The sequence below is a fragment of the Squalius cephalus genome (genome assembly GCF_949319135.1).
Source record: "Squalius cephalus genome assembly, chromosome: 21".
NCBI classification, from domain to species: domain Eukaryota; kingdom Metazoa; phylum Chordata; class Actinopteri; order Cypriniformes; family Leuciscidae; genus Squalius; species Squalius cephalus.
The window spans coordinates 18387013-18459101 of NC_137142.1; the positions used below are offsets into that span (position 1 = coordinate 18387013).

Consider the following 72089-nt stretch of genomic DNA (forward strand, 5'->3'; position numbering starts at 1 on the left):
TCAGATTAATGAGGCCTGATCAATCAGTTCCAAAAAGAAATACAAAACATGCGCTACTTGAAAGAAAAAAAAGTTGATAAAATATTGATTCCAATATTTGGCAGTATTATAGCATAACAAAAGATTTATAAGCAATACTTTTTTGTAGGCTGGTCATTTTCAAACACCACAAGTGTAAATGATGACAGAATTTTCATTTTTAGGTGAACTATCCATTTAACTAGCTTTTTCAGGAAAAAGAAAATCCTCTCCGGCTCAAAATGTCTGGAACACAACGTGAGGGATACTTTTGTCAGGATATACATGCATGTGTGATATTGCAGAACAAAATTGTAAATTGCACAGTGCAAATTGCATTCAGTGCAGATTCTATAGACACGTTTGCACATCTGTTTCCTAATTAGCTTAATTCCTTTACTGAATTGGCCGCTAAAATGATGCACAATGCATGCAAATAAATGGTGCAATTCATTCTTGGTGAATTCCCCCATGAGCTTACCCAAATGTGAACATTAATTTTTTAGCCTGGATTTAAACTGATGAATCCCTTTATAGTAACAATTTGACCTGTTTGTGCAACAAGCTTGCATAAAGATTTGCTGATTCAGCTCCCAGAGGGGGATTGAGAGGAGCTATCTGATATGGGCTACTGTAGTTACAGACCTGTTAGGAAGAACTCTTGGATGCAGAGCAGCAGGGCGGATTGATTAGCTCTGCACTGCTGCTAATGAAACATTATAGATTTTCAATGGCCCGCTTGAATAGCACTTAGAGAACAATGTTCAGAAGTAAGAGCAAGCCTTATTCTAGGGATAAGTTCCCTTTATGTCCTCAACTATTATACAGTAGTACTATTAACTGTGAACTGATGTCAGATGAACAATGTCTTCTGTAAAGTATATTATGTGCATATGTAATTTGTATAATAGATATACATTTATTTGAATTATTGTAATATAGCATTTATAACGAATAAATTATGTACATTATTGCACATTACAGTACCTAATTTAGCATTTAAATAGTTCTTACAACATTTTGATACTTATCATTTTATTTCATTCCCTACGAGAGGAACTGCATGCGTTAAAAGTAAATGCAGGAAATAAAATAATTTTTTTTTTTTTTACAAAGTACTTGCTAAAATTGCTTGCTTTATGTTCTGGATTCTTTTGGAGCTATTTTACATAAGTTGGCGGAAAGAAAAATTAACAAACTGGTCAAATTTGCCCTCAGACATAAGTTACTCAATATAAACTTTTGTAAAAGTAATACTTCGGAATCACATCTGCTAATACTCATTACAACAGCACTGTTGGGTGATACATGTCAGAGAAGATGCTTTGAATTAATTTAGTGATTTATGACTTGCATTATGAAACCTCAACAGGCTGAGAAACTCAAGTCTAGTCTATATACTGAAAGCAGCTGTTTCCTCTTCTCATTGTTTGGTAACCATGGTAACAGCATGTGCAGATGCCCTCATTGTTTTTGTCTGCCAGAGCTTCAAGTGCTCAAAAGTAGAATGAATACGATGCTCTCTCCTTCCTGTAAACATTTCAACTTTATTGAAGATGACTGAAGTTTGAATTCTAGTTTCATTTAACTGTATGGAGTGCTGGAACTAACGTAACAAAGTGTGTACTGCTCCGACGTGTGTCCTCTGGCATAATCCAGCATGTTATCTGGTAATGCTTTAAGATCAGCTCAACCACTTATTATTTCTATTATTTGTGCAATGTTATTTATGCACCTGTCACAATATTACAGAGGTATTACAGAGGTATTATTTTGATTGTAATACTCTTTACTCCAATACATTTGTGAAGAGTAGCCTAATGCAATTACTGGTTACATTTTGCATGGCATCTAGCCAAACAGTTGCTCCCCTGTCTAATAAAACACATAATATATTAAAGTTTATTTGGTGTTTACATGGTTTCTCTGGATTTAAACATTGTTGTAAACATTTGGGATAATGTACACAAGTCAACAAAATATATAACATTGTTCTAGTATAGTGGTTTTTAGATATTGTAATCCAAAAATCTTATTTTGTAAAAAATTTTTAATCAGTTTTCCACAAGTAGCTCATAAATGTAATGGTAAATGATCTCAAAGCTAATAGACATGAGCAAAAAATACATAAAAATAATAATAATTCTACAGTTCTTTCAGATATAAGCTTCTGGTATTGTGAACTAAAAATAGTTTAATTCTGCTTTAGTCAAAGGTTTGTCTTTGTTCTGTCCTCTTCCTTCCCCTTTCCTTTCCTGTCACTGTATTTACTTCCTTTCAAAAAGCATATTCATGTATATTCTCTGTGTGAGCCATCAACTGTGACTTAATCGATTTTTCATGCACATCAAAGTACAGTTGGCTTGAGTTGCTAATGTACTCTGTGGACACAGACGACAATCACACCATTCTGTCAAGTTTTGACGAAGTTTATCAATCAATTTAGGTCCGCACATTTTCTCAGGAGTAAAATATACTGATCCACCAGTCACTTAAAAGCAAGTCCATATTCAAAGCACTAATACATGCTATTATTTACAACCTAACCATAAGCCCAACTCTGCTGCACAAGGGTAACGATGTCAAACATAACTGAACATTAAACATTTACAGATGTTTCCCTTTACTCAAAAACACATTAAATAACACTTAATTTCAATATTTACTCTCCATTTCCAGCCATGTGCAAAGCATGCTGGGAACTAACAATGGTGTCTCTAAATAAAACCTCATAATTCTGTTAAAATAGAGCCCTTTTTCCTTAATTTTATCTTCTTTGTCGGTTCCTCAATCCAAGCCTCAAAACTGTGTTTCCTTAAAAAAAATAGGAAAATGTATCTCTTGGTTTTATTTGTGAAATGTTCCCAATATTTTCAATAAAACACTGAACCACAATTTTCTTAATAAAATATACACAATATTTTGAATTATCACCTTTATTTTTTTAATGAAAATTACAAGACCCATGATTAATTTTTACAGTGTAGTTTTATCCTTACAATGGACAACAAAAGGAAGGGTATTTGCATGGAAAGGCAAAATATAGTGTCTTCACAATTTCTTCCATGGTAGAAAATGTCAGAGGTTTGGAGCAACATGAGGGTGAGTAAATGGCAAAATTGTCACAACTAATTGTCATGTTTTGGTGAAATATTCCTTTACTTTTGAGTGATTTACCTGCTCATTTGGGGCAATACTCCATTGTAAAATAATAAATGACATAGGCCTAAGTTAAGTTGATCTTAAGAGTGTGTTTTTTAATGTAATGTGAAAACCTGCTTTTACCCAAGCATTTAATGTAATTTCCCTGAGGGATGAGATGACATGTAAAGTTATTTAAGACACATTTATGGCATGTCCTTAAAGGTCTTTTCCATGGTTGGGGGACATATTGGGAGAATGGTAAAGTGACAACACTAATTCACCAGTAAATGGTGTAATTTATTATGCTTTTGGCAAAATTAAGACATTTAAGCTGTAATAGGCTAAGAGGGAGGGGCGGGTTAGGACAATCTGTCCCTGAGATAGATAAATCGATAGATGGATTGAGAATAGGGCTGAAATTTTTAACAAAAGGGCACGGCAATCCTCATCTGTTTTTTTTTATTATCATTGTGTCATCTCACAGTAAAGTGTCTATTCCATCCTTATCCAGTTCTTAGGATGCCTCAAGCTTAAGTCGTGTCATAGTACTAGTCCAGTTGGATAAACATACAGTAGCCAAATTAGACCAGTCTACCTTTAAATGTAACTGACTTTAAAAATGTAAGACTAGTCTAAGCATTTTATTCAACTGGCCCCAGCTCTCTGCCTACTTGATACCAGAAACTGAAATCTGTTTGTTTGATTGATTTTGCCAGGAATATTGTCCAGTTTTGTAACAATTCCAAGTTGACCAAGCAGAATAACACAAAAAAAAATCCAGAAATGAATATATCCAGCATAAACATTGCCTAGTCGATCCCAGTTTCTTCTGTCATGACAACTCTCGGAGTGTTTGCCATGGTAATGGGTATGACAATGTTGATATGTATGGTCTTGGCGGAATAGCGAAGAATAAGGACATGCTGCTGTGAGCAAGAAAGACATGCTGTTGCTGTACAATATAGCATACATGAATTACCAGCAGATCTATACAGGTGGAGCTGGGGAAGGTGGAGGGTTTCTGAGGGTGTCTTAGCAGTGCAGTGCTCACTGCTAAGGCAAATGCTACCCAAATATTTGAAGGTTGAGCATGCAAGCTCATTGGCTATTCAGCAGGAACCAATCAGCTGTGCCCTACAGATAACGATGTGATTGCAAATAGGTTGAGTTAACCTGTGCCATCTAGAGTTTCATGACAGAACTTTGTATATATAAGGCTGCGTTTACACTTGGCATTAACATGCGATCACCGTGATCTGATCAAGCAGATCGGATCATAAGCCGTCAGGACACGGTGCGTTTACACGGCCACATCAAGTGGCTTCTGTATCTGGATAACAGATCGGATCTCGCATTCCCGCAAAAAAAAAAGGATGGCTCCGGTGCAAATGTAACGGAGGCCAGCTAGTAGTCGCTGTGCGAGTAAACCTCACTCCTCTGATCTCAATAGGCGCTCTAGCGACAGATGCTAGGGGCTGCAGTCTTTAGCCTCCTTGTTAGAGCGCCTGACTCTCATTCCAGAGACCCGGGTTCGAGACCCGCACGGAGCGGGGTGTGAAGGACCCGGGTGAGAGGGGTTACACAAAGTCGACCTGAAGTGGTGGGTTTTCTTTTAAAAACAGTCGCGGTACATTTTACAAATCTCGCAAAATGAGGAGGATGAAGAGGCTGCAAGTAATAATGTGGATAGATGCTGTAATGGAAACGGTACTGAGAAACGTATCCGAGAACGTTGCCAGCTGTGGTGGGAAAAATGTGCGTTCTTTACAGAAAATGAATGGTTCTGCAACTTTAGAGTGCGAAAGCAAACATTTCAGTATATTTCATAAAACCACAAGCTATGTGCAGCAATTCCTGGAGAGAGGAGGGGGAATAATGACAGTGGGCGGGGTTTTGTGTGACGTCCACCTGTGAATGCAGACACGATGGCTGGATTGCGTTTACATTACACTGAGATCCGATCACAATGCGTCCTCGACTACCTCCGAACCTGGACACACTGATCAGATAACATTCCGATCAGCACGTTTACACTTGTCTTTTCAATGCGTATGTGGACAACATCCGGATACAGGTTGCATGTTAATGCCAAGTGTAAACGCAGCCTATAAGATACATCGATTTGATCTGCACTCTAATCTTACATTGTTAAAACGGTTTGTTTTTTTCTTTCGTAAATAAGTGTTCAGTAGTTGTTCAGGGGAGAGGGAGTGTGGTTTAGACAGCTGCTGGGTTCCTCTCCCTCCTCAAATACCTTTATTAGCATAGCCTACTATACAGAGCTCTTCTGCCCTAAAGAACAGTAGGTTCTGTTTGCGGGATGTCTCATCTTTGCTTCTCTTTCCTGTGCTTTGTCTTCACTCAAAATGCCATTAATTGGCCATTAAAGGGGAAAATTCTGCATCTGACATGATCTATTACATCAGTCAACTTTAGCTTTATAGCAGGCATCAAAAAAATGATAATGCCCTTTAAATGCATTTCTCCTCTCTAATGTATGGAAACTATCTGCATGTTTATACTGTATAGCCTAATTGTTGTTTGGTTTGAATGTCATAGCCTACAGTACAACCATGCAGATTTTCAGAAAGGAGTGAATTGTACCACAGTGTTTTTTTTTGTTTTTTTGTTTTAAATCAGCATTGAAAATAATGTAGAGTAAGAAGCTAGTTAATTAACCATTGAGGATATAGGGTTCCTGTTAGAGAACTGATGAGTCATGCATGATGTTGAACTTTTAATGATTGCTCATCAGAGGGTTAGTGGACAATTAGGGGAGAGCGGGGTATGTTGTCACACTTTTCACACTGTCTAACATTTACTGAGCACTATACATCAAAATGGTATAAATCTTATACCAAATGAAAGAAGTAAGTCTTGGGCACATATGTTGTATTCATAACATCTTCATATCTTATCTTATTACGGAGTTGTAGACTGTTGAATAGTGAGTGTGCACTTGTGACAATTTGCCCCATCGACGGGTAAGTTGTCACACTAGGGTGGGTAAGTTGTCACACTAGATTATCTAAAAATAAGAACAAATTGTGGATATTGATTTTAATTTTTAAACTCAAACCAGAACTGGAAATGTAAACATCCGTGCCTGGAGAATCTGGAAAACCCAAGATTCAATCCAAATAATGCACATTTCAGTTAAGTGGCAAGACCACTTTACTTTGAACTTTAAACTCAAACGTTATATGGCTTGCACATAGATCCCGATAACTGAATGGAATGCTGCAGATAACTTGCTTAACTTAACATGGTTAACCTCTGAACAAAACAGATGTCCTGTATCTGACTAATCGGACTCAGTTATCTCCAGAGGCACAATTCTGGCAGGGCAGGGTTGGGGCTGGGGCTGGGGCAGAGCAGGGTTGGGGCTGGGGCTGGGGCTGGGGCTGGGGCTGGGGCAGGGCAGGGTTGGGGCAGGGTTGGGGCAGTGTTGGGGCTGGGTTGGGGCTGGGTTGGGGCTGGGGTTGGGGCTGGGTTGGGGCTGGGGCTGGGGCTGGGGCTGGGGCAGGGGCAGGGCAGGGCAGGGCAGGGTTGGGGCTGGGGCTGGGGCTGGGGCTGGGGCTGGGGCAGGGCAGGGTTGGGGCAGGGTTGGGGCTGGGGCAGGGTTGGGGCTGGGTTGGGGCTGGGGTTGGGGTTGGGGCTGGGTTGGGGCTGGGGCTGGGGCTGGGGCAGGGCAGGGTTGGGGCTGGGGCCTGGCAGGGCAGGGTTTGGCCTGGGGCCTGGCAGGGCAGGGTTCTGAATGGGGCGATCTGTGACATAGGATGGTGCAAACTCGGTTTCCATAAATACATCTCTGTTGTAAGGTTGAACCCCAGCCACCCTAAAGCCAGCCTGAATGTTTAAGGGGGTTGGAGCAAGAGGATAGGCAATTACCACAATCCCAGGAATGTAATTTCGAACCATCTTCCTTCCTTCCTTCCTTTCTTTCCTTCCTTAATTCCTGACTTTCCTTCCTTCCTTCAAACACCTTATTGCAATTAGAAATAAATTACGATATCACAATTTATCATGTTTTTGAGCATGTTCTATGTGTTTATTTGTACAGGGGCAAGTTGTCACATGTGACGACTTGCCCCAAAGTCACTGAGACAACTTGCCCCATACTGACATGTGTGCTAATGTTGGCTAAATCTCAAGTTTAGCTCAACATATCACTTTAGCTAAAGTATCAAAAGACACATTACTGTCTCCTCTATTTTGTGCAAAATAATCATTTTAAAAATTCATTCCTAACCAAGTTGTATTGCATAAAATGTAAAGTGCAATTTTTTTACTTTTTAAGTAGTAAAATAAGAAAATTGTGCTAACCTCAGATTACAGTGATCTTGACCACATGTGAACAGGAAGTTGACTATAGAAAAAGAAGTCACATAAAGTGGCTATTTGATTTTTGAGATAGAGCCTCTAGTGTTGGAGTTATGAACAGTGTGACAACTTACCCGTGTGACAACTTACCCCGCTCTCCCCTACAAGATTTGCATTACATTTACATTTAGTTATTTAGGAGAACCTTGCTGGGTGACTTACAAATGAGGAGCATAATGAGCAATTCATCATACAAGAGCCAACAATATTTGCAGTTTTATAAGCTAGACTGATTTTGATGCAGGAGGGTAGCCTACAGTTGACTAAAACAAAACTTTTACAAAATAGGTGCAGTTTACAAAAATATGCAGTCAACAATGTCTAAGAAGATACATGAACATCATTGACTTAAATGCCTATATTTATTACCCAATTTGTTTTAATGTCACATTAAGATATTTGTGATGATAACGATATTTTTCAGATAGAGAGAGAGATTCAGATAGATATTTTTCAGAGAGAGAGAGAGAGAGAGAGAGAGAGAGAGAGAGAGAGGAGAAGAGGGGGGTGGGGTGTAGAGAGTGATGAGTTGATACATCCTTGCAGATCTCAGCAAAAAGTCACTGAGATGGTCGATCTCTAAAAATAATGGCAGTGCATTATTCATGTGGAAACCCGCACGATCATCAAAACGCACGCACTGTGTTGATTTTACCTCATATAAAAGAAAAGAGTCAGGGTCCCCTGCTTTCTTATCTCCTCTCCTATCCCTATATGAGAAGATGTAAAGATGATTGACTGCTGTTAATTTCCCCGCGCAGATCACGCGCAACAGCTCGCAGTAAATCAACACACATGCGGCGGGAAAATAACAGCGTGTGCCGCCAAATCCGCAGTTAGTTCCGACTCAAACTCAATCAGCAAACGACGGTCGCTGTCACGACTCCATCGACCTCCCCGCCGAAACGGGTTCCCGCTTGTCGCATCCGTTTAGCGCACTTTAGACAGCACTTACAATGCAGTTTGTCTCAAGTGTCGCGGCGTATTTCATCATAAAGGACCTCTTCCCCCTGCTCGCGCTATAAACTCTTATTTATGTCTCGAGAAAAGCTAATGCCGCTCTGCTCATTGGCAGGCGGTCCGGATCAAATCAAGATCTGGATTGAAAGTTAAAGGTGATGCTAAAACTCTCAAATTTACATCCAAACTATGTTTCATGCGAAGATAATTTCATGGTCTTGTTATTATGCCAAGTTATAGAGAGGTCGTTTATTTTAGAGAACTGCAATTCTGAAGCGTTCAGCTACGTGTGTAGTGAACTTTGAGACATGCTATTTATTTTAGATAGGAACATTTGAAAATAATCACAGGTGATCACTAAACCAGAATGTTCTTATTTAATTTTATTTATTGAATTCTATTTTTACTTAATTTTTAATCCCCATTTTGAAAGCCTATGTGTGTGTGAAGAATTACAACACAGTAGCATCTGATAAATGAAAGAGCAGATTTATCACTCAACCAGACTTCTCAACCTTCCTCCCACAGTACAAACCTCTCACTCGTGCAACTGACTTTTTAAAAAGACGGTTGCAACCCAGTTATATTTTTTTCATGTTTGCTTGTGTGTGTTGAAGTGTTAAAGGATAAATGCAGTACAGCAGAACTGACTAATGGTCTGCCTTCTCTAGATCTATGCTAGGTAAGCAACATATCTTTTTCTCTCTCACATTCTCTCTCAAACCACAAGTAGGCCTATCTAGTATTACATATGTTTATTATATATCAAGTGTATTTCAGACATTACTGCCATGAGAAGATTACTACTTAATATAAGGACTCTCATTCTTTTCCAATCACACCTCAAAGCTGAGAAACTAATCTCAAAGTAACTTGTATGCGATATACAATTGAATTAATTGTGACATTAGATTGTCTAACATGTTAAATATATATCAACATCTCACAATGTATAAACCACAAGCAAAAAGGCCTTGTGAACTACCAGTGACCCTTTGTGTCACTAAATAATTCCTCTATGAAATCACTCTAAAAAACTATCTTCATATAGTGATGCTGAACTGTCATATTCTGTGTTAATGTTGAAGAATATATGAATGTCCCACCTACTCGAGGGCAATAGATTACTAATTAAGATCAAAGAGGATTCCACTGAGTGTATGTGATTATGCCATGATGGAAATGTAATTTTACACCAGAGGGCATCTTAGACAATGACACAGAGAACGAGGATATGGTCATATTAAAGGTGTGTTGGATGGTTAAATGCGTTTTTTGCTCTGATTGATCAAAGTGTCCTTGACCTTCACAGCCCACAGAGCAATTGCTTAAGAGACTATGGTATGTGTGTTTGCAGGACATACATTAATGCATGGCACCTTAAAGACGACTATTGCTCTCTACTTGCACTCTATGATCATCTGTCAGGTAAGAGTGTTTCACATTGATCGATTCGGGGGTGACAGTACTGCCTTCATGGCCAATATAATATATAATCTTTATAGTGTTCTTGGAGATATCTTTCAATAGGGACTGGATTGTGTGAGTGCAGATATAGCAACACTATCTCACGACCGATTCGTACGAGTGAGTAGGCTACGAGGTGGCTAATTCGTACGAATTCGTACGACCTCACTCGTACGAATTCGTACGATTTGTCTAAACCCCAGTGGGTTTAGGGGTGGGGAAAGGGTTAGGTCATTCGTACAAATTCATACGAATTGGGCAACTCGTAAAATATGTACGATTTAGCAAAAAATCGTATGAGTGAGGTCGTATGAATTCGTACGAATTAGCCACCTCCGAAAATACGTACTAAGTGCCGTGAGATCGGGTTGAATATATAAACAAATCACTCTTTAATTATAATAGTAAATGTAGTTATTGTAACCCCCATAAAGGGTTAAAAGCATTGATGAAATAAAACTTCCAAATGATGGTGTGCATATGCAGTGTATGCATTTGTTGCCAATAAGATATGCTAAATAATCCTCAATTCCAGTTGTTGCTGAAAAGCACAGTAGGTTTTAATAACTGAGAACTGCATGGTTCTTATTCAGAACTTATTCCATTTAAAAACAAAATACCGTAATGAATGGTGTTGGTTCCATAAATGTTCTCGCATGTGCATTTTTTCACTGATGCATACTAAAATTCAGATTTTCCTACAATATTCAATGACAGCACAACACTGATACCAAATCGACAGATTCCTGTCTGATTCAAGAACGAATGACTTGTGCAAGCTGGTACTTTCAGCAATTTAAAAACATGTAGTCAACCAGTGCAGTCTGATTCCTGAACCAAAGAATCGATAAATTCTTTCTATCCTCATTCATGTTCAACCCAACACCTCTGCTTTTCTCTTTTTTGTCTTCTTCTTCAGGCTCTTCTACTAAATCTCATTTAGTTGAACGTGAACCATCAGCCAGAAAGCTTTGCATTATATGTCACTTTCCTTTCAGAGCAGTGCCCTCAGGATCTCAGCTGAAGGGAAAAAAGGGTGAAGAATAGAGGGAGAGGTGAAAGAGGGGAATGGATTGAGAGAGTTAAAAGAGAGTCATGGAATATGACGAGATGAATGAAAAGAGAGTAATCGAGAAAGAGAGTGCTAAAAAAGAAGTATGGAAGGAGAGGAGCTGAAGGAGGTGTGCATAGTAAAACTGTATGAAGATATATGAGTGAACACAACCCTAGACTAGAACAGATGCACATTATGCCAATAGCGTCCTTTCTCTTTCTCCATCAATTTCTCTTATACTGAAAGACAAATAGCAGCTCATAAGATGAACACACACTCAGTATTTGGAAAAGGCTGCTGTGTCTCAGCGTATCTATAATGTAATCTTTAAATTGCATTTAATTATCCTAAACAGCATTGTTGTTCTATAGATGCCTATTTTCCTCAGAGTTATATTCATGCTGTATGAGCCCTGGAGCTACTTTAAAGGGATGAGTTGATCTCTGTGGTGTGTTCTCATTCAAAAGAGATTTTATAGACATGCTGAGTCTACACTTCATGCTGTAGTGCAGGTGACTGACTCTGGATGCCTTTAGAGAGCCGTTTAACATACTAACCACCAGAAAAAAAGATTACAGCAGTGGAGAGAGGGGATAAAGAGAAAGGAAAAGTAGATTGAAAACTGATATTAGTGACTGACTCAATCCCAGAGAGAAAGTGAAAAAGAGAAGAAAACTGGGAAGAAGAGTAGGAAGGTATAAGGTTTAAGCAAATTATAGAATCCTAAAGTGCGTGTATGTGTTTACTTGGCTACTTAAAAGTTATCGGAAGTTAAAAAGTAAGTTAGCTGAATATATATACAGTACATATTTCATTTATTCATTATCCATTGGGTAGTCATAATATATAAAATTGATTAAAAATTGTTTTTATGTATTTAATATTATATTAAATATTACATTAGATTAAATATTAAACCATTTTACATATAATAATATATATTTTTTAAATTGTTCTAAAGACAAATACTGTATATATATGTATATAACCAATCTACGGTATGTCCACATTTTGCTGTATAAAAATCTGTGCACTGAGGACTGAGTTTTGTGGTTTTGCTGACAGTGTGATAAATCATTCAGAGAACATCACACTCTGTTCTGGACGAAAACTGCGTTGTGCGATTGAGTCCAGATTTATGCTTAAAAATTGTTCATCAGTTAATTTTCCTGCTTCATTAACATTGAATCTCATGTGGCTGCAGGTCTGAATTCTCATAAGCAGTAAATGTCACAGCTGGTAATAGTTTATTATAACTTAACTGAATCATCAATCTCGAGGGTGTTCCTTCTGTCCTTCTGACTTGTTCTGTAGAGGTTGCGTTATGATACATAGTATTAAAAATGTTTAAAATCCATAGCATGCTTCAAACTTAAAACTTTGATATCAATTATTAATGTCTAGTGACTCATTCTAATGATTCAATCATTCATTCATTCATTCATTCATTCATTCATTCATTCATTCATTCATTCATTCATTCATTCATTCATTCATTCATTCATCTATTTATATCAAGAACCACAATACAGTGTGGCCCACATCCAGATTTTTTTGTTTTTTTTGTTAAATAATGATACTGCTTTACAGAAGCTTTATCTTTCAATGTCCTACACAGTGGCAATCGTAGTGGTCTAATGAACTCAAGCCCCCAAATTCGGAATTAAGTGAAAGAGGTTCATTCATCCTGCATTAGGAATCACTGATTCTAGACAAAAAATGGTTGGGCATTGTGCCACAGCGAGATTAATAATGCTGAGTGCTTGTAATGGCAGGGATAGGCATTGCTTCTGCTCCTATAAGTGGGTGGTGAGTGGTGTGCTTACTTAGGAAAGGCAGAAAAACTTTGCTAGTAGCCAAACAGGGTACAATCAATACTGAGGTACAGCATTTGAGTAATCCACTGAGCAAAAAATGTAACATCTAACATCTTATGTTATAACTTCTTTAAAGTAGCCACAGCCAAGATTGCTCTGCACACTTCTCTTATATAACTTTTCCAAATATGTGACTGGTAGCATTAATGTAAAATTTCTTATGCCACCTTTCCATCTTTTCTGTGTCAGAGCAGAAGTGGAATGATGTCATGTAACCAGAGCCAAAAGATGTTCCTTTCACAAAGAGATGAGAACACTCTAGATGAAACCTGAGCAATATGCTAAAGGTAAGATCATATTTAGTCAAACACATCAACAACATCCTCTTGTCCAGGAGGACTGAGTGTATTCCTGCAATATCAGAGGCTGCAGTCTCAGGACTGCATGTCTCGGACCCTAGTTTTTATGTATTAGCAGTTTATACTATTTAATATAATAGCACTTACTATTCAATTCTGTATTTATTTTATTATTTTTGTATAAATGTAATAGAAATATTGTTGTCCATTCTATTGCTTCTATAGCGTCCACTAGATGACAGTATAGTTCTGTGAAACAGACAGGAGTGCAGGAGTGCTGTCAGATAAAGAACAGAGACACGCCAAAAGCTTTCTAGACCTCCATCAGTTAGAAACTAATGCACTGCAGTGAACTCTTAATCTCTAATTGTCTCTTTGCCTTTTCTGTCCTGCTGGAATTGAGAGAGGAAGTAAATGTGCCGACTTTTAAGAGCCACCAATATATTTGACGCTTTCGAAGGCACAATAACATTGTCTAAAGGTCTGAAACAAACTGAAGTCAGCTTGAGCTTTAGCGATAACCTACAGATATTAAGTTATAAGTTATTTAACTGGCTACATGATTATTTGCCAGAAGAATAAGTTTGATAAAAATAAATTGACCTATCTTGCAATATTGCAGACTACGAAGGTAAAATAAATGAAATATTTTAATAATAAATCATAAATATTTTATTCGTTTTATATACTAAATATATATATTTGTTTTGATCTATAACAATCATAATTAATCAGCATAATAATAAGTACTGGCTTATTGTGAAATCACATCCTGCCTGATGAAACACAGGAAATATCTTTATTTATTTATGTTTTTGTTTTTATGTTTTTTCAGAGAGTATGTGCGTGTATATGTTCATATTTGAGTATTTGTGTGAGTGAGTGCTTATATACTGCGTGTTAGTGCAGAGATGCACATGTGTGCGTACTTGTGTCCATAGTATTTACAGTAAAGGGAAGAGCTATTTAGCTGCATATGTTGTGAGTTTAAATGTTTGGCAGTAGAAGAGTGTAACAACTGATGGTCCAGTTTTTAAGCTTATGAAAACAGAAAATAAATCAGACACGGAAAGGGAGAGAGAATGATACTGATAGACGGCCAGTTGTGGTGTGAAACCATTTTTGGAGCAATAAAACTGTACAACACACACTGTATTTTGCTGACAGGACACTGCTCAAAAAACAATAAATGTGTCACTGACATTGGCATGAATGGTAGTTCTGTTGCAACATTGCAAGAAGAAAAACACACGTTACGCTGTACATACCTCAGCCTAATAGAACACGTCTCAAAGGGTGTTTGTAGGTTTAGTGTGTTTAATTATATGTAAGTGTGTTTGTCTGTATTTTATGCTGTTTTGCAGGTGCACTGGTCCAAATCCAGGTCATTAGACTAGCATGTTCTTTTACAGCCACTTTAATGCTAATACTATTGGCCTGGAGCCCATCCCAACCTGTTAGGAGAGACAGAAACCATGTTTACACTGGTCTAGGACCAGTTCTTCCTGCTGAATTCTGAATATTTACCATGACACATCACACAGTTAAACTGTTGTCAGACCAGCAGACATGCCACTGCAGCTCAACTCACATTCAAGAGTCATTCTGTTCTTTATTAGACCACATATTTACTCAACAACATGCCAAGAAACCTTTTTTGGGGTCTTTTACTTGTTCATGTCATAAACAAATAATCAAAATTCTCTGGCACGTCCGTGAGTGATGATTTCATGGAAAAAATGAGGTGTTTCTTTCCATCTGCACGATCTGATTTTCATTCCTTAGGCAGAACAGAGGTTGTTCTTATAATCCCTCAAGGTCTGGATAAAAGGTAAGATGTGCTCTGTTTTTATTGCCAGTTGTGTGTGTGAACAGGATTGTCTGTATTAATACAGACATTCTCAGTCTTTGGTTTTAAACATAAACAGACCCAGATGGAATAGTTTTTTTGTTTTTCTGTGCTGATTTTGTAGGGAAATTCTGTGTAATAAATTCAACATAATAAATTACGTTAAATGGGTCTAGTATAAATGCTTGTGATTAGACCCTTTTTACTTTTAAATGTATGTTTAAATTCATGTTTAAATGAGGGATTCTACACATCCCTTATCTTAATTGTTGTTGAATTGCTTTTAGCCTTTTATATTTTTCTTCTGATGAAAGAAAAAGGTCTGGATTTTCTAAAAATGGTTTAACTTCATTTAAAGGGGTTATAAAATACATTTTAGAATTGTTTTTCTATCCAAATATAATATAAATCTAAAGTATATTTCTTATGAAATATTTCTTGTCTCTCATATTACTCATTTAAATGAATGGATCAATATGTAGTAAACATGATTCAATTTCACTCATGCTAAATCATTATTCTTTATTTTGACTTCTCGTTTTTTTGTCACTCACGACTCTGTATAACTTTTTACCATTATAACATTGTCCTTGTTTCTATTTGTCTTTTTTGTCACCTTTAAAAAAATGAATTGAACTGAATGCATTTGTTCTCTCCATCCCCAATATATCTATTAAAATTTATTGAAATACTTTTTGCATTTTAGATTCATTCTGCTTATTTCTTTTACCTGCAGGGGGAGCCACATGCCTATCTTTGTGCAGAAAAGCTGTGTGTGTGTGTGTGTGTGTGTGTGTACAGTAAATGTTCTCAGACATCAAATCGACTTCAGCTGCTCCCTCCAGCTTCTACCGCAATCATGACGTCACGCTGCTCGCAAAGAGGTCGGGTCATCAGGTGTTCCGGTTCGTGGAGGGCAAAGGTCAGAGCCGCAGGTGGGAGGTCAGCCTGCTGCCCGACACTGTGCCCACCCTCTGCTCCGTAAACTGAAAACATCTGCAGGAGTCACAGAGAAGCGTTACAGGGAGGAAAAAAAAAAAAAAAACTATATAAATCTTTTAAGATAAGCAAAACGAGAAGAGAGGTTCCTCTCACTGCCATGCCTCGCCACTCGTTTTGTAAGTGGTTAGTGACCTCATTTACTTTGGCTGTAACCGGATTCAATGTGTTTGTAGAGGAAAGGTGCTTACCTTGAACTGAGGTATCTGTGATTTAGGATACACAGCTGTCAATAAGAGTGATTTGGAGGATTAAATGTGGTGATTGCGGGTTAAATATTACTGTAGATTTTGATTACCAGCAATTTATCCATTCAGATCTTGATAAACTATATGCTAATAAATTAACCTTGGTCTGTAGGTAAATTCTCCACTGAAACATTAATCACATTCTCAAGATAATCAAGGTTTGATGCAGTCAAGCCTTTGATTTATGTGGGTTTTTTTTTATTCAGTGCATCAAGGATTTTGCAAGCTAGGGGTGTTTAAGAGGAAAGTTAGCCTTTTACACCCTGTAGCTGAGGGTTTATTAGCCATTTGTTTATGTTTCCACAGCGAAACCACGACTCTCAGACTCTCAGACTTAGCCATATATCGTTGTATATGGACCGTGAGTAACAAACACATTTCAGCTCAGTTTGGCGAGACTGAAATCGTTAAATGTTTGAAGGTCTCCTGAAAAGCTCTGTGTAAACCTTTTTAACCTTTTTCAAACCCCAACAGTAGAGAAAGCAACACTCCAGCAAGCAAAATCTTTCATTTCAAAGAGATCAGCCATTGATTCTTTATTAAATTATCTATAATTTATATTTAATAATGCCACAGACATTCTCAGCACTTTCTTACAAGGTTTTCTTAAAGTTTTGAACAAACGGTCTTCCAGTAAAATTGATATGGTCTTTAATATCATTCTCAAAACTATATTTATACATTTTTCTGTAATGCTTTAGTTACTAACTGGAACGCTCCTTCTCTAACATTTGCTTAAAGGCACACTATGTAAGATTTTTGGATTAAAATATCCAAAAACCACTAGAACAATGTTGATTTGTGTACTTACATTATCCCAAATGTTTCTAAGATACCTGTATTTAAGGTTTAAATACAGAGAAATAAGCAGTTTTAACCAGGACACGGACCGTGTCCATGCGTCACCTATCAATGACATCATACCCGTGTTACCCTCGATTTCCGGTTTTATTTTGTAGAAACCATGGAAACACCAATGACGCTTTAATATATTGTGTTTTATTCGACAGGTGAGCCACTGTTTGGATACATTAATCGACAGAAAACGAATCATTGTTATACAGCTCAACATAGTTAGTCTTTTTGTTTAGATCTCGTTTTCTTGATTTACCGTGAGTACCATGTTTTACCATGCCTAATATCGATCTAACTCACTGCAGTGTGCAACAAGTGTCTCATATAGTAGCCACCGAGCAAACGCACAGAGTAGCATTATAACAACTTTCAACTCACTCAAATGTATCTAATTATGATAAAACCGCGCTGCGTTACCCCACATACGCATGACCTGAAGAAGCGGAAGCTTATGTGGCATAATAAAAGCTCCAATCGCTCTTGAGCCGTGTGTCGTGCTTGTCTCTCATAAGCAATTCCTCAAGCGGCCTTGTTCCGCTCCAATGGCTTTCGTAACGTTAATAAATCTTTAATACAAGTCATCCATGAATATGATTTTTGCCCGAGTCCTTATTCTCCACCGACTGTAGAGGGGAAGACAACAACTCCCATGATTCTGCGAAATCAAGGCGTCATCAAGCTCTGCCTTTGTTTTGAATAAACTACCTCTAGTGGTGAAAAATTACATAGTGTGCCTTTAACCAAGACGGAACATTCTGAAAACATTTAATCTGGTGTTTTCAGTATTTAACTTAATGGAAATGTTAGCAATACATTCTTTGAAAATGTAGTCATCTGCTGTAAGTTTAAAGCTGTCAACACTGAACAGTGAAAGTTCTGAATGCACATGTGGAGTATGTCAGAAACAGAAATTAGTTTACTGTCGGTCTCATGGTGTGCCGCGTCCAGTGTAGACATTATCACTGATTATAGCCTCTATTTGATTTTGTCGCACCGCGGAATTTGCGTCTGGTGTAGACACTGTTTGACGCTCTCAGTCAAAACGGTTTTTTTTAAAGATTTATTTTTGCCGGGACTCAAACTCGGGTCGCCCGAAGCACAACTGCGCTATATGTCGGCGCACCCTCCCACGAGGCTATCGGCGCCGACCTCAGTCAAAACTTTGAGCTTTTTTAATAGTGTAGGGGCTGCAACAGGTGGTCTAATCTAATGCAGTGACATTCAGACATTTTAAAGCCATTGTGCACCCAAAAAGGATTTAACTCACTCTCATTTTGATACAAAACTGCATGGCTTCGTCGTTCTGCAAAACACAAAAGAAGATATTCTGAAGATTGTTGGTAACCAAAAAGTGGTCACGCTTTTTGAGAAGAAAGAAATGCTCCACAGAAGAAATAAATTCATACAGTTTTGGATGGAATGATTATATGATGAGATGGGTATATGATGACAGAATTTTTGGATGAACTATCCTTTTAAGTGTGATTTAAGTGTCCAAATACATTTGGGTCTACAATGCTGTGTATTCAGAAACGTAAACCAAAAGTACGAAGAAAGCACCAAACAGATGCACATTTACTGTTGGTTAAACATTTAAAGAGAGCACTCCTCCCTCCTCGCTCATCTGTCTTCTGTGATGTATGAAGCTCTGGCTCTTCTGTGCAGTGTTCTGGGGACAGAGACACTAAACAGGCTGCTGTGGTTTAGTGAAGTCAGGCCCCCTGACAGACCGAATCTAACTGTGACTAATAATAAATACAGTTCAGTGATGCTCAGTGTGACAGAGAGGATGAAGTTTGAGTATTATTGATAAATAAGCAGTGAGTGCGGCTCAGTTTGATACAGTGATACATGCAGCTAACAGCTGTGTCCTGCTCCCTAAGGGGCAAAACAACCAGTTTATCCTGTGGATCTAGTGTACAAAGACACTGACGGACTGATACTGCAGTGTTCCAGTGCTTGAAGCTGCTGATGTCAGGGATCAAAGACTCCCTCATCCTTCTTCAAACACACACACACACACACACACACACACACACACACACACACACACACACACACACACACAAACACATTCTCCCGTACTGCTGTTCTCAGATCCTCTGAGTCCCATCATAAGTGACTCTGATGACATCTGGTCTGTTGTTCTGTTCCCAGAGGCTCTCTGTGTTTTCTGCTTTCTGTTTCCTCATGCTGATTAATTCCAGTGATCTGCGAATGAGACTTGGTCTTTCCTCTGTTCTTCTTTTAAACATTATCCCTGCTTCGGTTTCATCAGGATGGTGAGGAGACCTTTCAGCAGGCAGACGAAGATTAATGTGTGTATGTGTTTCTGGAGAGTGCAAAAGACAGCAGTATAATAAATGTGTAAGTGTGTGTTTCAGGATAAATGCATGCATGATATACCCTTTAAAAAAAAACAGGAGTGGATAGAATAGAAAATGTGGATGATAAGGAAAACTGATATTCAAATTCTGTATTATTTTCTTTAAAGTAGAAAAATAAAACAATTTTAAGTGATTTTAGGCATCACTTTCACAACGTTTTTAAAGATTAACTTTAACAGAGCTGGGATGACAGAAAAGGTTGTCTAAATGTAGAAATAGAGAAAATGAGCATGGACAATTAAAGAATTTATATATGTTTGCCAATAATCGATATATAATGTTGATATATTCTGCATTGCTCATTTTAATATGTGACTGTTTTGCATCGTTTAATGACCTGTCCCAAATGGAACCCTAAGCCCTCACGATCTTCCGCAGAGTCCACATCTTCGTAGATGTAATGTGGCTTTGACTGTCAGGACAGAAGTCAGCAATGGGCTTGTGGGCTCTGTAAAAGTGTGCATCGAGGGTGCATATCGACCACAAAGGTGGCGCTTCTGAGCACCCTTCTTAAACCTAAAATGACAAATGGGTTACCCTACTGTTTTGTGGACTTAATAGACATGCCCACGCGGCGGCCATTGTAAGTCTACAAGACAGAGGCTGCATCTGAAATCGCAAACTTCCCTACTAGAGTAGGTGAAAAACAGTTGCTATGTGACAAAAGAAGTATGTCCGAATTCACAGTAGGCAACTCATAAAATGTAGGCAAAAAGTACCCGGATGACTTATGGCCGGTTTCACAGACAAGGTTTAAGGTAGTCCCAGACTAAAATGCATGTTTGAGCTGTTTTAAATAAAAGCAACTTGCACTGGCATATCTTAAAACAAACATGTCACTGCCATTATTTTGTCTCAAGATGCACACCAGTAATGTTTTTTTTTCTGAGGGATGTTTAAAAAAGCTACTGAAATGTCCTATTTTAACTAAGGCCTAATCCTGGCTTAATCTAAGCCTTGTCTGTGAAACCAGGCCATAGTCTTTTAGCGAGATTCTGAAGTGTGCTTAAGATGGACACTTTACTATTCCATGAGTCCACAGGAGAGGATTTGTGAATGGCAGTGAAGCAAGGCTTTTCTCAAATCACATGATATGAGCATTCCCCCCTTGGTGTGGATCTTTTGGGTAGAATACAGCAATCGCACTCGGGTGCGGACCAAACAACCTTCCCGAGACCCAGCTGAAACTTTAAACTTTAAAAGTTTAAACTTTATCAGTTAAGAGCATGCTCTCTCCGCCGCAACCGTCTTGCAGCACATCTTCATCTTCACAAAATCCCAATTACAACATTGTATAGATGACATTGTATCATATGATGCTCATAAGTTTGTTCATATTGCGTTAGTAGCTGATAACACCAAATCAGTAAAAGATTGCACTACGAAAGATCTCCATAAATTGCCTGTTTTTGTGTGTGGTTTTGTTCAAAATTTTTGGTTCACTTGCAAAAAGGGCAGTGTGAAAGCGAACCACACCAAAAAAAAAAAAAATCAACATTGTATTTGGTCTGGACCAAAGCAAGTGAACTAGCAGACTTTCCTGGTGTGAATACACCCTTATTCAAAATAAGCACCTACTCAAGAGAGTATGCGATTTGTAACGCAGCCCACAAATGCACATGTGCCGTTTGGGACAGGGCCTAAAGAACATACCAGTCAGCCAGACCTTGAAACCCACATTTGTCAATAATCGGCCACAGGAAACGACTGATTGACTGACATGTAAAGTGATCAATCACAGTTTGGTTTTGTTTCCAAATGCAGTAAAAATTGGGTATTTTAATCATGTCAGAAAGATCATATTTGCAGGTTGTGAAATAATTTTTTTTTTTTTTTTTTTTTTGCCCAGAATTGCTGTGTTGGGAGCATGTCAATAAGAAAACAAGTCAGGCATAATCAATGCAAAATCTGTAGTTATCTGTACATTTTGTTGAAAAGTACAAAATTATCTATACCTTTTCTTTTTCAAATATGTACTAAATACGATATTATTGTACAATTACGCTAGAACATATAACAATTCAGCACCTTCATAAATTGAATAAAAACGTGCAAAAATAAATGAGCAAAAAGTGAAAAACAAAAACAACTCTGTACTCTGTAAGACTTCATTCACAACTTTCAAGCATTTAAGCATTCGGTTCAATCAAGTGTGTCAACATTTTTGAAAGCATTTTTTTTTACTTTCCTGTGGCACACATTTGATTTCTCTGGGATGGTTGTGGTTGTGTGCATCTCATCTGTGTGAATGGGGAGTTTGTGTGTGTGTATGCTTGTGCATGCGTTCATCTGTAGGATGTGGAGTACTCCTCTCCGAGCTGATCTGAGCTTTAGCGCTCCTATCACTCAACGAGGGGTCCACTTTAACCCTCTCTTTTATTAATGGCCACCCAACACCGAGCTGCAATAAGGACATGAGAAACGGCAGAGAGGGGTAATTTGTCGTGAACACGGCCAAAGGTCGAGGGGTTCAGACGGGAGAATCTTCTGGGCGTTCCGGAGAGAGATGGTGGATGAGAGGACGACAAGGGGCCAAACTAAACATGCTCGGCTGTCTCTCTATAGCGCTTCTCGAGGTGGATCTGGCTTAATGCCAGGACACATTAAGAGAGATGATGACAGACAGAGATAAATAACCAGAACATTAATCATAGAAAGAGAGAGAGGCCAAACAAGTCAGTAGAGAAATGAAAGTAAGAAAAGGCACGAATGAGGCAGATGACAGATTCTTCTATACAGAATAATGGAGATCTGCTCCAACCAAGACAACAGAAGCCGGAAACAACAACAAACGAGTTCTTTTTAAGGCAATATCTGACAGTTTTGAACACTAAACAGTTCACAATGCAATGCGAGGAATTTGAGGTAGTGCAGTGAAACTCAACAGAGAAACACAAGACCACCCACAGCTGGTGTTTGGGAGCGTTTCCTTAAACCTGCTACCAATTTTGCTCCTAATCTTCAGCCCTGACCACCTCTGGCTTTTCTGCTGGTGTAATTCATGATTTCAGTGGAACGTGGATTCTGTCTGGCAGAACGCAGCAGCTCACAGTGTGATAAGCCACACGCATTGGGCTGCTTTCAGATATTGCTTCTTTTTAAAGACTATTTGCGGTTTTCAGAGGAGCCTGTTGGTCTATGAGTCCATGGAGTTATTTTGAGATACTGATATTATGGTCCTAACCTCTTGTTCCGCAAAAGGGGGAATCCTGGCCACAGCGATGACTGTGAATCCACAAATCTTGGAAAATAAGAAACAATTCATGAATCAATTGCTGGCTTGGCTGCACCTTCTGCACTGTGTTGATGCAATTTAGAAGTAAAATACTAATATGTACCTAAACCACACCGGAAATGAACTATATGTTTTGGTAGAAATTAAATTTGTAACAATTTTGTAATAAAAATCTTAAAACCCTCTTTTGTCTTGGTAGGGCTAATTTTATAGACAAAATATTTTCACTTTTTTGTACAACATGAAAATGACTTCTATATAATTATGGAAATGACAGTAAAACAAAATAGCCATATTTTACTTTTAACTCTTTTGGAGTACTTCACATATTAGTTTCATATTTTATCTTAAGCTCTTTAATGTTGTCTCATTGGTAAACAGGTACACTAACTTTACAAACAACCTGTATTAGTATACACAGTGGAATTGTGTTGGAAATGACAGCACAACTGAGGGACAATATAAACAATATTCACATTAAATATTAAAATGATTTATGTTTATTTCACTCTTAGTTTAGATTATCAGTTTTGAAATGTAATAATATTTATAGTGTATAAGATGTAGTCTGGGCAAGAGGGCAAGGGTAAAACAAAACCTATTAATAAAAGTCACAAGGAAATAAAATAAAAGAAGAAGGCATATGTTTCAAATAACTTCATTATATATAATAAATCTATTCATTTTAATTAAAATCTTGACATGACATAAAAAGTGCAGACAGTTTTTTTCTGTGTAGGGTACGTGGGACTCCTCTCAGGCCTACATTCATATGCTGTGCTTCAAATCGTGCAATAAGCAGCATTCTTTTCATCACCATTCTGTAATTATCCCATGTCAGACCTCATTCCCACAGCAGCTGCGGCTAAGTCCAGGACCCCGCTTGGGTTTGAAGTGTCTCTGTTTTGTGTCCTATTGAGAGACAGTTTGCATTGGCATTCTCAGGATGAGTAAAGTTCGCTGCAGTCAGACCACATGCCTGAAGACGCACATGCCTGATGTCATCTGCCACTTTGACCCAAAATGTCGCAGCCACTAACAGTGATGTAGGAAAGTGATGAGGTATGGGCCTTGTTTGGTTTCTGTATCCTAAAGAGATGGGAGAACTGCAGGCAATCACATCTGTGGTATTTGGAAAAACAGCACACTTGTGAGAGTGATATTGCATTTATGAAATAATTCATTATAAATTATAATGCTAAGTAACTTATTTTAGACACCATATTTTCAGTCTGTTTTTGTTTGCGCTAACAAATATAGTATATAGCCTACTGTTGTATCTCTAAGCAACACACAGGCCCTGTCCCAAATGGCACACTTCATATGCACTTTTCCGTCTTGTGGACTTACAATGGCTGCTGCGTGTGCGTGTCTGTTAAATCCATGAGACCGTAGGGTGTCCTACGGATTTTTAATTTTTAATTAATCAATTAAATGAACGATTAAACTGCACTCATTTAGTTTCTGAATGAATCAGAGATTTTTGAACAAATCGGTTGAATGAATGAATCGAGAAGAATCCAGTTTTCCCATAGTAATTTTGTCTTTTATGAGTCTTCTGTCCAAACATAGTGCTTCATCTTTAACGTACGCCAGGTGACCTGAAAATGCGAAAAATTTCCATTGCAGTTTTGCGAAATATTCCTTTTTGGAATTGTCTGAAAAACCACCTCATGCGAGCGTAAAACCTCTTTTTTTGCGATATATGGGAGTTTTTGTGAAATTGACGTGTTTCCATTGGGAGTATTTTCAATTCGCAATGTCAACTTGCGCTATTTGAAGGGTAATGGAAACTCACTCTTAAATTCAATTTCGCCACCTACTGGTGTAACGATAACCTGCACATAGAGTCATTGAAAAATACCCACCACCGCTTCTACAGATTTGGAGACTGAAACTATTTTACAATGTAAACATGCAACAAAAAGCTTTAGTATCTTATTTAATTTTCATTAAACTAAATTGTAAGGTTCCTTTAATTGCATTTATTTTGTAATTTTTGTCTTGATTAACTTGACCTGTATGAATCCTGTATGGGCAACTCCATAGTGAATGTTCCCTATGTTTCTTGACTCTCCCAAGACTCAGCACTGTACAACCCTTTTCTCCCTCGAATTCTTTTTGTGTATTTGCATTACATAAATTTGGTTTCGGCAGCCTGCCAATATGTTGACCGGGCCACCCTGAAAAGTCCTGGGGCTCCCTAAAATATGACTCTTCTCTTATCTGTACTATCATCATCCTGGTCATGCAATCAACCAAAACCACACAGAGAATCCGAAATTCATTCTTTCATTCGCATGGACTGCTTGAGCCATTCTCAGACTGAGATTTAAAACTTAAGTTGTGCTTGTTTTGGAAGCTTCGTATGTTTTTACTTTCACAAGCACTTGGACAGAAAACACCCCTCCTGCCTTCCACATTTCTATCTGCGGCAATATTCAGAATTTGTAAATCATGACAAAATGGAGCCCCAGAGTTCACATTAATGGCTAGGGTCTCACTTTAGAGCACTTGATCGAGCGATATTAAGAGTTTCCTGTAAAATGATGTTTGGACCCTTGACTGCATGTTTTTCCCACACGCTCTCAGCTCAGAGATCTGCTTCTATGACATTTCATCTACCGTGCTGGATTATAATGATCTCCCATCTGTTCTGATGAGAGTTTTGGATGATGACAAGCATTAGAAAGTAAGAAAGATGACAGGTCTCTCAGAGGTCATAATATATGATTATTCATGATTTGCTACATTTTTTATTATTTTCTGCTTTGAGTCCAGACATTATGGACTCACGTCACACTATCAGTGGTGATTTATATTTTATTTAATCTGATGTAGCAATTCTAAAGTCAGGTTTTATCTATGCATGAAAAAGCATATTTCACTCCTGATTTTCACTGTGACCTGTTAAGACAACAAATATGCCTTTTATATCAGCATAGTGAATGACATCTCAATATATCATGCTGAAGTCAAATGGATGACATTATTCAGGAGCTGCATTTTAAATAAAGGGAGCCTTTGAATGTTACATTGTTCTTTTAGTCAAGAATCTTTGGATTTACCAGTCTGGTCAGCATATAAATCCACACTCTGGCCCCAGGAAATCATCCAAAATGCACTGCTAGTACAATCTGTGAAATGTCTTGAGTTATCAGTTTAAGTTTGGCTTCAGGAAATCTACACATTTCCCATGAAAAGATTTACACCTCAGGAATCATTTCCATGTGTGAATAATGTGACCGAATAATGCTGAAATGTTTTCCTTATCCTGCTACATACCAAAATATTTCTCCAAACCCAGAGAAAAACTCTTTTTGTTTTGAAGAGTGTGTCAAAACACAGGGCTCCACCTCAGGGGAAAGACTTTACCATACGTCTGTACACACAGAACCCACGGCCAGGTCACTGCTCCAGAAGACCAAGCAATCAATCAAATTACCTGGTAAAATAAAGAATAATAAATAGTTTGAAAAGATGTTTTCGTTCACTGCTCACTCAGCTTCTGTGCCAGCAGATCTGTATTTGTTCCGTTGAAAGTGTTTTCTCTCAAGCTTTGAAAGCTCGTGTGCAGTCGGTTGGAGGAACGGTTCAGGCTGGGCTGAAAACACAAAGGTTGCAGATTTGATCTGAGGTAGTAGGGGTGTCCAAGAAAGTGGGGGAATACCAGAATCACAGGCTTTCTGTTATCATTGTGCTATTTTGTATCATTTAGCAAGACACTTATTCTCATAGTCCCAACCAGGCAGCCAACAGCCTGAGCCTGATGTGTCATCATTTTTTCAGGACACTCATTTTACACAATGCATGAAACATTTAGGAGCCAAAAGAGTTAAGAGGTAAAAAAAAAGAAACAAAATAAAATAAAATGTTGTGTTAATATAGTTACAACATGTCACCCAAACAAAGTTTCCCTTAGAGTCGATTGTCTTACAGTGGGCCTCATATGTTATGGATCTTAAAGGACAAGTTCGGTATTTTACACTTAAAGCCCTGTTTACAGATCGTTTCTGATGAAATAGAATGGTTGAGATAAAAATGTGGGGGGGGGGGGAAGCGAAATAAACCTAAAATTCTCGGGACAGCAGCATGTGACCAAATTTTAATCTTAACCGTTCTATTTCATCAGAAACGATCTGTAAACAGGGCTTTAAGTGTAAAATACCGAACTTGTCCTTTAAAGTAACTGGTTATATTGTTGTTGTTAATTTTTTTTCACAATATCATTATTCATTTATACAAAACTCTGTTGTGAATATGTATATTTAATTAAGCCTACACGGTGACAAAAAGTTTTAAAATATATTTTTAGGATGGTCTGCTTCAGATGTTTGCTACAACAGAGCTTGTAAATATGATTGGCCAATCAAATCAAAGAAGGCGTAGCCTGAAGCGTCAAAACTGAATAGCGTGCTGGACTACACTAGAAGTTGTGAACAGTGAACATTGATAGTAATGTAAGTAGCTAAACATTTCATATTTTAGAAATGTATTATGATAAATATGTAGCCTAATATCTGACAGTAATATTGAGTGATGGAAACTGCTCGACTTCTTTTGGTTCATGTAGGCTAATTCATAATTGAATGTGATGAGACAAGAAACATTAACGCAGATAGTCGGCATATGATTAAGAGAAAATGTGGACATAAATTATTATTTTCAAATTAATGTTTAGTAAATGGGCTGTTTAGTAAATGTTTTTCACGGACTCGAAAGAACTGGTTCGTTTTCCCCAAAACCAAACGTAAAGCACATAATGTACTTTTCTTAAAGGGATAGTACACCCAAAAATGAAAATTCTTTGAATTAATTACTCACCCTCATGTCGTTCCAAACCCGTAAGACTTTCGTTCAACTCAGAACAAAAATTAAGATCTTTTAGATTCAATCTGAGAGCTTCCTGTCCCTCCATAGACAGCAATACAACTGACAAAAAGGTGTTTTTTGACACTTCAGAAAGTTCATAAAGAGATAGCAAAACTAATCCATATGAATCTAGCGCTTTAGTGCATATTTTCTGATGAGACTTCATATGATGAGCATATTGAATTTAGGCTTCTATTGACTTAAACATTCATCATCATCATCTCACACATAAGTTGTGGTTAAAGGAAGCTCAAGCATGTTAGCTTGATGTGCGAGAACCAATGAGTCTCATGTTATGCTGCAGGTTTGAACTTCAGCAAGAACCGAGGTTCATTGTCGTGTTATGCAGCATGTTTGAGGTTTGTTTTCTGCATCAAGAAGGTTAGGTTGAGCTTCTTTTTATGTTCGCTGATCAATGTTTAAATGTGAATAAAAGATTCATATGGATTAGTTTTACATCATGAGTAATTGACAGAATTTTCATTTTTGGGTGAACCGCTTAATGTTTTAATGTGCGTTTTTAACCCGTACTTTTTATAAAACAGACAAGCCAGTTAGCTAACCTCTTCATCTAATGGAAACTTTATTATATAGCCTAGTATTCTTTATATCATAAGGTCTGTTTTTAATGCAGTAGTGCTTTGTGAAAAAGTGGAAAGTTGAGGAATCGAATTACATGATTGTTTTGAATGTTTTAGACATTCTGGTGCCATCAACCTGGCAAGGCTTTCCGTTGCTCAACAATCACGAGGCTGGAAACTCTCTTTACTGTGAAACATAACGTGCATTCGTATCTCCCTTACTTCCCCCTATCACAGAAAACAAACACGCAGAATAATAAACGAGAGAGGAGTTCTGTGTTTAAGTTGGACGGGATGTCTAGCACAAACGGTGGGAAAGGATGCTGGCTGCAGGTCTGTACTCCGAGCAGAGCTGAGGTGAGCAAAGCAGCACAACCGGAGAAATGCTTTAGCTAAAGCCAAACCACAAGATAAGATACAAGGGCTTTGCCATGAATCTTTACATACCTTTGGGTGCTTGTTGAGTGATATTTTGTCATCTGGAGGAGGAAAAACAGGGCAAAATTGGGGAAAAAAATAGAGGTGAAACAACTTAATGTGCTTGTAATCAAAGCATAACTTTGTTTACCAGCTTGGCATTCTGTTGCTGATGTGGCACCGTTTCGAAACGCATCATTAAAGCCATTAACTTTCGTAATTTCCCCAATTTTCTTTATTTCAAATACAAACAGTCTCCAGGTTCTATGGCCAAGCACTCCGAGACCTCCTGTTTCACAGGGAGCTATCAGATGAATGCTGGGATATCTTAGGGGCTTTCTGGCTGATCGGAACATATTCTAAATGATCCTGAAAAAGCCCTAATAGCAAACACAGGTGGGAAAAGCATTACGAGCCCATCAGCGCTGCTACCATTCTCACAGAGACAGCTAGCGCTAAAAGAAAACATTCAAGGCAATCATGATGAAGAAGGAAAGAGATGCAGGGTGAGAGGAGTGTGTACTTTCTTTGTGAAGGAAAGTAGTTGAATTGTACTGTAACAACTCCTAGAACGGTTAATTAGACGGTAAGTGAACTCTGAAAGCAGAGCGGGCTATTGCTCTAATTCCAAAATTGTTCTGCTAATGAGCCTCGCAAAAACAACCATCAGACTACTTTTCAATTATATAAACCCGATTGAGCTGTAGTTAAAATCTGAACTATATCATTTGTACAGTGCAATATTTATTTATTAGACCAAGAAGGCTCCCAAAAGCATTTCCTTTTTAAAAGATAAAAAAGTACTGCAAAATTACCATGATAAACACACATAATTAAGAATATTTAACAGGAAAACAGTTTATAATTGGCAGTACCACACACTTAGTTATATACAGTAGATCAGAAATACTGTCAAAATGCATAAGCATTTAACTCTATGAACAAAAGAGAAAAAAAAGAAAAAAAAAGAAATATATATATATTTTCTATAAAAATAATAATATAAATTATAGATAATAATTTGTTTTATATTCAATGGGTAAAAGACAATGATTTAAGTTCACCATGGACAATTCTTTTTTTTTTTTTTTTACAGAATTACAGTGTTTATTATAAAGGATTTATCAGTGCAAAACATACTTTTTTTAATTCAAATGCCCTCGTAATCTTTAATCAAAAAACTTTAATCTCCCCTCCCCCTCCATACGACATCTGTTCTCTTCATGACGTATGTCTCGGAGAAGGGTGGGACTAAATATTCTCCACAACTGACTGCAACCTGCCATTCATTTCTGTGTCTATTTAGTTAGCAATACCCAAATTCCTATCATCCAATCAATGAATTCCTGAGGACAAAATCAAGTCCCACCCTTCATTTTTTTTCATTTCTTGTTCCACTTCACTCGGATACATCTCAATAGGGAAGAAAAGACTATCGCAACTTCCGTTTCATGGCGACTTTAAACTGTGCACACATAAAAAAAAATAGGCCTGAGCTTATAAGCTTTTTCTTTGTGCGGTGACACTGATCATTATCATCATCGTGCCACAAAAACAAACCATTTTTATATTTTGTTTAAACAATATAGTGCATATTCAGAATAGAGATACTACTATACTTTTGCTTTGTTTAATGCATCTTTATTAAGTACTGTAACTGAGAATGCCTTTCCACTGCTCTTCCATAAGAGACGTGAAAATCAAATGCAGTGTTATTGTTAATTATTTCACTTCTAACAGCAGAAATGTGAAACAATAGAGCAATGTGTAGGTTTGAAATTTTTGAAACTGTCTACCAGGATTAATTACTAAATCAGGAAAACATGAGAACTGGAATGTGGAACAGGATACCTAAAGATGAGAATAAGTTAAAATATAAATATAAATAGTTAATTTAAAATATAAACACACACACACACACACACAGTATTGTTATTGTTGTAGCAGAACTAACAATCTGCCAGTTGCAACTGTACAGTTATTATTTCAAATGCAAAAGTGAATATGAATGGCAAAAACAGCTCCCTCCTGTGGATTTAGCATGAGTACATTTTTCAAGTTTTTTTTTCAAGACAAAGTCTTTCCAAAATACTTGATGGTAAAAATCTGTACGTTTTATTTTCTGCCAGATCTGAAATAATCATGGACATGTGATTTAAATTCGGAAGTCTGTAAGACTCAGGTTGTGATGCCCACCATCACTTCACTGATGTCCCACAGTTTCTTGGCCACCTCCTCATCTGTGGCCTTAGCTAACAGCTGTTCCTCAAGACAGTTAGCAAAGCACTTCCCTTGAACGCCGTCCACATCTTCAGAGCAGGCCAGATAGATAGAAGTCTGCGCACCCTCCTCGGGGGACTTGAAGAAGGCCCGTGAAGCCAGGTTAAACAGAGGCTTTACCAGCAGTGGGATGTGGACATGTCTGCCCAGGTTAGTCCTCACGATCCCTGGGGTGAGAGCGTTTACCGTCACTCCTGTGTCCTCAAGTCTGTGCGAGAGCTCCAATGTGAAGAGAAGGTTGGCTAGTTTACTCCGTGCATAAGCGAAAGCTTTATCGTAGCTCTGCTCGCTGTTCAGGTCATCAAAGTTTATTTCGCCATACTTGTAGAGTTTGGAGGACACCACAATGATGCGACTAGGAGCGGAACGTTTCAGGAGGTCCAACAGGAGGTTCGTGAGCAGGAAGTGACCTAGATGATTGACAGCAAACTGCATCTCGAACCAATCTTCTGATTTGGTGTAAGGACACTGGTAGATTCCAGCATTGTTGATCAGGATGTCAATTCTTGACTCTTCCTGTTTCAGATACAACAACAGATGTGACAAATTGTTAATGTATGCAGTATTTCAGAATACAAGAATGACAAGACAAAATAGCAATCGCTAAAACTTTATTCTACTCTAATTGAAATACCATTCTCTCTATTCTTCTTTATGCACGGATTTTAAAACAAATGGACCATAGATAAAACAGAAATACACAATTAAACATTTACACTGAACATAAACTGAAATGGGCCATTAGTCAGAGGAAGAACATTAAGCCCTAGTTTATATGCCATAACAAATATATAGGGTAGACAGGGCTAGTTAATAGAAGTTGTAACAAGTCCATTTACATTAACGTGCTTTCTCTAGTAGTGGTTTTGTACATTAGTTTCATACTCCTGGTGTTTACCCGTCTTGAATTGAATTGAGTGAATTTTGTCTTATATTAAAAACTATACTATATAAATATTACTATATTTTAAAACTGCAGTCTGTAACTTTTGGTGCTCTATCAGTTAATAAACAAAACTGCATGCGTCTTGCGGATGAACATTGTAGTCGGAGCTACTTCTCTCTGTTTAAGTCTATGACAAGTCATGCAGGTACTGGGCTACTCCCATACCAGTCTAAAATAGTCAATATACTTATTGTAGTGATTCAGACAAAAACACGGTTTGGAAAATGGATTTATGATGTACTCGCTTATTATATACATTTTGAACACTCTCAAAAAATGACGGACTGCTTTTAATTATAAATGTATTATTTACAATATTCAGTAAATTGACTTTCAAAAATAAACACCTTAAGAAATTAACTATGCCCGGTCTTCACTTTATAATTATTTTGATAAACAAAGTTGCACAGACATTTCTCCCCATAGACATCATATGTTTCCCCCCAAGCATTTGAAATGCGTTTCATGCGCGCGCACGCCGCGCAGTCACGTGCATTTCCCAAACTTCTCGAGTGTGCTGTAGTTCACATAAAAGCGCATCACGCTTGCACTCACTTTGTCGGTATTGTGCACCTGTTTCTTGTCGAAAACAATTCAGTCGTACCATGTTATATTATCCGTGCACTGTATCTTTACTACACAAGAGTAACAAACACTGCTTGGTTTGGTACAGTACCTTGATGATCTCTTCGCAAAAAATACGGACCGATTTAAGCGACGCCAGGTCCAAGAGTTTTATCACTAGTTCCCCTTGCTCTGGTCCGGCCTCCTGCTTGATCTCCTGGGCTGCTTTCTCCGCCCGTTCTCGGTTTCGACATGCCATGATCACCCGGCCCTGACGCCGCAGGAGCTCCGCAGCCGTGGCTTTTCCAATGCCACTGTTTGCCCCGGTCACGATAATAGTTTTGCCGCGCAGCATATCGATGATTTCATCAAAAGGTTAATAATAGGTAATATCTGCCTCACTGCTGATCCTTCTGGGGCCATCAACAACGTCCAGTTCATGAACAGGTTTGTAGGCGTAAACAGTCACGCGTGTGGGAAGTAACCGGAATGTTATTGAACTACATTACCCAGAAATCGTAGCGTGTTCAAACGCAATGCATGTGTGTTGCTTTATTTATTTATTTATTTATAAGCAATAAAAATACAAACCACATGCATCCCTACACAGATGAACAGGGCTTACAGTTTAAGATAAGTAAATATCCTCATTCCTTCTCTTTAATTACATTCATAATATATTCTATATTTGAATATATTCTACCTAATAAAAAAATAATCTTACATTTTATTGAATTAAATTCTATGAAATCCCTCCCTCCCCCCCAAATTTCCCCATAATTCTTCAAAAGAATTTGTACAATTCCTCCTACTATTAACTACTATTTATTTTCATTAACATTAATAGACCTGAAGGTAAGGTATAGCCGTTATTAAAGAATGGTTATATTATGTTTAAAGGGAGAATGACCACTTGTGTATAATTTATTAAAACATTTGTCTAATTGGTCAAGTATGTAAACTCACATCTTTATGGGTAGTTCCAGCCTTTATTTATCTATCTAGGCCTAGAAACCCATGTTTCTAGTCAAATCCATGTTTTAGAACTACAAACTGAACAGCTTTATCTAGGCACAAAAAATAAACCACAAACCAAATAAGATCACTCATTTAATTTAGCATCTTAATGAATAAATCCAGCATTTATAACAGTGATTAACACTTTTTTTTTTTTTGTGGAAAATTAAACATACTTGAGACATTTACACTTTCTGGTAAACACAAAAGGGTAATATATTCTAAATACAATATATCAACTGTTTATCCACATGCTTGTCCTCATTTCTTCATTTACTCGGGGCACAGTTTGTGTATTATTGTGGCAAGGTCTGTCAGGAACACTGGTGGCAGGCCACATAATGATGGTGAGGGAAACTGCCTGAGGATTGAGTTCAGGTATCGACACACAACATCTAGATAAAACTGTTACATTTACATTGGATAATAAAATCTCACACTATAAATCAAATACAGTTGCAATATATGTTCCCTGAGTATATAAATCTCACTATAAATCAAATACAGTTGCAATATATGTTCCCTAAATATATACATATTCTATATTAAACTCTGGATTAAGCATAATATAAAATTTGAATGATCAAGGCATAATGGCTGGTTAACACTTCTAATTGCACATTATTCTCTTAAAAAAAGAAAAAGAAAGGGCTGAAGTTTGAAGTTTAACCTTACAGTGTTGTCAGATTAGTACAGTACATAATATGTAGGTAATTTTGAGCACAGTAGCTTCTTTGTATTTATATTTCCAGCAATCCATTTAACTTAAACCATCTGTACAGATCAAGGTTAAAAATATTCTCAGAAGCAACCAAAATAAATAAATAAAAATTAACTTGAGGGACCTAAAGAGATGGGACTTTTGATAATCATCAAATCATTTAAATTTTTCCTCTGCACCACTTGTTTCTATCCGTTTTCCCTTATGATATTTCTGTCCAATTCCATAGGGCACATGAGCAGCGATTGTCCCGAGCTCCTGGGCACCCTCGATGTGAAACATCTGATCATCAAAGAAGATGTGTGGCCTTATCTTATGAAGGAGAGGCCCCTTAGGAGCCCCAGCCAAAAAGAGGGCCTCGTCTACCTCCAACCCCCAGCTCCGTAGGGTCTTCAGGACGCGGGCCCCAGCGCTGGCAGCACTTCGAGCTGTGACCAAGTAAGTGCGAATTGGGCAGTTGATTCTTTGGTCTTTTGCATAGAACTTACGCTGGAGTTTCCCCAATGCTTCCAGGAAACATTTTAGGGGGCCCTAGGAGATAAATCAAGGGTGAAAAGGACTTTGCATGCACCAAACATGACAAGATGGATAAAATGTTAGAATCAGAATTAATAATGAACATTAGTAGTCAACCAGTCTTAGTTTACCTGAGCAAGAGGCTTGTTCTCAAACTCTTTCTCATGCTTAAAAAAGGTGTCCAATCCGTGTTCCTTCACAATAATCTCAGACTCGTCAGAAAACAAAACAGCATCCCCGTCGAAGGCTACCCGTAGCTGCGTGTCACTGAGCTCGTTCTCACTGTCACAGGTGAACATTGTGGCAGCGGCGATTCCTGTAGAAATTGCCATTTAAAACAAATTTAGCTTCATGTTCAACTCATTTAAAGCAAGATTGTTTTTTTCTGTATTGAAATTAAAATCCCTGTTGTATCACAATGCATTCATTTTTTATTTATTTTTCAAATACCTTCTTCGATAGCTTCCTGTACCTTCTGTGAATCTTTGGACAGGTAGAGGTTGGTCATGTAGGCCTTTAGGTAACCAATCGGACTCTCTCCACCCGTCATGCAAAATCTCTCTATATTTAGATCTGGAGAGAGAGAGAAGAGAATTCATGTAATTGTTGTTTATATAGTTAGGGCTGTCGCAGTGAAGGATTTTCCCTTGCGGTAATTATGAGTGGCTCAATAGCGCGATATGCGGTTTTACCGCATTTATTAATTTATTTTGATTTATTTTGATTTATTTGTTGCTATATAAATAAGTGTTACGATGTGGTCAGCATGCACAAAAACGAGTACATTTTCAGTAACCAATAAACCGAAACTAAACAGCGTATCTGCGCATTGAAAGCCTGTCACTCAGCGCGCAGTTGTTACGGCAACGGACTGTCTTTGAGTGAGTCATTAAACCATTCATTCAACAACACGTTCAAAAACGCTGATTGATTCATTAAAAGATAGTAATGAAACCAGGTTAATTATTTTTAACTTTGAGCTCCACTTTTCAAGGCTCAGCTGACCAGCAATGCGTTGCATAGGTAACGCTGAAGCTTCACTTAATAGAGACAAATGGCATTGATTCAATGCGTGACTCACTGAGTTTTGTTTCCCGCGACCGCGAGTTCCTCGCGCTGTGGATGCTGACCAGCGCTGTCGCTGATGCCATTCATGGTAAATACCCTTTATTTTAAACGTTAAAAGGATGACAGGACAAATATTTAACTTTCCTTGGACACGGCAACCTTTTCACGAACCTCAAAGACAGACGCAGGTAATCGCATGCGCTCAGTCGATCTCTCTCATTCACTGTCTGTTTAGGCTTAAGTGCAAATCCACGAAGCCTCTGTACAAATCACCATGATAAAACCATGATCACCACGTCTTATTATCATTATTAACTTATTTAACATTCAATACACATGCACGAAGTTCAAAACAAGAAGGGTATAGCCTTATGAAAAAAGAAAACACGCGAATATCGCGGTTGCTGCGGTTACTTGAATTCCTCTGCGGTTGGCTTGTCAGTAGCGCGGTACTGCGATATTGCGGTTATCGCGACAGCCCTATGTAGGCCTATAGTATGCAGTGAATATCCTTTTTATGCTTTTTTTAAAGCAGTGAATATGCTTTTTTTCCTGCCAGGAGTGCTGTAAACCCTAAAAAAAATTATGTAAATTATTCAAATCACTGGACAGTTTTTCCAGACAGGTCTTTAGCCAAATTCTGTCTGCCTGCACAGACATATTTCCTGTTGATCTAGGTCTGTGTAGAATACTATTTTAAAGAATATGATGTTGATCACTATCAAAGGCTAAATTGTAGGCTAATATATGTTGTTTGGTTGAATAGTAGCTTTAGACAATCCTGTATAGGACGTCTGAGTCTCTGTTTTCTTTCCATACCGTAGTGATTGATGCTGTTGATGAGACGAACTCCGACCTGGGCGTGGTTATTAGTCATCAGCACAATATCAAACAGCTCCTCGCTGTCTGGGTATAGTTCTCTCAAACGAGCATTTACGTTCATTAGTGCCTGTTGATTAGAAAAACATAGTAACTATTAAAGGTGTGTCCACGTAAGTCAACAATACTGTGATTTTATAGCTGTTTAGTGCAATAATATGTGATGTAAAACCGTAAAGGAAATAATCAATTACACAGAGTTCCTTGTAGAAGACACAGTAATGCTCTGTGTTTCAGTCCTGCCCTGCCATAAAAAGGACCAAAGTCCCTCCATGAACAGAAGTGATAGCACACATTTGTTTTCCAGCATGCTGCTCTACATATTTTCCATGTGATTTACATGCTTGCTATTTTAATTTGTCTAATTTGCTAATATTGTGTCACATAATGTATATTCTGGTCAGTGTTTGCTAATCTAAATGTTTATTAGTTTACTAGGTTGCTAGTCTTAACTTCTTGACTGATGTTTAATACATTTAATGTTGAAAAGAACGACATTATGTGAAGCTCTTTGAGTTGTTTAGTAAAGTCATCTAAGGCGTATTTGTGTTTCTTTTTGTGGATGAAATAAAGGAGTTAGATAAAAGGCAATTCAGTTAGATTTAGATTATCTAAAAGTAATATATTACTAAAAACAGTTTTAGTCATGTCATTTGTAACCAATACCCAATTACATTTCTGGAGTAATATACATACTGTAGGCCTAGGTGAACAGAGGTGTGTTGCCAGGTGCTGTTATAAAGTGCGGTCCAATTATTAATGGCATCATGTTCCTGACGGTGCTGGCGAAGGTAAGGCGAGTGTTATGAAATCTAGTAGTATTAGTATGCATTGTTTTCAGTTGTTACCTTAACGAAAGGAAACGAGACCCCTGGGGTAAAAAGCTGATCCTCCATCTCCAGCTGGTGCGCGACGTACCTCTCCAGCCCCTCTTCTTCAAACACCTTCCTCTCCTTCACCATGTTAAACAGCGTGCGCGAGGACACCGCAATGGTCACTGCGCTGCTGGGTTTGGGCTGCAAATCAAAAGCAGACCAATGTTTACAACAGCTGTGGACGACAAACAACCTGCTCTATTCGGTCAGATATGTGCAGCGCCTCTTCCACTGGCGTAATGACACACCATCTACACTGCAGGAGAACTCGCTTTTAGTGTATACGGCTTTCTTCGATTATAATATACGTGTTGTCTAGTTTTTCGCGTCGCTACCACTGTAGATCGGGTATCGGATGGGGGAGACGCTGCTGTCATTCGCAGCTTGTTTACACAACAATCAATCGCTTACCGGACGGGGCTTCTTCGCTGTTTTCGCGTTGTCAAATAATGCTTTGACAGCTGCCCAGTCTTTTTCTTCGCTGTTGGACTGTCCTCTTCTCTCAGTGTCTTCATGTTTGCTCATATTGTTGTTGTGGCAGGGACAGGGAGACTCGACTTGTTGTGTCCTGCGTCCCTTCTCTGCGGTATAGTTGAGTTCCTCTCAGCATCAGCTCGACGCAGTGACGTCACCAGCCCTGGTCAAGTGTCTCGCATAACGATCTTTTTTTATTTTTTTCAGTCAATTTCAATCATAAAAACAAAATTAATAAATAATAAAAATAAAATAAAATAAAATGCACTTACCACTTGTTTTGTTTTAGTTGCATTTACTGGCGCATCACAGAGATCCTTTATATATAATAAGCTATAGATTAGATGCTCATTCATCTGGATCTATAATTGTGTAGTGATAATGTAGCCTATATTATTGTAGTGATCAGTAGTCTACATTTTGCATCTTATTTGCATCCGCGTCTTGGAAAAAAAAAAATCCGTTTCCTGAGAACAAAGTTCAGCTTAATTTACATGCATAAGATAAAAATACCTGCATCATGTAGTTGACACTTGTCTGGTTTTATTGTGTTTGTTAAAATGCTATTCTCAAATATGGTAGTGTTTAGTTTCAATTTGGAGGACCATAATGGTAGTTTGAAGGACCATTGAAGTAATTTGTTGTTTGGAGTAAATCAGAAGATTCTGCTATTATTTTATCAATCAGTTTTAGGTAGTTTGTTAAATTATGGGATGCAAGCTTGGTATGGCAATCTTTCAGTCCAATCAAAATTACAGCTTGCAAGTCTTGTTCAAACTGCATTCAGTCATGTTAATGATAATAGACAGTCATGGGTGTAAGAGAATAGACATCGCTTCAATTCATTTGAGGGTTGTTGTTTCTTAAGAATGCACAGACAATAATGAGTGATTCAAGTCATGTTTTATTTCCTGCCATCAAGGAAGTGTTATAGTTCCACGATGCAAAAGCAACCATTACAAAAAAATCATTTATACCTGTATCTATTAATATTTAAATAGTAAGATGTGGTAATTGTTATGAATTCTTTTAAAACAAATTTTTTTCCTTTAATGTTGTTGTCATGTGTTGTATGTTGTGTACTATTGCAGCTTTGAATCCAAGACACATTTCCTGAAAAGGACAACAAAGTATAACTCTAAACTCTCTAAAACTCTCCAGCACTCTTAAGTAATTTAGGAGCTGAGACCTATAGTCTCAACATATATGAAACTTTATGAATTACACTTATCATTTGGTCTAGGAATAAGACTAAAATTATGTCATTCTTGGAGTTTGACACACTTGAGACTACATTTTTTGCCAGGCTTTATACATATGGCCCCAGGTCAAAGAAAAAGTCATTTAGGTAATGATTTATTGATTCATTTCACCATTAAAACCTTAAAATCAGCTTTTGCCTTGATTTAATTTACACTTTAAACTTAATATCAGAAATAATCACCAAATTTAACTGTCCTTTATAAATCCCATTATAGTGGAAAGTATTGTGCTGCACCACTTTCAGGGCAGTGCATGTCACTCCTTTACTAATCAAATTCAGATTTATTCTCACTCATTTCTCACACCATAAGGTACATGAGCACCAATAACCCCGTATTGAAGGGCTCCATCAATGTGTGGTGTCTGGTCATCAAAGAAAATGTGAGGATTGATTGCTTTCAGCACAGGCCCTTTATGGGCACCAGACAGAAAGAATGCCTCATTTATCTCCAGCTCTCTCCCCTGAAGAGTCTTCAGGACTCTTAATCCAGGACTTGTTGTGCCACGTGATGTTACCAAGTATGTACGAATTGGACAGTTTTGAAGAATGAACTTCTGCTGGAGATTTACCAATGCTTTAAAAAACGTAATTAGTGGGCCCTGCAAAATAATTACACACAAACACATTATTGGCATTTTTAGAGAGTTAATTAATTCTTAAATTAAATTGTAGTGTGCTGAATGTTGAACTAAATGTTTCAACCTAATATCTATACAGTGTATAGCATCTGTGGCATGCATTTGATTTCCACACACAATTTCAACTCTCAGCTCACATTGTGTACAGTAGAAGTGCTTTCAATGTTAACAAACTTTCAGTCGAAAGTTCCTTTAAATATTACTTTAAATAACAAGACTGTGACGTGTACCTTGTGAATGTGAAATATATCTACGGTTAACTGAGCCATCTGAGATTCAGCAGTAACATGTTGGTTTCAGACCAACATTCTCACCAGTTCCAAAGCTCTGTCCTCATTTATACGTTCATTTTCCAAGAAACCTTGTAGCCCTTGGTCTTTGTAGACTCTCTCTGACTCGTCTGAAAACAGGACTCCATCACCATCAAAGGCCACACGTAACACGTCATCACTGTGCTCGTGGTAATCTCTCTGGAACATGGTGGCTGCACCATATCCTGGAAAACATTGCCATCACCATTTATTCCACTTATTTGCCATCACCACTTTTTCACTGCAGCACTGGATTTATGTAATGCTCTCTTTTGCCTCATTCCACAGATTTCCCCCCACTCAGCTTAGAAGATACAGAAAAAGCCAGTCTTAGACTGTTTATAAGGAGTGTTGGGGGTAACGCATTACAAGTAACACAAGCTATGTAATCAGATTACTTTTATTCAAGTAACTAGTAATACATTACTTTTAAATTTACAGCAAAATATCTGAGTTACTTTCAAATAAGTAACACAAGTTACTTTGCTTTCTCATTTTTTGACTGACTCTCCTGTCCCCATGTTGAGAGAAATCATGAGTAAGTGCAGAGGCGTTGTGTGCGCTGTGTGATCATGATGGGTTTAGTTGTTCTAGACTAAATGTGAGCAGGTGTTTACTCATCTCACTTGCATAAAACAGATTTAGTATTCCTCAAAATGAATAAAAACTGTGAAACGCAAACTCAAAATATTACAAACCTGAAGTAATTAAATATGTTAAATAACACGAATATCCTCTATGTATTTAATCTAATTTTATTAACCACTTTATTAACCTTCTCAGGCGACCTATTTTTCTGCAATCCAGAATGGGAGCACAGCTGAGAAGAGCTGTGCCATCTAATGTACTTTGTTGAATTTGCATTTGCATTTGCATTTGAATTTGAATTTGAATTTGAATTTGAATTTGAATTTGAATTTGAATTTGAATTTGAATTTGAATTTGCATTTGCATTTGAATTTGCATTTGAATTTGCATTTGAATTTGCATTTCCTTAATTTTTCCATTCATTTCACGTTTGGTGAGAAAGGGCCTTTACATTTGCCAAAACTAGAACTTTTGTTTTTGTTATTAAAAAAACAAACAAGCAAGCCCAAGTGAGAAAAATTAACACAAAAGTAATGTAATGCATTACTTTCCATAAAAGGTAACTAAGTAACACAATTAGTTATTTTTTAGGGAGTAATGCAGTATTAACACATTACTTTTAAAAGTAACTTTCCCCAACACTGGTTACAAGTACTTGCAAAAAATGTCCAAAAGTGAAGATATTGTTTGTAAATTCTTTAATATAACAGTGATATTGGTAATATATGTTGCTGTGAGTAATGGATGCAAACCTGTTTATAGTTGAAACTGCTCTGACATAAATGAAGAAAAAAATAAATGAAAAAACTTGATGCATCACCTGCATTGATGGCGTCTCTCACATCCTGTGGGTTTGTGGACAGGTAGAGAACAGGCTTGATCTCCTTAAGATGATCAAGGAGGGGTTTTTCACCAGTAATTTCAACTCTGTCAATTTTCAGATCTGCACAGACAGCATCACAAGATTGTGTTTAGTAAAATAACATGACATCTTATTTTATTTATGTTGATACTGAAATTAGGTGCTTTAGGGTCTGCAGTAAGGGATAGTTAATAAAAAAGAACATTCATAATTTAATCAAAATGTCATTGTCACTTTTTTTTTTTGCATGGACCACAACAAAATGTTTTGCAGAATATTCACTCTATTGTTTACCATGTAATGATAGCAGACATGTAGTCAATACGACTGGTGCTTCACTTTACAGTAAATGTTATAAGTAGCCATGTGATATTTTAATGCGAATAGCTGGCTGAAATGCTGTTTCTAGTTTCACTGCATGCATTTATTGTATGGGAAAGATCATTCTTCAGAATTATAAAATAAAAAAAGAGAGAAACACTCCTCTACTATTACTGTATATTTTGATGTTCTTGATCAGGTGATTCATGTCCTGTCTGTCAGCAGGTATCACCACTATTACACACCGATCTTTAATGGCTGGGCGCAGCTCAGTCAAACGTTGATTCACCATTGTAAGAGCCTAGTGCAGAATTATCAAAATACACTAAATACTAACACCTATGTCAAATTAAACAAATTACTTAATCTTTGGGGATTCTTGCTAGTTATAACCAAGTACTGAATTCTCAAAATATATGCACATGGATACAAAAAAACTTTTAATATTTAATATTAATATTACTGTTTAATATTAGTGAATTCCAAAAGACCTTTTCATTTCCCAACTGGGTTTACAGGTAAAAGTAAATGCATTATTGATTAACACAGAGAAAAATCTGTTAATATAGAGGAAATACATTTTCACTGAATTTCTATACCTTGACAAATGGAAAAGCAACTCCTTTAAAGTAGATATCTCCTGTCTCATGTCTGAATAATGCACATGATGACACTGCAATGGTGAATGATGTCACTGAAAAACAAACATACAGAAAGGTTAAAGGGCCAAAAATATTTAACCAAAGCTTTAGTGTGAAATAATAGATAGATTTAGATAATCTAAAATAGATTTAAGATAATGAGAGACAACCATATATTTCTTAGATGTAAGGAAACTTGAACATACTTGTGATCTCAGAGTTTGTTGTAATTTTGTGTTTCCTTCTTTCAGTGCTTGATTGACGTTTTCTCTGTGTGTAGACAACAAAACAATTATTCCATGCTCTAAATCAGTAGTTATTTCATAAATGCTTTACTTTTGGTAGGTCAGAACTATTCACGTAATCCTCAATTTCTTTAAGGATATGTTACTGACTTTCCTCAAGTTAAAGAATAAACATTGATCTTGTACAAGAAATAGACATGAACACCTGAAAACATTCAAACTAATAATTTTTTTTTTTTTAACAGACACAAACGTGACATTTGAGTGACAGATATTAGAAAAGCTTACCTTTAAATTGCTCATTATTTGGTGTTTAACTTTCACATCTGTATTTATACAGTGGCGTTTCGTTAAAAGAATTCACGTTTGGTCAGTTTAGTTAATCTTGTTTCACAGGATTATATTTCTTGCATTGTCCTTTAATTGTGCTACAATAATTATTCAAAAATGTACAAAAAAATTACAAAATTATTCTTATTGCTTTTTTTAATTAACTCATTTATTTTGCCTTTTACTCTTTTTAGTAAAAAGACATTGGTAACACTTTACAATAAGGTTTCTTTACTTAACATTAGTTAACTGCTTTAGTTATCATGAACTAAGAATGAACAATATTTCTGCAGCATTTAATAATCTTAATGTTCATTTCAATATTTACTAATATATTAAAATCAATAGTTGTTTTTGTTAACATTAATGTACAGTACTGTGAACTTACATGAACAATGAACAACTGTATTTTTATTAACTAATATTAAAGATGAATAAGTTCTGAAACAAATGCTAGTTCATTAAGTTATTAGATTAACTAATGTTAACAAATGACACCTTATTGTAAAGTGTTACCAAAACTTTTTTAACTTATGTGAGCTTAAAGCTATCTAGCCCGGCACTTCAACACAGCACATTACTGTTTAGCTATAATAGATGCTTGACATGACTTAATGTTAAAAATGTATACCTTGATTTTGCTTTAAAATCCCAAATTTTTAAATACCTTCTTTGATTGCTTCCTGTACCTTCTGTGAATCTTTGGACAGGTAGAGGTTGGTTATATAGGCCTTTAGGTAACCAATCGGACTCTCTCCACCCATCATGCAAAATCTCTCTATATTTATTTAGTGATAGCACACATTTGTTTTCCAGCATGCTGCTTTACATATTTTCCATGTGATTTACATGGTTGCTATTTTAATTTGTCCTGGAGATATAATCATAATAATAGTCCTGGAGATATAGACTATATCCTGGAGATATAGATATCCTGGATGTTACGGTCCCACAAAATATGAGTCTAGGATTCAGGGACACATAACATAAAAGATCGACAACGAAGTGCGTGATCCAATATTTATTATAACTCAAACAAATCACAAATTAACCAAAAAATGAGAGACGGGGAGCTCAGCAACAAAGGGAAAGGAAATACAACCCACAGCTGAGACTCCCCGCTCCTCAAGTTCAAAACGGTAAACAATGGCGAAACGGCGTTGAGCTGGTCTCTCTCCCAAGGCCACCTCCTTCTGTTTTATCTCCGGTCCTTACCCAGCACCACCAATCAAAACTAAAGAAAACGGAAACAAGATAACATTAACATAATTAACATAATAAACCTTAATTAGAGGACTCCAGGCCAGGCGTTCGTGATACACGCGTATATAGTCATGTGTCATATTGTGTCACATAATGTATATTCTGGTCAGTGTTTGCTAATCTAAATGTTTATTAGTTTACTAGGTTGCTATAGTGTTAACTACTTTACTGATTTTTAATACATTTAATGTTGAAAAGAAGGACATTATTGGCCAGTTTCACAGACAAGGTTTAAGGTAGTCCCAGACTAAAATGCATGTTTGAGCTGTTTTAAATAAAAGCAACTTGCACTGGCATATCTTAAAACATGTCACTGCCATTATTTTGTCTCAAGATGCACACCAGTAATGTTTTTTTTTCTGAGGGATGTTTAAAAAAGCTACTGAAATGTCCTATTTTAACTAAGGCCTAATCCTGGCTTAATCTAAGCCTTGTCTGTGAAACCAGGCCTATGTGAAACTCTTTGAGTTGTTTAGTAAAGTCATTTGGTCCTCTTATTTTAGTTTTTTTTTTTTTTTTTTAACGAGGTAAAGGAGTTAGATAAAAAGGTAATTTATTTAGATTTAGATTACCTAAATGGTGTATTCTACATGAATATATTACTAAATACAGTTTTAGTCATGCCATTTGTAACCAATATCAAATTACATTTCTGGAGTAATATACATAGGCCTAGATACATAAGACACATGTCGTCTTTAAATAAATGCATAAAAAAATCATTAAGCTGTCATTTATGTGTATTCATAAAGTCAAAGGGTAATCTAATAATGTGGTCTAAGTTTAAATGTTAGAAAAAGCAATTCATTTTAAGACATCTTGCCATACCAAAAGTGGACGTTTCTGTAGAATGACCCTGCGTTAGTTGAGTTCCTCTCAGCATCAGCACAACGCGGTGACGTCATCAGCCCTCGTCAAGTGTCTCGCATAACGATTTACATTTCATCTTTTTTTTTTTTTAAAGGTCCCATTCCATGGATTATTTTTATTATTTTATAATGTTTCCAGGGGTGCCCTTATAATGTTAGTATGTTTTTTAGATCAAAAATTGTTATAATTTAGAAATAAAAGGCATATTTCCTAGCCTGATTTCATTCCCTGGTTTGAACGCTCTGTTTGAAGGGGCGTGTCTGCTGTGAGACTGCAGTGTAAACGCCCTCTGCTGTGATTGGCTGACATGCTTGCATATGATATATCTGGCATTACATGTGGAACTATCTGGAAAACTTTTACTATTACAGCTATTAAGTTATACGTTTTTACTATTACAGCTATCTGGATTAACGAATCGTGAGAAGTTTTTTAAGTATTTAGGTCTATTCCCATCACATAAAAGGTTGCAGTTATGAGCATTGAGCAGATGACAGCCTGTTGATCGCGTGAAAGATCTTATCATTGCAACGCAGTTTCTGCACTCACTAATGATTTCACCAATGCAAACATGAGGTATATAAATACAGTAAGAGCTTCGTTGTGCAGTGTAACAGCGTCATTGATTTCATAACGAGTTTTGGCAAGAGTCCAGATAAACTCGCGCTGTGTCACCGACAGCAGCTTGGGCGATTGGATTGTTCTTTGATCGCTTTCTGTATATTAATCACAGTTTAAGTAAGATTATTTTCATCCTACTAAGAGAAACGAACGATGTGAAGAGTGATCGCTACTTCCATATTAAATCACTACTTACCGCTTGCTGGAATATAGTTGAAAACAGGACTCCATCACCATCAAAGGCCACACGTAACACGTCATCACTGTGCTCGTGGTAATCTCTCTGGAACATGGTGGCTGCACCATATCCTGGAAAACATTGCCATCACCATTTATTCCACTTATTTGCCATCACCACTTTTTCACTGCAGCACTGGATTTATGTAATGCTCTCTTTTGCCTCATTCCACAGATTTCCCCCCACTCAGCTTAGAAGATACAGAAAAAGCCAGTCTTAGACTGTTTATAAGGAGTGTTGGGGGTAACGCATTACAAGTAACACAAGCTATGTAATCAGATTACTTTTATTCAAGTAACTAGTAATACATTACTTTTAAATTTACAGCAAAATATCTGAGTTACTTTCAAATAAGTAACACAAGTTACTTTGCTTTCTCATTTTTTGACTGACTCTCCTGTCCCCATGTTGAGAGAAATCATGAGTAAGTGCAGAGGCGTTGTGTGCGCTGTGTGATCATGATGGGTTTAGTTGTTCTAGACTAAATGTGAGCAGGTGTTTACTCATCTCACTTGCATAAAACAGATTTAGTATTCCTCAAAATGAATAAAAACTGTGAAATGCGAACAAAATATTACAAACCTTAAGTAATTAAATATGTTAAATAACACGAATATCCTCTATGTATTTAATCTAATTTTATTAACCACTTTATTAACCTTCTCAGGCGACCTATTTTTCTGCAATCCAGAATGGGAGCACAGCTGAGAAGAGCTGTGCCATCTAATGTACTTTGTTGAATTTGCATTTCCTTCATTTTTCCATTCATTTCACATTTGGCGAGAAAGGCCCTTTACAGTACATTTGCCAAAACTAGAACTTTTGTTTTTGTTATTAAAAAACAAACAAACAAGCAAGCCCAAGTGAGGAAAAGTAACGCAAAAGTAATGTAATGCATTACTTTCCATAAAAGGTAACTAAGTAACACAGTTATTAAGGGAGTAATGCAATATTAACACATTACTTTTAAAAGTAACTTTCCCCAAAACTGGTTATAAGTACTTGCAAAAAATGTCCAAAAGAGAAGATATTGTTTGTAAATTCTTTAATATAACAGCGATATTGGTAATATATGTTGCTGTGAGTAATGGATGCAAACCTGTTTATAGTTGAAACTGCTCTGACATAAATGAAGAAAAAATAAATGAAAAAACTTGATGCATCACCTGCATTGATGGCGTCTCTCACATCCTGTGGGTTTGTGGACAGGTAGAGAACAGGCTTGATCTCCTTAAGATGATCAAGGAGGGGTTTTTCACCAGTGATCTCACAGACTCGGTCAATTATCAGATCTGGACAGACAGCATCACAACATTGTGTTTAGTATAATAACATGACATCTTATTTATTTATACTGAAATTAGTTCATACTGCAGTTCATAAAAAAAGAACATTCATCATTTAAAATGCCATTGTCACTTTTTTTTTTGCATGGACCACAACAAAAGGTTTTGCAGAATATTCACTCTATTGTTTACCATGTAATGATAGCAGACATGTAGTCAATACGACTGGTGCTTCACTTTACAGTAAATGTTATAAGTAGCCATGTGATATTTTAATGCGAATAGCTGGCTGAAATGCTGTTTCTAGTTTCACTGCATGCATTTATTGTATGGGAAAGAGCATTCTTCAGAATTATAAAATAAAAAAAGAGAGAAACACTCCTCTACTATTACTGTATATTTTGATGTTCTTGTTCAGGTGATTCATGTCCTGTCTGTCGGCAGGTATCACCACTATTACACACCGATCTTTAATGGCTGGGCGCAGCTCAGTCAAACGTTGATTCACCATTGTAAGAGTGCAGAATTATCAAAATACACTAAATACTAACACCTATGTCAAATTAAACAAATTACTTAATCTTTGGGGATTCTTGCTAGTTATAACCAAGTTAAAGTACTGAATTCTCAAAATATATGCACATGGATACAAAAAACTTTTAATATTTAATATTAATATTACTGTTTAATATTAGTGAATTCCAAAAGACCTTTTCATTTCCCAACTGGGTTTACAGGTAAAAGTAAATGCATTATTGATTAACACAGAGAACAATCTGTTAATATAGAGGAAATACATTTTCACTGAATTTCTATACCTTGACAAATGGAAAAGCAACTCCTTTAAAATAGATATCTCCTCTCTCATGTCTGAATAATGCACATGATGACACTGCAATGGTGAATGATGTCACTGAAAAACAAACATACAGAAAGGTTAAAGAAGGGCCAAAAATATTGAATCAATGCTTAAGTGTGAAATAATAGATAATCTAAAATAGATTTAAGATAATGAGAGACAACCATATATTTCTTAGATGTAAGGAAACTTGAACATACTTGTGATCTCAGAGTTTGTTGTAATTTTGTGTTTCCTTCTTTCAGTGCTTGATCGACGTTTTCTCTGTGTGTAGACAACAAAACAATTATTCCATGCTCTAAATCAGTAGTTATTTCATAAATGCTTTACTTTTGGTAGGTCAGAACTATTCATGTAATCCTCAAGTTAAAGAATAAACATTGATCTTAGAAATAGACATGAACACATGAAAGCATTCAAACGTGACATTTGAGTGGCAGATATTAGAAAAGCTTACCTTTAAATTGGTCATTTTACTTTGTGTTTAACTCACGCACACTGTAAAAAAATAAATACATTTTTTTACAAAGGTAAATCTCTGGCAGCAAAGTTTCCATAAAATTACAGCAAATAACCATTTCACAAAATTACATGCAAAAACCGTAAAAATACAGAATTTACTTTAGTTAAAATGAATTAAATTACAGTATATTATTAAACCATGGAAAAATGGATAAATGATGTCAAATTACATTAAAAAACATTTAACTCTCAGAGTAAACAGTAAATTTAGGGCCTTGCCTTGCCTTGCCTGCCTTGTTTTATAAAGTTATTTTATAATAATGCTGTCTATCTACAGTGATTATCTTTAATATATAGTTTTACACAATAATACTTAATAATAGCAAATTTACAGTCAATTTCTGTTAAATTAACTAGTACACAATACCTGCACATTTACTGTATTACTCATTAAACAAACACTGAACATCAAGATACATGAATGATAGGAAATACAAGTTAGTATATAATTTAGAAAATGTAAAAATATCCACATTAAAAGGCAATTGCTGTATACCTTTATACTCTAATATAACATTATTTTATACATTTACAATTACAATGACTTAAAAATTAAAAGAACAATAGAAGCAACAAGTCCCAGTTAGTCTAGCACAGAACACATAAGTTTTTTTTTTTTTTTTTTTTATTAAAACAAAGATTTAGTATTATTGGGTCAAGTGTTTATGAAAAGATGGATCTTTTAACAGTTTCTTGAAAATGTGTTGAGTTGGGCAGGTCATTCCATCAGCAGGGAACAGTCCAGGTAAAGGTCAAAGAAAGTGATTTTGTGTCTCTTTGGGATGATGACACTACAAGGCGCCTTTCACTTGCAGAACACAAGCTTCTGGAGGACGCATAGATCTAAAGCAGTGAGTTTAGGTCTTGCTGCAGCATCTGGATCAATTGCAGAGGTTTGAATGCTGGAAGGCCTGCCAAGAGAGCATTACAATAGTCCGGTCTGGATAGAACAAGAGCTTAGACAAGGAGTTGTGGGCTCCGATAGGAAGGGCCGGATCTTTCTGATGTTGTATAAGGCAAATCAAAAGGATCACAGCAAGTATAGTTTGGCTGAAACCATAAGCAGTTCTGTCTTGGCAATGTTGAGTTGAAGGTGAAGGTAATTCATCCAGCAAGAATTTTCAGATCCTCTGGATGGAATGAAAGGTAGAGATATGTGTCATTAAAGCGTAACTCTCGCCAAAATGCAACCTTGGGTCTTTTTGTGAATCTACCCGAGGCAAACTTTCGTTTAAAAGCATAATTAGAATGGAAACGCTACTTTTAAGATTGACCGTATTTTCGTTTTCGGTCAAATTGCCTTTTGAATGGGAGTGCTTGGGGCACTACTATGATAGCATCAAAAATCTTTATTTTTAAAAGACTAAGAAGGCTCGACACAACATGAAACTTTGCTCAAAGTATCACCAGGGGCTCTACACATGAACTCGAGCATTGAGAACATTATTTGTGTACAGAGAGTTTACTAAAAAGAAAGGTTTTGAACAACTCACTGTAGCTGTTGTAGTTTTTCGGCCACCGGCATTTTGTCAGTCAAAAATAGTCTACCTCCAAATGCGAATGAACTGACTCTGAATTTTAGTATTGTTTCTTATATCAGGATCCTTTTTCAAATTCAAGGTCACTAAACAAGGTTTTCACTAAGGACAAAGCAACAAATTATCCGTGAATTTATATGGAGCTTAGGAGCTTCCATCTTTACTCTCATCCCTGTTACGTTGCACATCTCAATTCTCCAGCGGCATCTTTCAGTGGCATCCAGCGGCAGTCATCCTCTCTGTGCACACTCAGGGTTTTTCCTGGGTCAAAATTGGTCTTCGGTGGTGGCTGACCGACATGGTCATCCACACACAGCAAAGAGTACCCTAGTACCCACATGATCCGCAAGCCCAATATTGCCAATAAATGTTAAATTTAAAATAAATACAAAGAAATAGTTTGTTTTGAAAGATAAAATCCTTTTTTGATAGACCTGATAATTATTTTAGTATAATCATATAAATTAAAAAGTAGCAAAAAAAAAACGTATCGTTAAGATGTGTAATAGTGTAATTTTTTATCATATAAAATTAGCAGCTAGCTAGCAACAGCTTGATTTGTGCTTTGATCTAGTTTCATCTCACTCCAGTGTAACTTTAAACTAAATCATTTTATAGGTAATTTACTACACATTGTCATAGGCCTATACATACTGTGGATTATTAAGGCTAAATTTTACTAAACACTCTTGCTAAATGAGGTAAGCACACTTACTTTCTCATTTCAGATGTGTATGTTCTTCTAAGTAATGATTTGTTATACACCGATTCAGACACTGACGGGCAGACAAATTGCTTTAACCATTCATTATAATGAATCGGCTCAAAGGAGTCATTAGGTCGCGAATCGGACTTTAGCGGACGTGTTGTGTGGGAATCCTGGCTGTTAGGACATCACGAATGATTTGTCAACACACACAAAAAAACCCCACTTCAAACTGGATAGAATTTTTTTTTTTTTTTTGCGTTTATATTCAAGTTGTGTCAGCTGCATGTGCGGAATGCTTGTCACACGTTGTAAGAGAAGATAAGGCAACTTTTTTTTGACTGCAATTCATACCCAGCGCTAATTCAGCAAAAATATATTCTCTGAATGCACCACGTGAAGCATGGATTCGGTTTTCCGACCTTTAGGATCAGTTGATTTTGATGCGAGGGAGAGAGCAAAGACAGAACTGAAGACGGAGAGTGCCCGTGCGGGGGTGGGGCGCTGTGACCGTTCTCTCCGTCACTCCGTCAGTAGCCTGCTTCACTTACAAAACCCAATTACAGATCAAATAAGGCTTTGGCGGGACAAAAAGTCGTTTTGGCGTCCGCCAAAAAAAATTTCAATGTAGGAAAAACCCTGGCACTGCATATTACTGTCATGTTTTGGGTTTTGTTTCTTATTCTTGTCATTGTCATGTGTCTGTGTCTTGTCATGTGATTCCCTGTTTGTCTTTTGTGTCTTGTCATTGGTCATTGGACAGTTAATTTGTTAATTGTCTCCTCAGCCAAGGTGACTGTCCAATTGAGGATTACGTGAGGGAGTTTTGTGAGCTTTGCCATGAGGTAGACATTTGTGATGATATCTTAAAGGACATGTTCCACCATGGACTTGATGAATCGATGTACATGCCTGCCAATACTCCTCACTAGAGCCCTGCACGGGCCAAAAACTCCAGCCCTAACCCAGCCCTGGCCCGTGGTGTTCAAGCCCTACCCGGCCCCAGCCCGACAACGGCTGCAATTTTTTAGCCCAAACCCGACCCGACCCGGGTCCGGCCCGAATGGGCTTAGCGGGTCGGGCCCCATCGGGTCCCGACGGGCTTGCAGACCTAGGCTCTACCCCTCACTGCACTCTGGTGCAGTATATGGACTTTGCTATTTTGTTGAGCGGCTCATTGTTTACTGTGGGCTTTGCAGATGATCCTCTCAGCATGAGCTTCATGTCAGTCCTGCTGAGCCTGAGCTTCATGTCATGCCTGCCAAACCAGAGACTGCTCACATCACAGATTACAGATACAGTATCAGTTGGGAGATATTCCTGAAGAAAAATTTAACATTTAAAATTAATTGACTAATTTAAATAAATACATTAAAAAATTATTGTTAGTAGCAGCCCTAAACATGAACTTTTTTCTACTTTAGCAGTCTTTCAGTCTGATCATACTAAAAATAAACACAAAATACATACTCTTTCTTTGAGGGAATTTAATCTGTACTCTGTTAAAAATGAGAGCTCTCACCTCAGACTCAGTACAATGATGTAATTACCCATAATCCTGTGGGGTATATTTCACTTCACACACACTAGCACTCACTTACACATTGAGGCACACCTGGGAGTCTCTTACACATAAATGGGGTCCGATTTCTGTCATCAGTCCTCATTCTGTTTCCCGCTACATAACACCCTCTGTGGTGCGGCCAGCAGCTGCCGTTTGTTTAACTTGTGACTAAGGCCATAGAAATGAAGGTTTGTAGTGGATGCAGAGAGAAAAGGGCTGTTCTACAAGTTGACTTTGGAATGAGGCTATATTACTTTTATTTTTATTAAAGAGCATCTTGCAGGTTAGAAGACCCAACAAGTCAATGTATAGAAAAATAATGTAGGAACTAGATTTTCTTTAAAAAAAACTTATAAATACACTACAGTGGCTTCTGGAGTCGTTTTTGTGAGAAAATTTTACTTCCACATCTGAAAATGGGCGTGACGTAGCACGAGGGAGAGCGGTCGATTCAAACAACAGGGAAAAATGGATCGCAATGACATTTCGGACGCTGAGGAAATTGTTCTGAGAAAAATGCTTTGATCAGGCGTTTGTCGTACTCATTAATATCCGCCCAGACTAACGGTACGTGATATAACTTAGCGGTTTCTCATCGAGAGACAGAGAGATATTTATTCCTGATACATTTTTTGTTCCATAGGTGCTTGTGTGGGAAATACGAGGCAATGTTTACAGCTGAGGAAAGTCAGTGTTGCAGGGAGGTGGATGCATACTGGGCTTTAGTGGAAAATGCCAAACTTCCATGGTTGTAGTTAGTGTTACTACAGTAAAGCCATGGTGAAACCGGTGGACTCGATGTCCTGACAGGCGGGAGTTTTTGCAAGCTCCACAAACACATAAATTTACCATGACGATGATAAATTGAAATACAAAAACTACTGAAAACACACTGACTCACGACCGCTCTTACTGAATACCAGCCTACCCTGCAGAGCTGCGGCAGAGCACAGCACACATCTCCCTAGTGTGACGTAAAATGACGCGATGTTGAAAAAAAACGGTTTGTACAAGAAGTCAAAGAAACGCTCACTTTATCTACTAAATTGTGTCCTTATGTCGTTTTAAAACATTTTAAATCCTGCATTATCTTTTCATATGGTATTTTCATACACGGTTATATATTCATTTAGATTTTTTTTTTACCTGCAAGATGCTCTTTAACACTGGATAATTAAGATGGAACGTGATGTCACAGAGTATGACATTTGGAGGGAACTTTTTAATATTTTCTTTGTATGATCATGTGACAAAATACTCTGTGTGCTTAAATGGATGAAACAAGTGTACTGTCCAAGCCTTTCAAAAAGTCTAGATCAAGTTTTTAATTTTTTTTAATTTTTATTTTTTTTATGGGTCTGGGGACCCTCAGGAGCCCCACAAGAGCGTTCTAGGTGGTCTGTGGAAAACTTGAGAGAAAGCTGTCAAAGTTTACTGGACAATTGCTGTGAAATGATATTTATTGTGAAACCAATTTTTGTCATATACATCTACAGTAACCAGTTTCTAAAACCATTAACAATAGTTTGTTAATCAAAAATAAAGCAGAAATTATATTTAAATATCAGATTAAAAACTAAAAGAAGTAAACAAATTAGAAATGTTGCCTTGGCAATTAACAGAAATAAAGTACTGTAATTTGAAGTTACTAAATTAGTACAATACAACTGAAATACACATACATTTAAACTAAATTGAAAAAACAAAAATAACTAAATAGCTAAAACTTAATCCAAAATGAAAACGGACAATATAAAAATAAAAGCTAATTCAAAATATTAATTCATATTAATATACAGTATAAATAATACTAAAATAACACTGCATCTAACATTACTCTGATAGTGGCTAAAAGAGAATACCATCAATATATAATTTATATATTTCAATATAAGATAATTTAATAATTTGCTTGGCTTCAATATAGTAACATAATAAAAGGTTGTTAATTAAGTATTTTTTAATGTTGTCTATCACATTTTTTTTTCACACGTGATAAATGGGTATTTATACGGGAAATCTATATAATTTATATCATATAAAGTTGTCTTTATATTTTAGGAAGTGTAATCATTTTTGATGGTCCTTGGCATCAAAACTGTTTAAAACCATTGGAGTCATTTCTGGGAAGGTCAAAGGACACATTAAATTTAAACTCTGATCTTCTCAGAATAAGTGGAGTTGACAACTTATTGTATTAACTGGCCAATGGAAGCCAAAATCACTAATGTCTGTCTTCTTTTACAGTGTGTAAGATTTCAAAGTCCCATCCAAGTCACAAGCGGCTGCCTTTGAGATCATATTCAGAGCATGTAGCTGGTCTTCATCAGAATTTGTGGAAAACCTTTGTAGTGTTTTCACCCTTCATCTTCTTTGAACAAAATTGTGATCAGTTCGATCAACTGAACTGAACATTCATAACATTTAAAGAACCACCTTGAAATCTGTATGATTCCCACGATCCACCCAGTGCTCTCTCATGAGGATGAAGAACCCGGATACATAAAACAGTTAGAAGTCGGTTTGTCATGTAGCTAATAAAAACCAGCTTTAGCAGAGTTAACAAATGGGCTGGTTGACTGAAGTGGTCATGGACTGTCAGTGACTCTGGCCGGAGTTGAGCTGTGATTAATGATGGTGTATGGTGGTTTTCTAACCCTCTCCTCACTTGTTTTGCTCCTATTTAAGTTCGCAGGGTGAAGAGTGCTGGTCTGGCATTAGATTTTTCAGTTTGTGTCTTGACAAACATAATCATATAGACAACTGGGAGCTGATTCTAGATCCAGAGGGGATGCTTGACAGATATGAGCCCAGTACTGATGAGGATCAACAGTGACCCTGTTGTTAGCAGTTAGCACTCCGTCCTCTGTTGTCTTTAATGTCCACTGGAGACTGTTGGCCTAGTGTTGATTACTGGCAAAATGCAGCCTTACAAAATTAACTTTTTTGAAGTCCTGGAGTTAGTAAGGAAGTTAGCTTTTTTTTTTTACATTGTGCAATTATTACATAAAGAATGTTCCCTTTTATAATTAAAATGTTATATAATAATTATTTACTTTGTATATAGTTGAATATCTTCACCTTAAACATTTTTAATTCAAGTTAATTCAAATGTATTTATTTGTATATGCAGTTAGCACAATTACTAATTTGAAAATTGCACCTAAAATTAGTAAGATAAAATATTTTTTTTTACCACTATATATGCACATATATGCAGTTGTTTTTATTTCTTACAGTTCAGAAACAAGGCTGTCAATAGAATAATTGCTTTTACAAAGTGATTTGAAAGCACAGAACACAAAGAGTAATAATATTGAATTTGCTAAATGTTAATTAATCGTTTAAATTTGACAAGTTAACTCTGACACTGATGAGCTCTTGAGCCTGTGACGCATGTGTCAGTGAGTGTTTGTGGGGGGCCTTGGGAATCTCCGCTAAGTGTTTCATGGTCTGTTCTGCTGATTGCCCCTTGGAGAAGACTGAGAAGATCCTGCCAGGAGCTCATCAGCTTCTATGGGACTCAGAGGCCATAGCAACAACCTACTTCAGTGTGTGTGTGTGTGTGTGTGTGTGTGTGTTTACATCATCAGAAAACTATCATATCTGCAGATGGAATATATGACAATGCAGAACTGCACTGCTTTTACTGAAAGCATGGAGGTCTGGAGGAAAGAAATGGAAAAAATGTTGTTTCAGGAGTGAACCTATGCAGTACGTTTTCTTGCTGTAAAGCCGGGTGCATGTACGATTTAAAATAGTCTTTTACAATTGTTGCTTGTCAAGCTTCTGAACATGATCCTTGCTGTAAGCCATGTCACACTGTAAGATCTCAGTTGTCAATGTCAGACTGTACGACAGTCAAGACGCGTTAAAAACGGATGCACTAGAAAACTAGTCCAGAGTTTTACATCATCAATCAATGACACATTCGGTGCCAGTGAACTACATTACACGCGGGATTGAAATGGTGGCTACAAAGAAATCTCTAAGGTTATGTATGTAACTATGGTAACTGTTCCTTCAAGCAAGGGTGATTAAAAAAAAAAAAAAAAAAAAAAAAAAACTAACTAACTACAATGTACTCAGAAAATGAAGGTTAAAAAAGTAAAAAAAAAAGATTATGTATTGACACAAATAAACCAATTTAACAAAAATAAATGTAATCAAAGAAAATACATTGTAGAACAAAAGTTCATTCCCCCTCAAATGATATCAATAACCAGCCAACCGTCTATAAACCCCAATATAATCCCAGCTGCTTCACCCAGAACAATTCCAAAAAAAAGGTAAATTACATAAATCATTTTACATAAAAAGTACAGCACACTAAACACTCCAAACCAAACAAAAAATGTATTCCTCTGCAAACTTAAGCCTCATGCAAATAAATAGTTAATGTGTTTTAAAGCATCAAAGTATAAGGAGTACAAAGATTGGCTGGCACCACAAGGCTAGGAAGTGATGCAAAACCGAATAGAAAGTAGAAGGAAAAAAAGAAAATTCAAAAATCAAAAGCCTCCTAGCCAGTCTGATTCACAACAACCATAAACTTGCGCATGAGGCATACAGCGCTCACATGCAGGGACTGGCTGGCTAGCTGAGGAAATTAAACAAATACACAGGAGGAACAGTGATCAACTAAACCTACAAAAAACAAAAACGCAATTAACAATACCCAAAAATAACCACAAAAATTATTTTTACTATAATCATATAAAAAAAAAAAAAAAAAAAAAAAAACACTTACAAACACTATATAAAAACCTCAATAAATTACCTGCGACACAGGTAATTATTTTTACTATAATCCTATTTAAAAAAATTAAAATCAAGACACTTACAAACACTATATAAAAACCTCAACAAAATTACCTGCGACACAGCCACTAACCCCGGACTAATTTCTGAGATCAAATAAGAAAGTGCGTGACCAACGGCCAACAAATACATGATGTTTGCGTCTGCATTAAAAACATAATTCCCTAATTTAGTAAAGCAAGGCTTTATAAATATGAAACAAAATGATCTATATTTATTTAGCCTTCCTGCTCACCAGACCATGCCCATGCACACACCAACACAGAAGTGTTACCGGACAGCACAATGTTTGTGTCTGCATTTAAAACATCTAATTTAGTGAAAAAGGCTTTGTGAACATGAAAAAAAAAAAAAAAAGTCAATATTCGCTTGGCCTACCTGCTCACCCAGACCACGTCTGTGCACCAACACACAAGGAAGTTGTTACCAAACAGCACGCTTCTACACAAAAGATCAGTCCTCATCTCCAGTCCTCCCTTCAGGTGCCTGCTTAAAACCCCTCTACCTGCCTGTCCACGTCCTCTACTAGAAGCCACTTCATTGGCTACGGTTGATTTACGTCATAGTCCCCCTGTGGTGAAAATCAAGGTTTTAATGTTGTTTATATATATATATATATATATATATATATGTGGTGTTTTAATATGTTGTAAGACAAATGGGGTGGGGTGATCAGGCGTTCGGAGTTGCTGCACCAAGACTCTGGAACAAATTACCGCCGGACATTCGTATAATTACAGAGGAAACTACCTTTAGGTCTAAACTTAAAACATACTTGTTTAGAATGGCATTCAATACCCAGTAGTGGTGTGACATTTTGTTGTCGGAGCTGATTTTTTATTATTCTAAGTTGTTTTGTGTTGTTTTTATCCCTTGATGTAAAGCACTTTGGATACCTGTAGGTTGTTAATAGTGCTATATAAATAAATGTTGGTTGATTGATTGATTGAAATCATGTGCAAATTAATAAGTCAGCACCATTGCTCAGTATTTTCTCCTTAAAACTGCAGTGAAAAAAGACTCTCAAAAACGAAAGAACTTCTTTTCTTTTTGCCGACTAACTGGGCTTGAACGGTTAAAGACACGTGTCACAGTGACTTGATTTTCAAGTAAACCTAATAATGTATGTCTTAAAGGGGTGGTATAATGCCCTTTTCACAAGATGTAAAATAAGTCTTTGATGTCCCCAGAGTGTGCATGTGAAGTTTTAGCTCAAAATACCCCACAGATATTTTTATATAGCATGTTACAATTGTCACTTTTTGAGGGTGAGCAAAAACGCACCGTTTTGTGTCTGTTCGTTTAAATGCAAATGAGCTGCTGCTCCTGGCACAGGGGGCGTAGCATCAACAGCTTGCACTCACACAGACATGCACTGAAAATTTCAAAAACTTTTAGCCTTTTATATTCAAATCGGATTCAGATAATTATGGAGAGACTCAAGAAGAAGTGACAACATGTAGAAAGCAGCAGGACATTTCTGAATGTTTAGTTGGTGAATTTATGTAGCTTATGTGCTAATGTCGGATACCTTTTCTTATACCATGGTCTGGGTGAATACTCGATTCTGATTGGCTGCAGGGTGTCCGTTAAAAAGTGATAATGTACACCTAGGAAAGGCGTCCCGTCAATTTGCCTGATGACAGTTCTAAATGATTGCGCTGGCTCAAACTGACTGATCAACTGCTGCGGTCGGGTCACTGTGGCCACGTTGCTTGGCAACGCCTGTATACGGGAGATATTAAATAGTGCGCTCGGCTTAATAAATAAAAACCCTCACGATTTTTACTCTAAAACACATTAAAGTATTATTAATTGATTAAATATTTCTTTCTTTCGTAAGTAACCATGGTATAAGCGGGTTAATGCCCTTCGAGGTGTCCATTATCAGGCTTTAATACCTGATAATGGGTATTAAACCCATTATCAGGTATTAATACCTGATAATGGACGCTGCGCGTCGGACGGTTCACGCCTCGCCGTCGTCCATTAAAACCTGATAATGGACACCTCGTCGGGCATTAACCCTTACGTATCAGACATCACTGTTCACACGTAGAACGATAATTGTCATTTCAACTTACCTCAGTCAGTCATTTCCGTCAGTCATTTCCGTTTGCGGTGTGTTTTGCAGCGGTGGGAGTTTCGATCACAGACATGTTGTTGATCATGAGTGGTGGCTATCAGAGGTGTTTATTATCATTAAAAATCACTCACTCCTTAAAACGCAGAGGTATTTGCAGAACAACAGGAGTGTAAATAGGAGACTCATTGGCGTTTGGACAGCTCATTGATGTAGTGGCACTTTCTGAGATTGCAGATATGAGTGAGCAGTTCTGCACGCTCTCGCGGCTATATGTCATTCATTGAATAAGTGTTCATGCTGTGGTGAGGACAGACAGTCAGCAGCAGGCTGCAAAGTTCAGGAGTGACATGTGGGATTCACTCTCAAATTGCATTGTTGACAACCATTGCATGGGACAGATATGATATGCCAAGTAGTAACACATTAGCAATGTAACTCAGATATAATAGAATATTAGTTTGCATATAGACTGAAAATAATGACTCGTAAATCTAAATGTTTGCGGTACATTTCTATTCTCTTGGTGGAGACACTGCTGCTACACAGCATCTGCTTAAGCACCATCAGTAAATTCTGGGAACTTTCCGGGTTCTAGATCCAGGATGGGCATATAAATTTTTATGTTTAAATATTAACCTTTGCTTAATCTGCAAAACATCAAACAATGTCTTATTTGTTTAAGAAAGGTGTTTACATACAGCCTTGCATTTGATGTAGGAGTAAAATACTAACATAAAGCAGCAGAGATACATATTAAGATACAGCAGCAATAAGCCTTTTACCTAAGGTTACTGCGACGAAGCATAGTTTGACATGAGAAAATGTTCATAAGAAAGGCCTAGTCCACACGGACACGGGTATTTTTATAACCGGAGTTTTTCCTCCTGCGTTTTAAAAAAAATCCCATCCACACATGCTCGGTTTAAAAGAAATCTCCGCCTACATGAAAACGCAAAAACACGCTATCACGCGCTGTCAAGAGCATGCCACACCAACAGGCGGCGATATAACCCTAATCGTAAAGCCACGTTGGCCAATCAGAAGCCTGAATCAGAAGCAAAAACCCCGGTTTTACTGTCTACACGACAACACTGCAACCGGCGTTTCTGAAAATCCTCACCCTGGCAGGGGTTTTCAAAAATGTTCGGTTTCAGTGACCTGATACTGCGTTTCCGTGTGGACGAACGGCCGAACCGCGTAAAAAAAGTCACGGTTATAAAAATACCCGTGTCCGTGTGGACAAGGCCAAAATGTATAGCCATTTATTACATATTTACCAACTTCCAACAACACTTTTCCAAGGTTGATGTTTTCATTTACTAATGTGTGTTCGGGCTGGGTTCAGCTGAATGCATGTTAGTCATGCTCCATTATTCATCCGTTGTCCAAATGTTGTACAAATATGAGTATAGAGGGTTTGACAATGACGATTATCAAATAATGCTAAATCATCATTCTATTTTATCAGGTGGTTGTGTTTTTTTTTCTTTCTCATCTCTATTAGCCTGCAATGTGTTACCATTTGTTAAAGCCACACGAATGCACGTTCTAATTGGATATGTTTGTTCTTTTTTGGCTCAGGCACACATAGTCACAGGACAATAGAGTTAAGCCATTTGGCAAAGCAGGCCCAGGCACACATAGTCTAATAGAGCCAAGCCTTATGGCCCAAACTACTTAGTTTAGTGGCACGCATACACTGGTATGTAGGCACATACTGTGGGGTGAACAAGTATTTGATACACTGCCAATTTTGCAGGTTTTCCTACTTACAAAGCATGTAGAGGTCTGTAATTTTTATCATAGGTACACTTCAACTGTGAGAGATGGAATCTAAAACAAAAATCCAGAAAATCACATTGTATGATTTTTAAATAATTAATTTGCATTTTATTGCATGACATAAGTATTTGATCACCTACCAACCAGTACGAATTCCGGCTCTCACAGACCTGTTAGTTTTTCTTTAAGAAGCCCTCCTGTTCTCCACTCATTACCTGTATTAACTGCACCTGTTTTAACTCGTTACCTGTATAAAAGACACCTGTCCACACACTCAATCAAACAGACTCCAACCTCTCCACAATGGCCAAGACCAGAGAGCTGTTTAAGGACATCAGGAATAAAATTGTAGACCTGCACAAGGCTGGGATGGGCTACAGGACAATAGGCAAGCAGCTTGGTGAGAAGGCAACAACTGTTGGCGCAATTATTAGAAAATGGAAGAAGTTCAAGATGACGGTCAATCTCCCTCAGTCTGGGGCACCATGCAAGATCTCACCTCGTGGGGCATCAATGATCATGAGGAAGGTGAGGGATCAGCCCAGAACTACATGACAGGACCTGGTCAATGACCTGAAGAGAGCTGGGACCACAGTCTCAAAGAAAACCATTAGTAACACACTACGCCGTCATGGATTATAATCCTGCAGCGCACGCAAGGTCCCCTTGCTCAAGCCAGCGCATGTCCAGACCCGTCTGAAGTTTGCCAATGACCATCTGGATGATCCAGAGGAGGAATGGGAGAAGGTCATGTGGTCTGATGAGACAAAAATAGAGCTTTTTGGTCTAAACTCGCCGTGTTTGGAGGAAGAAGGATGAGTACAACCCCAAGAACACCATCCCAACCGTGAAGCATGGAGGTGGAAACATCATTCTTTGGGGATGCTTTTCTGCAAAGGGGACAGGACGACTGCACCGTATTGAGGGGAGGATGGATGGGGCCATGTATCACGAGATTTTGGCCAACAACCTCCTTTCCTCAGTAAGAGCATTGAAGATGGGTCGTGGCTGGGTCTTCCAGCATGACAACGACCCGAAACACACAGCCAGGGCAACTAAGGAGTGGCTCCGTAAGAACCATCTCAAGGCCCTGGAGTGGCCTTTCCAGACTGTATGACAGTCAAGACGCGTTAAAAACGGATGCACTAGAAAACTAGTCTAGAGTTTTACATCATCAATCAATGACACATTCGGTGCCAGTGAACTACATTACACGCGGGATTGAAATGGTGGCTACAAAGAAATCTCTAAGGTTATGTAACTATGGTAACTGTTCCTTCAAGCAAGGGTGATTAAAAACAAAAACAAAAAAAACCTAACTACAATGTACTCAGAAAATAAAGGTTAAAGTAAAAAAAAAAAAAGATTATGTATTGACACAAATAAACCAATTTAACAAAAATAAATGTAATCAAAGAAAATACATTGTAGAACAAAAGTTCATTCCCCCCTCAAATGATATCAATAACCAGCCAACCGTCTATAAACCCCAATATAATCCCAGCTGCTTCACCCAGAACAATTCCAAAAAAAAGGTAAATTACATAAATCATTTTACATAAAAAGTACAGCACACTAAACACTCCAAACCAAACAAAAAATTTATTCCACTGCAAACTTAAGCCTCATGCAAATAAATAGTTAATGTGTTTTAAAGCATCAATGTATAAGGAGTACAAAGATTGGCTGGCAACACAAGGCTAGGAAGTGATGCAAAACCGAATAGAAAGTAGAAGGAAAAAAAGAAAATTAAAAAATCAAAAGCCTGCTAGCCAGTCTGATTCACAACAACCATAAACTCTCATTGCGCATGAGGCATACAGCGCTCACATGCAGGGACTGGCTGGCTAGCTGAGGAAATTAAACAAATACACAGGAGGAACAGTGATCAACTAAACCTACAAAACCTACAAAAATTAACAATACCCAAAAATAACCACAAAAATTATTTTTACTATAATCCTATAAAAAAAAAAAAACAAACAAAAAAAAACACTTACAAACACTATATAAAAACCTCAATAAATTACCTGCGACACAGGTAATTATTTTTACTCTAATCCTATTAAAAAAAATTAAAATCAAGACACTTACAAACACTATATAAAAACCTCAACAAAATTACCTGCGACACAGCCACCAACCCCGGACTAATTTCTGAGATCAAATAAGAAAGGGCGTGACCAACGGCCAACAAATACATGATGTTTGCGTCTGCATTAAAAACATAATTCCCTAATTTAGTAAAGCAAGGCTTTATAAATATGAAACAAAATGATTATATTTATTTAGCCTTCCTGCTCACCAGACCATGCCCATGCACACACCAACACAGAAGTGTTACCGGACAGCACAATGTTTGTGTCTGCATTTAAAACATCTAATTTAGTGAAAAAGGCTTTGTGAACATGAAAAAAAAAGAAAAAAAGTCAATATTCGCTTGGCCTACCTGCTCACCCAGACCACGTCTGTGCACCAACACACAAGGAAGTTGTTACCAAACAGCACGCTTCTACACAAAAGATCAGTCCTCATCTCCAGTCCTCCCTTCAGGTGCCTGCTTAAAACCCCTCTACCTGCCTGTCCACGTCCTCTACTAGAAGCCACTTCATTGACTACGGTTGATTTACGTCACAGTCCCCCTGTGGTGAAAATCAAGGTTTTAATGTTGTTTATATATATATATATATATATATATATATATATATATATATATATATATATATATATATATATACACTGCTCAAAAAAATTAAAGGAACACTTTGAAAACACATCAGATCTCAATGGGGAAAAATATCATGCTGGATATCTATACTAATATGGACTGGGTAATGTGTTATGAACGAAAGGATGCCACATCGTTTGATGGAAATGAAAATGATCAACCTACAGAGGATTGAATTCAAAGACACCCTGGAAATCTAAGTGAAAAAATGATGCAGCAGGCTTGTCAATTTTGCTGAAATTTCATTGCAGCAACTCAAAATGGTACTCAGTAGTTTGTATGGCCCCCACGTGCTTGTATGCATGCCTGACAACGTCGGGGCATGCTCCTAATGAGACGACGGATGGTGTTCTGGGGTATTTCCTCCCAGATCTGGACCAGCGCATCACTGAGCTCCTGGAAAGTCTGAGGTGCAACCAGGTGATGTCAGATGGACCGAAACACAATGTCCCATAGGTGTTCTATTGGACGTAGGTCAGGTGAGCGTGGTGGCCCTTCAATGGTATCATTCCTTCATCCTCCAGGAACTGCCTGCATGCTCTCGCCACATGAGGCCGGGCATTGTTGTGCACCAGGAGGAACCCAGGACCCACTGCACCAGCATAGGGTCTGACAATGGATCCAAGGATTTCATCCCGATACCTAATGGCAGTCAGGGTGCCATTGTCTAGCCTGCAGAGGTCTGTGCGTCCCTCCATGGATATGCCTCCCCAGACCATCACTGACCCACCACCAAACCGGTCATGCTGAACGATGTTACAGGCAGCATAACATTCTCCACGGCTTCTCCAGACCCTTTCCTGTCTGTCACGTGCTCAGGGTGAACCTGCTCTCATTTGTGAAAACCACAGGGCACCAGTGGCGGACCTGCCAATTCTGGTGTTCAATGGGAAATGCCAATCGAGCTCCCTGGTGCTGGGCAGTGAGCACAGGGCCCACTAGAGGACGTCGGGCCCTCAGGCCACCCTAATGAAGTCTGTTTCTGATTGTTTGGTCAGAGATATTCACACCAGTGGCCTGGTGGAGGTCATTTTGTAGGGCTCTGGCAGTGCTCATCATGTTCCTCCTCGCACAAAGGAGCAGATACCGGTCCTGCTGATGGGTTAAGGACCTTCTACGGCCCTGTCCAGCACTCCTAGAGTAGCTGTCTGTCTTCCTGGAATCTCCTCCATGCTCTTGAGACTGTGCTGGGAGACACAGCAAACCTTCTGGTAATGGCACGTATTGATGAGCCATCCTGAAGGAGCTGGACTGCCTGCGCAACCTCTGTAGGGTCCAGGTATCGCCTCATGCTACCAGTAGTGACACTGACCCTAGCCAAATGCAAAACTGGTGAAAAACAGTCCAAAAAGATGAGTAGGGAAAAAATGTCAGTGGCCTCCACCTGTAAAACCATTCCTGTTTTGGGGGTTGTCTCACTGTTGCCCATCTAGTGCACCTGCTGTTAATTTCATTAACACTAAAGCAGCTGAAACTGATTACCAACCCCCTCTGTTACTTAACTGACCAGATCAATATCCCAGGAGTTTAACTGACTTGATGCTATTCTCTGATTAAAAAGTGTTCCCTTTATTTTTTTGAGCAGTGTATATATATATATATATATATATATATATATATATATATATATATATATATATATATATTAGAGCCCGACCGATATGGATTTTTGGGCGCCGATGCCGATACCGATAAAAAAAAGCCAGATACCGATATATCGGCCGATATTATTTATGTGTATATTATAATACAGTAGCAATATTATTTATGTGTATTATAGTACAGTAAGTTTGGACACACTTTACAATTGGTGTGTACAAACTTTTGATGGGTACTGTATATAGAATACACAGTATAAACAGAATAAATACAGTATATAAACGTTTTGCAATGATAACTCAAATGTGGTGATTAAACACTTGTGTGACAAAGATATGTAATGGAGGCAGGGTGAATGATAGAATGAGAATCTGAGCTGTAACCAAACTAGTTTGCATTGCATTTTATATTATATTATATTCTAAATACTCTTCTATTTTTAATCTTAATTTCTCTAATATCTACCAGTGGAGGAAGAGCTCAGATCTTTTTAGTAAAGTTAAATTAATAATATCATAATGAAAACGTTTATAATTACATGTACAGTAGTTTTATACTATTTTAAATAAGTAGTAAGCAAAATGTACTAAACATGAAACTAGGGCTGGACCCAAATATTCGAATATTCATTCGATGGTATTTGATTTGAAAATTTGACATTCGAATATTTTTATTTTTATTTTTTTACATCTGGGATCCCCCGCGAAACAGTTCTCATTCGCGCTTGAATAAGGCCGGCGACACACTGACTGCGTGGCATGGCCATTTTTATTTCGGCTCCCATGTTAACAGGTTGGAGTTTGCACACTGCCTGCGTGAGACACGCGTCTCTCAGGCGCGGCTCGAGCCACGCGGAAAACGCATGCATGCTAGAAACAGAACCGACGCGCAAGTGTTCCAGAGTCTTCTCTGGCAAGAGCGCAGAAAAGCGGAGTTTGTATGGAGGAAGTGCATGTCTGAGCTTGTGTTTTGGATTAAGCTGTGTTGCTTTGACATTGTGGAAAATAGAATAATAGAAACAAAATGTATTAGCCTTTTTACCCGTTATTATCAATCTAAATTAATCTCGTTTTATCGAAATTTCGATCCTTTATTTAAATTTCGTTTAATTTCTTTATTTAAATTTCGTTTTTCTTTATTTAAATTCCGTTTTTCTTTATTTAAATTTCGTTTAATTTCTTTATTTAAATTCCGTTTTTCTTTATTTAAATTTCGTTTAATTTCTTTATTTAAATTTTGTTTTTCTTTATTTAAATTCCGTTTTTCTTTATTTAAATTTCGTTTAATTTCTTTATTTAAATTTCGTTTAATTTCTTTATTTAAATTTCGTTTTTCTTTATTTAAATTTCGTTTAATTTCTTTATTTATATTTCGTTTTTCTTTATTTAAATTTCGTTTTTCTTTATTTAAATCTACCCTTTACTGTGTCAGTAATTTTGTTAGTCAGAAAAATATTAGACTACCTTAAAAGTATTGCTTAATTTTACAGACCTGTGTGTGTGTGTTTTATATCACTAACAGTGTCCGTTCTCAGACGCGTTCTCTGCCTGCGTGAGGTGCGCCGCTTCCCGCTCGCGCTGTTCTGTAGTTTACTAAAAGTGTATTAATTCTGAAGGTGTTGCGTCTCCATCTGGCTACTTTTAATGCAAAATGGCCCTATATAAAGTGTTATAATTACATAAATTATTGGAATATTGCTTGATGTTGTAACGTAGCAGAATGAGCTTTAACACTGTGTCTACGCGCTGTTATTTTTTTGCCACTTTTGCCAGTTCTTTGTAACAGCTTTTAGGTGCTTTATTGGCAGCGCCATCCTTACATAAATCACTGCACGCTGCATTTTTTTAAATATTAATTTATCGGCCGTTATAAATGCCGATACCGATAGTTAGGAAAACGCCGATATATCGGTCGGGCTCTAATATATATATATATATATATATATATATATATATATATATATATATATATATATATGTATATATGTATATGTGTATATATATATATATAGAAAAAAGACTCTCAAAAACGAAAGAACTGAGTTCTTTTTGCTGACTAACTGGGCTTGAACGGTTAAAGACACGTGTCACAGTGACTTGATTTTCAAGTAAACCTAATAATGTATGTCTTAAAGGGGTGGTATAATGCCCTTTTCACAAGATGTAAAATAAGTCTTTGATGTCCCCAGAGTGTGCATGTGAAGTTTTAGCTCAAAATACCTCACAGATATTTTTATATAGCATGTTACAATTGTTACTTTTTGAGGGTGAGCAAAAACGCACCGTTCTGTGTCTGTTCCTTTAAATGCAAATGAGCTGCTGCTCCTGGCACAGGGGGCGGAGCATCAACAGCTTGCACTCACACAGACATGCACTGAAAATTTCAAAAACTTTTAGCCTTTTATATTCAAATCAGATTCAGACAATGATGGAGAGACTCAAGAAGAAGTGACAACATGTAGAAAGCAGCAGGACATTTCTGAATGTTTAGTTGGTGAATTTATGTAGCTTATGTGCTAATGTCGGATACCTTTTCGTATCAGAGATCACTGCTCACACGTAGAACGATAATTGTCATTTCAACTTACCTCAGTCAGTCATTTCCGTCAGTCATTTCCGTTTGCGGTGTGTTTTGCAGCGGTGGGAGTTTCGATCACAGACATGTTGTTAATCATGAGTGGTGGCTATCAGAGGTGTTTATTATCATTAAAAATCACTCACTCCTTAAAACGCAGAGGTATTTGCAGAACAACAGGAGTGTAAATAGGAGACTCATTGGCGTTTGGACAGCTCATTGATGTAGTGGCACTTTCTGAGATTGCAGATATGAGTGAGCAGTTCTGCACGCTCTCGCGGCTATATGTCATTCATTGAATAAGTGTTCATGCTGTGGTGAGGACAGACAGTCAGCAGCAGGCTGCAAAGTTCAGGAATGACGTGGGATTCACTCTCAAATTGCATTGTTGACAACCATTGCATGGGACAGATATGATATGCCAAGTAGTAACACATTAGCAATGTAACTCAGATATAATAGAATATTAGTTTGCATATAGACTGAAAATAATGACTCGTAAATCTAAATGTTTGCGGTACATTTCTATTCTCTTGGTGGAGACACTGCTACACAGCACAGGGCTGCCAACTTTTGAGTTTATCTTGGAGTGAGATTTTTTTTTGGGGGGGGGGGTGTAAAAACAATTATTGCATCACAATAAGTGTAATTGTGATTGTCAAAACATTGGTAACTAAATAGAATTTTATGAAGTTTTGTGACAACATGTTGTACAATGACTGGTAGGATACAGTTTTTATTATTGCTTGACAAAAATTTCAAGATTTCAATTCCATTCTTGTGATTTGATTCCGATTTTGATTCAATATTGACTAATTTGGATACATGTTTATTTTAAATTTTATTTAAAAAAATAATCTCACCTAATGCTGTAAACATAGAGGGCCCAATCTGCTGGTATTATTAAAGGTTAAAAATAACAAATTAAATTAAATATAATGCAGTTTTTGTTATGATAACAATTATTTAATGACATAAGTAAAAATATAATAAATATGTAATATAGTGCTCAGCAAAAGCTCCTCTCTAGCTATTTTTTTCTATTCAATTAACATGCTATATGGTCATTAAATGGCTTTCCTGAGGTAAATGTAACGTTATGTGACATAATTGTTCTCCTGCTGTTATATTGACCGCTTTCCGTGGTTGAAAAACACTAATTGGTCGATATTATGTATACTTTCGGTAAGTTGTACTGCATCTTTAAATAAAAAAGTAACAGATGATCGGTTCACGTGCACTTGAACTGAGGCGCTCAGCGATCTGTCACGTCACATTTACAAGCGCCAAACGTATTTTTGTCTGAATTTCGTAATAAAATTGACGGAATTTAAGAGCTGAGAATTAGTTTAATATTAAAAGTACCTCTTTGCTCCGCAATTTTTCTGTGCGTGAGAAAATGGATGTGTGGCGTGAGAGCGTGTCAATTGCGTGAGTCTCACGGTGAATGCGTGAGAGTTGGCAGCCCTGCAGCATCTGCTTAAGCACCATCACTAAATTCTGGGAACTTTCCAGGTTCCAGATCCAGGATGGGCATATCAATATTTATGTTTAAATATTAACCTTTGCTTAATCTGCAAAACATCAAACAATGCCTTATTTGTTTAAGAAAGGTGTTTACAGCCTTGCATTTGATGTAGGAGTAAAATACTAACATAAAGCAGCAGAGATACATATTAAGATACAGCAGCAATAAGCCTTTTACCTAAGGTTACTGCGACGAAGCATAGTTTGACATGAGAAAATGTTCATAAGAAAATGTATAACCATTTATTACATATTTACCAACTTCCAACAACACTTTTCCAAGGTTGATGTTTTCATTTACTGATTTGTGTTCAGGCTGGGTTCAGCTGAATACATGTTAGTCATGCTCCATTATTCATCCGTTGTCCAAATGTTGTACAAATATGAGTATAGAGGGTTTGACAATGACGATTATCAAATAATGCTAAATCATCATTCTATTTTCTCAGGTCGTTGTGGGTTTTTTTCTTTCTCATCTCTCATCACACGAATGCACGTTCTAATTGGATATGCTTGTTCTTTTTTGGCTCAGGCACACATAGTCACAGGACAATAGAGTTAAGCCATTTGGCAAAGCAGGCCCAGGCACACATAGTCTAATAGAGCCAAGCCTTATGGCCCAAACTACTTAGTTTAGTGGCACGCATACACTGGTATGTAGGCACATACAGTGGGGAGAACAAGTATTTGATACACTGCCAATTTTGCAGGTTTTCCTACTTACAAAGCATGTAGAGGTCTGTAATTTTTATCATAGGTACACTTCAACTGTGAGAGATGGAATCTAAAACAAAAATCCAGAAAATCACATTGTATGATTTTTAAGTAATTAATTTGCATTTTATTGCATGACATAAGTATTTGATCACCTACCAACCAGTACGAATTCCGGCTCTCACAGACCTGCTAGTTTTTCTTTAAGAAGCCCTCCTGTTCTCCACTCATTACCTGTATTAACTGCACCTGTTTTAACTCGTTACCTGTATAAAAGACACCTGTCCACACACTCAATCAAACAGACTCCAACCTCTCCACAATGGCCAAGACCAGAGAGCTGTGTAAGGACATCAGGGATACAATTGTAGACCTGCACAAGGCTGGGATGGGCTACAGGACAATAGGCAAGCAGCTTGGTGAGAAGGCAACAACTGTTGGCACAATTATTAGAAAATGGAAGAAGTTCAAGATGACGGTCAATCTCCCTCAGTCTGGGGCACCATGCAAGATCTCACCTCGTGGGGCATCAATGATCATGAGGAAGGTGAGGGATCAGCCCAGAACTACATGGCAGGACCTGGTCAATGACCTGAAGAGAGCTGGGACAACAGTCTCAAAGAAAACCATTAGTAACACACTACGCCGTCATGGATTATAATCCTGCAGCGCACGCAAGGTCCCCTTGCTCAAGCCAGCGCATGTCCAGACCCGTCTGAAGTTTGCCAATGACCATCTGGATGATCCAGAGGAGGAATGGGAGAAGGTCATGTGGTCTGGTGAGACAAAAATAGAGCTTTTTGGTCTAAACTCGCCGTGTTTGGAGGAAGAAGGATGAGTACAACCCCAAGAACACCATCCCAACCGTGAAGCATGGAGGTGGAAACATCATTATTTGGGGATGCTTTTCTGCAAAGGGGACAGGACGACTGCACCGTATTGAGGGGAGGATGGATGGGGCCATGTATCGCGAGATTTTGGCCAACAACCTCCTTTCCTCAGTAAGGGCATTGAAGATGGGTCGTGGCTGGGTCTTCCAGCATGACAACGACCCAAAACACACAGCCAGGGCAACTAAGGAGTGGCTCCGTAAGAACCATCGCAAGGCCCTGGAGTGGCCTAGCCAGTCTCCAGACCTGAACCCAATAGAAAATCTTTGGAGGGAGCTGAAAGTCTGTATTGCCTAGCAACAGCCCCGAAACCTGAAGGATCTGGAGAAGGTCTGTATGGAGGAGTGGGCCAAAATCCCTGCAGCAGTGTGTGCAAACCTGGTCAAGAACTACAGGAAACGTATGATCTCTGTAATTGCAAACAAAGGTTTCTGTACCAAATATTAAGTTCTGCTTTTCTGATGTATCAAATACTTATGTCATGCAATAAAATGCACATTAATTACTTAAAAATCATACAATGTGATTTTCTGGATTTTTGTTTTGGATTCCGTCACTCACAGTTGAGTACCTATGATAAAAATGACAGACTTCTACATGCTTTGTAAGTGGGAAAACCTGCAAAATCGGCAGTGTATCAAATACTTGTTCTCCCCACTGTATCTAGAACACCACATTGGTAAGTCACTAGGGACACCCCTTAAAACTTTACACGT

General features: G+C 37.4%; 3 protein-coding genes and 1 long non-coding RNA gene across 6 annotated transcripts; 1 reads left to right on the top strand and 3 right to left on the bottom strand.

The window, feature by feature from the left end:
- The first annotated feature begins 27163 nt into the window (after window positions 1-27163).
- On the top strand, window positions 27164-34478 carry LOC307148990. Its single transcript, XR_013819511.1, has 3 exons — window positions 27164-27235; window positions 28466-28585; window positions 34403-34478. It is a non-coding gene; the product is annotated as an uncharacterized lncRNA (long non-coding RNA).
- Window positions 30740-38359, bottom strand: LOC307148986 (cytosolic 5'-nucleotidase 1A-like). 2 transcript variants are annotated; one of them, XM_079854978.1, is made up of 6 exons: window positions 37923-38161; window positions 37485-37652; window positions 36577-36706; window positions 35140-35262; window positions 34821-35005; window positions 30740-31441 (listed from the first exon to the last, which is right to left on the bottom strand). In XM_079854978.1, exons 1-6 carry the CDS (start codon window positions 38034-38036, stop codon window positions 30824-30826), a joined length of 1338 nt encoding a protein of 445 aa, XP_079711104.1. In that variant the 5' UTR covers window positions 38037-38161; the 3' UTR covers window positions 30740-30823. The 2 variants fall into 2 exon arrangements, with proteins under 2 accessions (XP_079711104.1, XP_079711103.1); XM_079854977.1 differs by lacking the exon at window positions 30740-31441 and adding an exon at window positions 33408-34704 and having other exon boundaries at window positions 37923-38359.
- A 511-nt stretch (window positions 38360-38870) lies between these two features.
- On the bottom strand, window positions 38871-43882 carry LOC307148988 (cytosolic 5'-nucleotidase 1A-like). 2 transcript variants are annotated; one of them, XM_079854980.1, is made up of 8 exons: window positions 43853-43882; window positions 43144-43283; window positions 42817-42880; window positions 42569-42663; window positions 42144-42270; window positions 41607-41729; window positions 40202-40383; window positions 38871-39848 (listed from the first exon to the last, which is right to left on the bottom strand). In XM_079854980.1, exons 2-8 carry the CDS (start codon window positions 43156-43158, stop codon window positions 39537-39539), a joined length of 918 nt encoding a protein of 305 aa, XP_079711106.1. In that variant the 5' UTR covers window positions 43159-43283; window positions 43853-43882; the 3' UTR covers window positions 38871-39536. The 2 variants fall into 2 exon arrangements, with proteins under 2 accessions (XP_079711106.1, XP_079711107.1); XM_079854981.1 differs by lacking the exon at window positions 43144-43283 and having other exon boundaries at window positions 43817-43881.
- A 531-nt stretch (window positions 43883-44413) lies between these two features.
- Window positions 44414-52642, bottom strand: LOC307149808 (cytosolic 5'-nucleotidase 1A-like; the record flags this gene model as incomplete). The annotated part of the gene is made up of 8 exons (XM_079856374.1): window positions 44414-44419; window positions 46136-46248; window positions 47344-47469; window positions 47857-47982; window positions 48281-48376; window positions 48523-48586; window positions 52274-52346; window positions 52611-52642. 8 exons carry the CDS (start codon window positions 52640-52642, stop codon window positions 44414-44416), a joined length of 636 nt encoding a protein of 211 aa, XP_079712500.1.
- Between the last annotated feature and the right edge of the window lie 19447 nt (window positions 52643-72089).

Excerpts from the sequence above, each read along its gene's own strand:
- LOC307148986 (XM_079854978.1), bottom strand. The coding sequence starts at position 38,036 with ATGAGCAAACATGAAGACACTGAGAGAAGAGGACAGTCCAACAGCGAA. Across the intron at positions 37,653-37,922 it reads CAGCGAAGAAGCCCCGTCCG|CCCAAACCCAGCAGCGCAGT; the intron begins GTAAGCGATTGA and ends TTTGATTTGCAG. Across the intron at positions 35,006-35,139 it reads ACAGGAAGCTATCGAAGAAG|GAATCGCCGCTGCCACAATG; the intron begins GTATTTGAAAAA and ends CAATTTCTACAG.
- LOC307148988 (XM_079854980.1), bottom strand. Across the intron at positions 42,271-42,568 it reads TTGCTTTTCCATTTGTCAAG|GCTCTTACAATGGTGAATCA; the intron begins GTATAGAAATTC and ends ATTCTGCACTAG. Across the intron at positions 39,849-40,201 it reads AGGACAGAGCTTTGGAACTG|GGCCCACTAATTACGTTTTT; the intron begins GTGAGAATGTTG and ends ATTATTTTGCAG.